Source organism: Taudactylus pleione, unplaced genomic scaffold (genome assembly GCF_031769625.1).
Source record: "Taudactylus pleione unplaced genomic scaffold, aTauple2 ptg001126l, whole genome shotgun sequence".
Classification (NCBI taxonomy): domain Eukaryota; kingdom Metazoa; phylum Chordata; class Amphibia; order Anura; family Myobatrachidae; genus Taudactylus; species Taudactylus pleione.
This window is the reverse complement of record NW_028285527.1, coordinates 1,105,290-1,177,378: the sequence shown is the minus strand read 5'-3', so window position 1 is coordinate 1,177,378 and position 72,089 is coordinate 1,105,290. Positions and strand designations below refer to the sequence as shown.

The 72,089-nt window shown below is 44.2% G+C and overlaps 2 protein-coding genes across 2 annotated transcripts; one reads left to right on the top strand and one right to left on the bottom strand.

The window, feature by feature from the left end:
• Positions 1–40,929: 40,929 nt before the first annotated feature.
• On the top strand, positions 40,930–46,011 carry LOC148453605 (cis-aconitate decarboxylase-like). The gene is made up of 6 exons (XM_088461943.1): positions 40,930–41,017; positions 41,820–41,874; positions 42,255–42,442; positions 42,829–42,933; positions 43,020–43,225; positions 45,090–46,011. The coding sequence occupies exons 1-6, from the start codon at positions 40,997–40,999 to the stop codon at positions 46,009–46,011; spliced, it is 1,497 nt and encodes a 498-aa protein (XP_088318069.1). The 5' UTR covers positions 40,930–40,996.
• A 10,608-nt stretch (positions 46,012–56,619) lies between these two features.
• On the bottom strand, positions 56,620–60,567 carry LOC148453604 (uncharacterized). Its single transcript, XM_088461956.1, has 2 exons — positions 59,838–60,567; positions 56,620–57,521 (listed from the first exon to the last, which is right to left on the bottom strand). Exons 1-2 carry the CDS (start codon positions 60,565–60,567, stop codon positions 56,620–56,622), a joined length of 1,632 nt encoding a protein of 543 aa, XP_088318082.1.
• Positions 60,568–72,089: the final 11,522 nt, after the last annotated feature.

Sequence of the window (72,089 nt, the reverse complement as noted above, 5' to 3'; positions counted from 1 at the left end):
GTGGCAGACAGGATGGCAGTTTAACAAACTATACAACTCCATATTAGAAACCAAAAATGCGTTCACTAATCAAGGACTACATTGGTGGCTCCCACCCTTATTTTGTAAATTAAAAATGACATGCACAGTTTATCAAACCAAGTACTTCAGCAATAGGGATTGTCACTTTTGTGGCTTAAGTCCTTGGTTTGTTTGGGCCCCCACAAAACAATTTTTTGGAAGGACTACCTGAGATCATTAATTAGGTGGTTGATGTTGAGGGTGTTTTTTGGTCGGTGGAGATTGCATGTGCTGGTCCAAACTGCTGGTAGCTGATACTGGACTGCTTGTTATTATTATTTTACAAATTATTATAATTTTATTAGATAAATTGCATGAACTTGCTGCAAATGATGTAAAAGAGAGAAGGTGCCTACATGGTTAATGTCCCTACCTCTGCTAACTTTGGCCTCACATATGGTACAAATGTCAGGATTTGGTTAAAATAATTCCACATCCAAAATGTAGATTTTCAAGTCTTATGCCCAGTCATGACAATGGCTTTCTTTTTATCATGAGCAAGAACTTCTGCCACTGGTGGCTGACTTACACAAACAACATCCTCATTAGTGTCAATTAGTACACAAATATCCCCCTTATCCTCCTGTTGCACTTCCTCCACACTATCATTCTCAATTTCTATTATGTCATCATCTATACTTGTGCTGCTCATCCCCACATTTGCAGAGAGGGTGCAGAAATGGAAAGAGGCTTCTCTACGAGTACAGAATCAAAAAGGTCAGGCTCACACATAGCACTCACAGACACCCTTAGACTCTCCTTAGGGATTTGTTTTGTTTCTGAACACACATTTTGTTCTACTGTCTTAGTGTTTTTTTCCAGCACTGATTTTCCGTTTTTTATATTTTGACACCTCTTCTACGCTCTGAGGGCCTGACTCAGACCCGCTCGCCAGCGCTGAGTGCTCGCAAGCGGGTCGATGTTGGCCAAGTGCGCATGCGCACAAGGGAGCCGGCTCTGTCGTGCGGGAATGCGCGAGACCCGCATAGCGACAGGCAAGCCGTCGCTATGGGTCTCGCTACAAAGGGGGCGTGCTGTCGATGTTGAGTGACAGCACGCCCCCTTTGGTGGGCGTGCCAGGGGCGTTGCTGCCCAGACGGAGGCATTCCCATGGGAACGCCTACCGTCTGGGGTCGGCCCCACTGACATCACAAATGATGTTAGTGGGAGAGCTTTTGGCTCTGAGAGCCAAAAGCACTCCAGGGCTTGCGGCAGACGAAACCCTACTACAAGGGTCTCGTACCAAGCCCGATGGTCGCGATGGTCTTGACCATCGCGACCATCTTTTTGGCCGCTCGCTATAGCTGTGGATGGTCACCCACAGCTATGCGAGCGGCCAGGAGGCCGCTCTAAAAAAAGAGAGGGAGGGCACTGATTCAGAGCGAGCGCTCTGAAAGAGCGTCCGGCTCTGTATCAGGCCCTGAGTGAGAAGGGCTTGCATCATCATGAGAGGCAGAAAAAGATGCCTCCCTGACAGTTGCAGAACCACCACTCATAAATAAAGGGCAACACCTGAGCCTTTCCTTGCCATGTGTGTGGCGAATAGCATGTTGGCAATTTTAGGTTTTTCTGCACTAAACTTTATATTTATTAGCAGTGTTTTTTTTCTTTACTACTGTAAAATATAGATTTTTTTATTTCAGATGTCCTTGCTTAAACCCTCTATGCCCTTGGGCATCGGCGTTAGTAGATGACGTTGAAGGACTAGTATTGTCCTGACTCGCAGCAGCTGCAGCGCTAGTATTTGGTAGCTGCTCCTGCACTTCTCTCGACTGATCGTTGTGATCCATATCGATGAACACACACAAGTTGTACAAAAGCAACTACAATGTAAAAGTATTTTATTTCTTTGAAAATCACCACTCACTGCAGAGTCGCATTACGTATGTGAAGTTGTGAAAATAGTGGGGTACAGCCTACAGAGTCACAGACTCACAGTATTTATGTAAGCACAGTGGGGTACAGCCTACAGAGTCACATTACTTATGTGAAGTTGTGAACACAATGGGGTATGGCCTATGGAGTCACAGACTAACAGTACTGATATGAACACAGTGGGGTATGGCCTGCGGAGTCACAGTACTTATGTGAAGTTGTGAACACAGTGGGGTACAGCCTGCAGTGTCACATACTCACAGTATTTATGTGAACACAGTGGGGTATAGCATGTAGAGTCACAGTACTTATGTGAAGTTGTGAACACTGTGGGGTATGACCTGCAGAGTCACAGTACTTATGTAAAGTTGTGAACACAGTGGGGTACAGCCTGCGGAATCACAGTACTTATGTAAAGTTGTGAACACAGTGGGGTACAGCCTGTGGAGTCCCAGTACTTATGTGAAGTTGTGAACACAGTGGGGTATGGCCTGTGGAGTCATTACTTATGTGAACAAAGTGGGGTATGGCCTGCGGAGTTGCAGTACTTATGTAAAGTTGTGAACACAGTGGGGTACAGCCTGCGGAGTCACAGTACTTATGTGAAGTTGTGAACGCAGTGGGGTATGACCTGTGGAGTCATTACTTATGTGAACACAGTGGGGTACAGCCTGCTGAGTCACAGTATTTTTTTTAACACAGTGGGGTACAGTCTGCAGAGTCACAGACTCGCAGTACTTATGTGAACACAGTGGGGTATGGCCTGCGGAGTCACAGTACTTATGTGAAGTTGTGAACACAGTGGGATACAGCCTGCGGAGTCACAGTACTTATGTGAAGTTGTGAACGCAGTGGGGTATGACCTGTGGAGTCATTACTTATGTGAACACAGTGGGGTACAGCCTGCTGAGTCACAGTATTTTTTTTAACACAGTGGGGTACAGTCTGCAGAGTCACAGACTCGCAGTACTTATGTGAACACAGTGGGGTATGGCCTGCGGAGTCACAGTACTTATGTGAAGTTGTGAACACAGTGGGATACAGCCTGCAGAGTCACAGTACTTATGTGAAGTTGTGAACACAGTGGGATACAGCCTGCAGAGTCACAGTACTTATGTGAAGTTGTGAACACAGTGGGTTATGATCTGCGGAGTCCCAGTACTTATGTAAGGTTGTGAACACAGTGGGGTATGGCCTGTGGAGTCTGTACTTTTGTGAACACAGTGGGGTACAGCCTGCTGAGTTACAGTACTTATGTGAACACAGTGGGGTACAGTCTGCAGAGTCACAGACTCACAATACTTATGTGAACACAGTGGGGCATGGCCTGCAGAGTCTTTACTTATGTTAACACAGTGGGGTACAGCCTGCAGAGTCACAGTACTTATGTGAAGTTGTGAACACAGTGGGGTATGGCCTGTGGAGCCTGTACTTTTGTGAACATAGTGGGGTACAGCCTGCTGAGTCACAGTATTTATGTGAACACAGTGGGGTATGGCCTGCAGTCACAGTACTTTTTGTGAAGTTTTCAACACTGGGCCTGATTCAGAGCCGCTCGCTCTGACAAAGCGCTCGCTCTGAATCAGGGCCAGGTTTTGTTTTTTTTTGTTCAGCCTCGTGGCCGCTTGCATCGCTGTGGGTGACCATCCACAGCTATTGCGAGCGGCCATGATGATTGTAGTAGGGTCTCGTGGCCGCAAGCCCCAGAGAGATTTCAGCTCTAACAGAGCCGGAATCTGTCCACTGACATCACGAGTGACGTCAGTGGGGCCGCCCCAAAACGACAGGCGTTCTCATGGGAACACCTCCATTTAAGCACCCACCCCCCAGCCCGCCCACCAAAGGGGGCGGGCTGTCACTCAACATCGACAGCTCGCCCCCTTTGGTGCAAAACCCGGAGCGACGGAGTGCCCGTCGCTATCTGGGTCTCGTGCATGCGTACGACGGAGCCGGCTCCGTCGTACGCATGTGCTCTGGGCCACCATCGACCCGGTTGCGAGCACTCAGCGCTTGCGACCGGGTCTGAATCAGGTCCACAGTGGGGTATGGCCTGTACAGTCACAGTACTTATGTGAAGTTGTGAACAAAGTGGGGTATGACCTGTGGAGTCACAGACTCACAGTACTTATGTGAACACAGTGGGGTGCAGCACACACAACAATTTGTTCACAAAACTATTTTCTTTACTTTTTTCACAAATATCAGCAGCACTGGAGTGGATGGACACTGGTCAGATATGTCAGCAGCACTGGAGTGGATGGACACTGGACAGATACATCAGCAGCACTGGAGTGGATGGACACTGGACAGATACGTCAGCTCAGCACTGGAGTGGATGGATACAGCACAGCAGACAGGGCACAGCCCAGACCAGCAGCCAGCCCAGCACAATGTGAAATGATGCACAAATCACCACCACAGGGGCTTAAATAGAATCCAAAACTCGAGAGTATCTGACGCCGGATGATGACGTTTTGTCTCGTTCTGAAGTCTAGAATTGATGGGAGATCCGAGCGGCGGGTTCGGATTCCCTCGGATTGGCCAAATTCAGGTGGGCTCAGTTCTCTGAGAAGGTAATTTCCCTTTTATGTGAGATTTACATGGAGATTGTGATTTTTGGACGTTTAATTAAATAATTTCTTCCTTGTTCCTTAAGTAGATATTATATTAATAGTTCATAATGATCAATAATCTCTTATCAGACAATACAGCTGAGGGCACCATTGGCATGTCATTGTTTACCCAGAATGTTTACCAGATTACTGTTACAATGGCAATTCCCCGCCCAGTCTGAACCTAATCATTACTTTACCATAGAGTCTATTTCATGTAACAGAAGTTTTGGCACTCATACAGTCACAGCACTACTATACACATAATTATATTCCTACCAAGTCCTAACACATGATTATTCCAACATGTTATCTTCACTATTACTGTATCACATACCTCACTGCAGGGACAGCAATGCCAGCATCAATGTCACACTCCCCTAATTGTATAGATGCTATGAAATGAATCGTAAAAAGAAAACTTTATAGATTCTTAGAAAAACAACTTTTGATTTCACCTATAATAACCAATTTTACCATAAAAATCTATACTCTTACTAGATGACGTGGGTCTTAGAGGAGAGAGATAAAGTGAAGAGATAAAGTACCAACCATTTAGCTTCTAACTGTCGCTTTACATGCTGTGTTTGAAAAATGACAATTAGAAGCTGATTGGTTGGTACTTTATCTCTCTCTACTGTATCTCTCAACAAGATTTGATAAATCTCCCCCTCGATCTGAAATGTAGTTGGCAGCTTCATCTGGAGTTAGAGAACACCATTAAATCTCCAGAAAAGTGGTCAGGAAGATGTAGTTTAGGTTCAGGGAAAGGATTAACATTAGTATTCAGTGACCACCCTCTGAGATAAATCCTGCTCTGCTTGAGAAAGGACCTGTATCTGATTGTCTAATTTGAGCAGGTGGCATAGACTCAGAATCCATGGTATTAGGTTAATATGCTTTTTATGGGTGCTGATAATTATGAATCATACAATAATGCTTGATAGATTCTTAGGGGCATATTGGGTGCGAGTAAAGCTAAACACCCGCACATGCAAGGTTTTTCCTGCAGGTGCAGGTTTTTTGCTATTCAATTTGGTGCGTTTTCTTTGCTATTTGGCACGCCGGGAGGTTTTTATACTGGCACCTCCAGAGCAAGTGTGATTTTTCTAAAATATGTAATTTTAGGAAAAATCAGTGGGACTTGCTCTGGGACCCTGGCATCACACCTCCTAATGACTAATTAAGCTTTTGCAAGTTGCCAATTAGCTTAATTAGTCAGTAATTACTCATCTTCTGAAGTGCTGTCTTCTGCATCCAGCGTCGGGATCCGGACTCCAGCAGCAGCGGTGATTATGTAGTGTGTGTAAGTGTGTATGAGTGAGTGTGTGTGTGTACCAGTGTCAGTGTAGCCCCCCGGAATGGGTGCTGGGAGAACAACATCTCCCAGCAGCCCTTGCCCCTCCCACCAGCCCCTGGAGCCTCCCAGCAGCCCCCTCTCCAGTGAGAAGATAGAGGGGAGGCCACCGGGAGCTGCAGAGACCACCGGAAACCCCCGGGCAGGTAAGTGCAGATTTTATTTTTTTTACGTGGCGCAGAGTTTTCAGAGATGAAAACCCTGTGACCACTTTTTTTTTACTGGATACCGCAGTTATCGGGTGCACGCATACCCGTGGTATTCCAAAATAGGGCATGCGGGGCGCAAGGTTTTTTGCCTCGCTAAACTTGCACCCAATTAAATATGCCCCTAAGAATCAGAAGTTTTGACTTCACCTAAAAGAGCTACCTTTCCCATAAAGCTTTACAAATTTATTGAATTTTAATGCAGAGAGTAAGAATTTACCCAAGGTGCACCTAATAACAACTGCTAATATAATTCAATATAACAATCAGAATGGTGGGTAATATGAATTAACAATCTCAAAGGAAGATTACTCAGTGGAAGTAGTAAAAAAACACATCTAACCAGACAAATATACTATAACTGTAAGTTCAATACACAATTATGTAACAACTGTTAGCAAGGTACAAGGAATAGGCAAAATATAAAAGATAAACACATAAGAGGTCAGGGCAGGCAGCAAACAATCTTAGTCAAAAAAATCAATCATGGGTCAGAAACACAAAAACATACTAATTCAAGCAGGTCCTATAGCAGGGAAACACAACTGAGCCTGAATCTATCACCAGCAAAGTGCTCACTGACTATTTATTCCAGTATGACCCAACAGGAGTCTGATTGCACAGGAGTGTGCGATCAGCATAATTGTACAGCCAACAGTTGCAGAATAACTAAACACATCTTGGTCACTAGGAAACCATGTTTTTATGCAGCAGCTCATTGTGGATGAACCGCAGTGTTCTAATAATAGACACCCATGTAACATCCTACTGCCAAATACATATACTTGTCTTTAGTACATATATTCCTATCTGCACAGTACTGCCTATTAGTACAAACCCTAATGAAGGCCAGTTTGCCCATAGTTTCACACTGTTCTTATCCCCAAGTGCATAGATCCTTGTTGAACAGAACCCCTTTATAACACAGGTCCCAAATGCCAGACAATATGCACAGAGCCCAACTCCATACCTCCAGTCTAATGCATAACTCTTAGCCCTAAGTAGTATTGCTCAGAGGTAAGCACCAATATTAGGTCCAGGTGGTGCAGTGTCTTGATAATTTCTCCAGGAGTCTATTCCTGTACAACAGCATCACCTCCCACATTAGCTATTTACTAAAAATATTGTTTGCTTTTTTTTTTTTTGTATATTAACTTATATTATTAGTAATAGAGACAAAATAATGTCCCTTAAGTATCTATGACTTCTAGAAAAACTACAACTGTAACATCACGTATTCACGGAAGAAATGTAGTTTGCATTTCAACCGGGAATTTTTGCATTATGCCTATGAACAGAAAATGACACTATGGATGGACCAGTAGTTATATGTAAAATATTAACTGATACTGCCCTTGTTTCTTTTTAAAGTGTTGATATGTCACATTATAGTAACACATTCAAGGAAATATAGTCAGGTTGGTATTGAGCGCTGTGGGAGGTAAAATGTTTAAGGTATTAAGAGTGGATGAATGAGGGGTAAAACTTAAATAAAAATATATGATAAAAAATAATAATAATATAAAATAAACATAAAAATAAAAAAAAATAAATAAATCTGATAATAAAAATATTGTAGAATAAATGTACATTATTGTTATCAGATTTTTTTATTTTTATGTTTATTTTATATTATTATTTTTTATCATAATTTTATTTTTACCCCTCATTCATCCACTCTTATTACCTTAAACATTTTACCTCCCACAGTGCTCAGTACCAACCTGACTATATTGTACCCCACTCTTATTGAGCTGCTCTAACACACGAGTGCAGCAATACTATTTCTCTGTACCACATACAAGGAAATGCCATGACATTACTTGTTATTGCTAAAAAGATAATGTTATATGGTTTATGTCACGTAGGCAATCTGGTCGTCATGAAACTAAAAGATGCTGTGAGGCAGAGAGAAAACAGCCTTCCTAATAGTTTCCACTGTCCTCAGGACAAACATCAACCTGTTCCCAGTCTGACTCGGTGAGCAGGTATATTACTGGCAGGGTGAAAAGACTTTATAATGTTTATTTAGGGCAATAGTGGGAATTCCAGGGGAGGGATCCTACATGGCTTTATTGTTATGCGAGGTCACTGCTTAAGGGGAATCATTATGCAAATGTCAACAACTCCTCTAACAAAATCCACTGTTAGCTGCAGGATTAATATGTTCACAACTCATTTTGAAAATCTACAAGGAAATAGTTTGTACATGAATAAAATAAAAAAATACACATCAAAATGAATCAGTAATGGACAATAAGTAATATTTTTGTACACTCACATGGAAATGTGTATTATTTGTATTAGTTGGTTCTAATTACCAAATAATAGATGTCATTCAGTATACTTTCTATTCTCATACATTTTGTTAATACATTAATATTTACTATTATTTGATCTTTTCTATACTCTGAAACTGTGAGAAATAAAAAGTGGGAGATACCTCATTAAAAAACAAAGCGCCCAACAGGTGAAGGATGTAAAGGTAAGGAAGACTTTGTACTTTGGATCTACAAGTTGTTTGTATCGTACTGTAGATACACCAAAAGCTTTTGCTAGGATTTGAAATGCTTTACACATAAAGGAGTAAATTTACAAAGCTCCGTGTTTGCCCAAGATTGCAATCACGGCAGTATTTTACCATTTTTACAAACACAGGAATTTACTATGGCAAAATGGATGTTTTTTTCAGGATTTTAAGAGGTGAACATGGCCGAATCAGCAATTAAATGCATCCGTAAATACAAATAGAAAGAATACGCCATCAGCTGAACATGGCAGTACTTTTCATAGACAGGAATACAACACAGGAATTTACCAACAATCCTGATTATAATCACGGGTGTACTCTAAGCAAACACAGAGAGCACGACCAATAGGAACCCACTACTCTGCCTTACCGTCAGATGCAGTCCCTAGAAGCCGGAAGTTTCATAGACCCCCTCCTGAGCAGCATGTTTGGCAGAAACATACACAGATCAATGTGAACCGTGTATGTTTCTGCCTGTAATTATTAGAAGAAAGGGTTAATTAAAAAAAAAACTAGAGAGTAATTGATCCTGCAGTGGTGTAACCTCCCCAGTGGTAGAGGTAACAGACCCCCCAGAGGCAATACCCCCCAGTCTGTGTTTATAGGTTCCCATTGAAGAATAAGCACTTCCACACAGTGGCAGCAAATTCCCTCAGTGAATAGATTCCCCCCATTACAGTGGCAATAAACTCCTCATCACCCTGTGTGTACTGACCCACACCTGGGGCTATTTATGCTCCCCATGTCACTTAACCCTACCCCCAGCCAGAGCCGAACTGGACATTTTGGTGCCCTGTGCGAGAGAGAGCATTGACGCCCCCCCTCCTCCAACCTCAACTGACTACCTAGAAAAAAAATCTCTAGCAAAAACTCCATCTACTTTTTCTTCTGGGACATCTTCTCATGAGAATTAGCCTCTGCTTCACTCCCCCATCCCCCTACACCTCTCACTACCTACATCCCTCTTCCCACCCCCTGCACCTCTCAGCTTACTTTTATCTAACACACCCGGGACCTGAGACTACCTTCTTCCCTCTCCCCCCTGCACCTCACAGCTTTCTTTTCTCTAACACCCCCTGGACCTGACACTACCTTCTTCTCTCTCACCCCCTGCACCTCACACTACCTCACCCCCAGTACCTCTCAGTTCATGTTTGTTGTCCACGCTGACAGGCTGCTTCTCCCCTTCCCAGTCCACCTGGCTGGCAGTGGGCTCTCTGTGGGCAGATGAACACAAAGCAGGGGCACATCTTGCCAAGACCAGCTGTTTCTCGTCCTCCACTTCCGGCTGGCGTTGGCCTCTCTGGGATGGCTTGGCAGCACCAAGCAGGGACACATCTTTCATCGGCGCTGGGACAGAGTATTGGGTCCCAGCGCCAGGGCATGATGGCAGATGCAGCAGCAGTTTAAACCAATTGCGGTGTGGACCGGGAGTCAATTAGAAGCAGCCGCGTGGCTGCTTCTGATTGGATGCCGGTCCGCAAGCCATGATTGGCTAGCGGCTGGTACCAAATTTGAAATGCCACCGCTTGTTTTTGATCGCCCGCCGGTCCGCGATTGTTTTGCAGCGGGCAACATGTATATACTGTGGCTCCTGACCCGATACTCTTGAGGGGGCGGAATGAATTGCAGGGGCAAGGCTGTTGGCATGTGTCATGTCAGATTGTAGTGGGCGGCCAGCTCCGCCCTCGGGTCAGTGGCGCTCTGCTCGGTGGCACCGGCCGCACCATCCTAGCTACGGCCCTGCCCCCAGCTATAGTTCTCAGAGATGAACTTCAGTTCCCCTCATTGCACCAAGTTTTACCTTACTTATTGACCAGCACATGCGCTCCAGAATGCTGTTTACACAGCATTCTGGGGAGCTAATTTGACAGTGATGTTAGCGATCACAACATGGGGCTCTGGGAGGGGGCAGACAAATTGCAGTGTTGAGTAATGTCATTTTTGGTGCTTTTTTGAAAATATTAATAAATAGGCCCCTTAACTTTAGATCTAGCCTCATACCTAAAACTGTTATAACTAGTGGGGGCTCCTACCCTCTTCACATAGGGTGGGTTGCCCATGCTGCAGTCCATATGGAGGAGACAGTCCTGCCATGGATCTGGCTGGACCTGCGGTAACGCTTGCGCATTAATACCGGCTTCTAGGGACTGCATCTGACGGTAAGGCAGAGTAGTGGCTTCCTATTGGAAGTGCTCTCTGTGTTAATCGCAGCCCAGACTGGCTGTCCCAGAGGAGAAAACACCTCCCCCTGGAACTGCCTGTCTTGTGTGTGTGATTGGCAGGTAGTGCCTCTGATAGTAGAGTCAGTCCATGGACTCACTGGCGCACTGGAGTTGATGGATTTTACAAATGTAGATAAAGCTCTAAATCTATCCCACGCCCTAAGAGCTAGTGATCTTGCTCCTTAGATTCTAAAAATAATAATAAACCCTCACAAAATTATTTTTGTACCAGAAATCAACCAAAAATGTTGATTGAAAACTTAATATCGCTACCTTTTAAAATAAGTCACACACTTCCCTTCATGTTTTGCAAAATGCAGTGAAGTCCTGCAATATAATCATTGCCCTGGGACCATTAGGGGTAAATTTACTGAAGTTAGAGTTTTTAGAAGTGAGTTTTAAAAGTGATGTTGCCCATAGCAACCAATCAGATTCTACTTAACATTTAACTAGCACTTTCTAGAAGATAATAGCTAGAATCTAATTGGTTGGTATAGGCAACATCACTTTTAAAACTCACTTCTAAAAACTGTCACTTTAGTAAATTTACCCCTTAATGTCTAAACATGTAGCCAGTAAGGTCAGTGACTGTCTTGAACAACACACTGTAAAAATACTTTCAATGCACATTTGCAAAAACCTCACAGAGACCCTTTGTTTGGTCACATAACCAGTCGCAATCATGCAAAAAGCAGGTACAGACTGTGTGATAGTGGGTGAAACCTAATGGCAAAACTAATAACACAGTCACTGGTTCTACGTTCAGGATACAATTCAGCAACTGTAGCTAAGCTGTCACTCTAGGCAGTGAGCTTTAATGGTATTCATGTACAAATATTCAGTATTTAACATACATAGTTTTTATCCACCCAAACTAAATTATATGTATAGTAAGTCTCTGACGGGATTTATTGTGCAATTCAGTATTTTATATCTATACAGTCATTATGAGATAACATTTATTGCTAGTGCTACATATTCAGTATGATTTTATAAGATGCATTTTACAATTCACCCTAGAAGATACAAGGATAATAAATTGACTCTGAGACTGGGAATTGCAGCAGAATAATAATTTACTATAAATAGAAGATCCTCAAATGTTGTGTTTTGCTGGTAACTGACAAAAGACATTATAAATTCTCATAGAGAAATAATTATACTCTTAGGGAAAACCCTCTGATTATCTTTTATACCTTTATGATTACTCAGGTTATCTTTATGTTTATACAGCACTCAGACTTATATTTTTAAAAGGCAGCAATAAGTTACAAACTTACTTAGCACCATCTACATTTATATATATTAATAAGAAGTCTATGAGAGCATACTATATAATTCACATACGGTACCACTAAGAACATTGGTCATGAGATCAGGTGGATTGAAAGATCGCTTATTGAGCCGTCATGCCTTGTATCTACTAGCATATGTACATATTAATTATACAGTAAGTATTTATAATATCTATGAATGCCATTTAGTCGCTAATGAAAAATTATTGCTTTCCAGTCTAATCGTGTGGTTCCAAAGCACATTAAGTTATTTTATGTAAAAAAAAGTAACACGATAGAAGTTTAACAATTAGAGTAAAAAGAAAGAAATATACAATAAGTACAGCCGATACATACGCAAGCGCACTGGTCCCAGTATACAGCCATTCAGTCTTGAAGTCTGCGGTCGCAAAGAAGATGTCTGTATACTGCAGCCAGGGCACAAGCCTATATACGGTACAGGTTACAGAGATAACAAAGAAGACAAGTTGGCAGGTTTTCATTGGCTCTTGATTCCGGTTAGTCTGGTACGATACAGGTCATTGGTCAGTTCATACGGTGTCATCAGGGGTATGGATCAGTCTTCCAACGCTCACATTGTGTATCTTCCCGCCTAAGAACTGGTTAAAACTGGCTACAACATTGCATACATGAAATAGCATTCTACTAAGGATACTGAATTTAAACCTCTATACGCTCCCGCCTATACCTTCTAAAACCTGCCTATACCTTCTAGAATTGACGCTATTTACGTACGCAATCATACAGTGAATAAATACCCTCAGACTTTGAGAAAATGTGTTTCCAATGCACAAGGTATATTATCCAAGCAAAGTACAGATAGTTACACACTGTGATCTAAATACAATTTAGCGCAAAGAAACTATACAGACCCAAGGTACAGTTATACATGTGCATGCGCTCTGGGACCAGATTCCGGCATCAACAAGAAACCTCCATCAACAGCTTCAGCATGAAGACTGAAGACTGAGGTCAGAACCCACATATTTATACCCTTACAGAAATAGACTAAACAATAGAGAGGTTTGTTGCGATCCCATTGGTTCTCCATCACGGTGCTTCTGTTACAGGACATTTAACAGGTCGATTCAAATGGACACAGACCAGTCTCCGACAGCCTTTTGTCTCCGTTTTCCCACCTCATGCAAACCTAAGCTGTTAGTTTTACAAAGTACATTTTGGTGCTTTAACTTTCTACGGTCCATAAGTTGAGAATGCGATCTTCACACCGATGATACCGGGAAGCTGTTGAGAAAGTGCAGATCAGTACAACACTAAACACGGTTTACTTATCATGTATTAAACCTAAGATACCAAATAACCTTTATTTCACAGCGTTAGTACTAAATGGGTAAAACTTGAATCTTATATCTTTAAACTATAGAACCTTTTACATGAATGTGCAGTGTGTAAGTGTTAGGGGTTTGGGAAAAGACGCTAGTTAACTTGGGGCAGATGCGTACGCATGAAGCTAATGAACAGCGTTCGCATGCGGGGTATTATGCATTCGCTAATGTGCGACATGTTAACAGCGCAACTGTGTGTATTAATGTGTGTATGGAGTATGGTAAAATATGCGATTTACAAAGAAAATAGATCTCAGACTGCACATTCTGGACATATATATATAATTGGAGGTGCTACCTGTGGAGACTATTGATATATACACAAAGAAAAAATACAGGTGCACAACTCCAAATTAACTGATTATATATATAAATAAATACATTTTGCAGTAAATACAATAGAGGTTTTTGGCATAATCTTGGCCAAACTTATGGGCCTGCCCACCATATCCGGGTAACCTCTTGTCGGGCAGGTCCCTAACATACTAAGGCTCAAATCCAGAGCGCAGGACACCCCCAAACTAGCCCAGCCAATCCACCCCAAAGCACCGCTCTAATAAGAAAAGTGAAGTGTTAAGAGCAGCCGCTGGCCGCATATAAAGCATAAAAATAAAATAAAAAAGTGAAATACATATATATATAAACTTATGGGCCTGCCTTCACTGTCTGTTTCCTTTATATATATGTATTTCACTTTTTTATTTTTATGCTTTATATGCGGCCAGCGGCTGCTCTTAACACTTCACTTTTCTTATTAGAGCGGTGCTTTGGAGTGGATTGGCTGGGCTAGTTTGGGGGTGTCCTGCGCTCTGGATTTGAGCCTTAGTATGTTAGGGACCTGCCCGACAAGAGGTTACCCGGATATGGTGGGCAGGCCCATAGGTTTGGCCAAGATTATGCCAAAAACCTCTATTGTATTTACTGCAAAATGTATTTATTTATATATATAATCAGTTAATTTGGAGTTGTGCACCTGTATTTTTTCTTTGTGTATAAAATATGCGATTGCCTGATGCTAATAATAGCATCGCCATATGTACTTAAGTGTGAGTTTAGCTAAAATGGCGCTGTGCGGTCATTCGCAAAATGGCGTCTTGCAGATCTAATTTTCAAGATGGTGTCTTGCGGCCATTCGCAAGATGGCGTTGTTTCAATCTAATTTTAAGCTGATCTTGTCTCAGCCAATTATCCAGCTTTGACACTACTCAATAACTCCCTATCATCCATATCAAGTGGACGCATGATGCGACTTCTTTGTCGATAGAAACGGATGTCTGCAAATAAAGAGGGATTTATTATGATAGCAAACATGAGATGTCCACTGTATTCTGAACCTTAGATCTCTTTTACATACATCTGACATCGTACTTATTAACTATCAATACCTTTAATAACTCTTGTTATTATCTATAATGTGTGGGAACCATTTTATATGTGCGTGATTGTGTGTATGTATGTGTATACATGTGTGCTTTCGCATATGTGCGTCTGCCTATATGTGTGTTGGATTCGCATCGGAAAAGCAGTAGCATACCAGGCACATGCTATCAGACAAAGGACGATAGCATCGATGGATATTAATTGTAATACTGATCTCATCCAATCATCTGACTTCAACATATCCCACTCCATAATGTAGACATTCATTAAGTTACAATGTTATGGAGCCAGGGCAACCTGAGGGCAAGAATCATCCCCAGCATTTGTAGTGCGCTTGTGTGGCCACACATTACAGTGGTGTGGCCACACATCATGGTGCCTGGAGTCATGTGGCGTGGCCTTGAGGCACTTCCCTGTCCCAGCAACAGAACACCAGGAGGCATAGCACATGGAGTAGATAGCAGAGCATTTCCGTTCTTCCTCCATATGTGCAGAGTTAGGGTAGAGGCAGATCAGAGATAGGGCGCACATGTATGGTAATGAGATTAATCATTACTATGTGGGATGTATTCCGCTCTGTCACCTCCTACCTGCTCCACAATCCTCCATCACCTGGGATGTGGCTGGGTCGGCTCCAATGTGTTATATAAAATCATTTAGAGATTGTTAGGCTGATGGGTAGGACTTTGCATTGGGCCTACATTAGCTCTAGGGTAAAGGTTAGTAGGATTAAAACCAGCGGCGGCTCCAGAGGTGAGGCTGCAGCGCAGTCCGAAATTCAAACAGGGGGGGGGGGGTCACACGAATTGTCAGTGATTCCCGGCCGGCAATGTTTGGCAGTGTTTGGGGTGGCAGTTGGTGTGGCTCCGCTATGTGAATTTTGGATTGCTCTGCAGCCACACCTCTGGAGCCGACACTGATTAAAACTATTATGTTAAGACTGCTGATTCAAAACAGCACAGGTTCCTACATATTAAAATGGGGACTATTATAGGTAAGTCCTGGATAAATGTACATAATGTGTTAGTATTAGGGATGTTAGGGACCCATCTGATGGGGTTCACCTTGGCGTGGTGGATGGACAAACATGTACTAAGAACCTCACAAATACTTCATGTTAATGGTAAAGTTATCAGGATTTTTTGACTATTATTTTTCTTAGTACTTAGAGTGTGCACCTGCATTTTAGTTTTCCCAAACATGTTTATTATCATTAATATGAATATTGTAATATCTCATGTTTATCAGCAGGCCATGTTGTTTATTTGTTTAAATAACTCTTTTTATAATTATTGTAAACAAAACCACCCTTCCGTTAAGTATTTAAGTATATCTAAGGATATTTTTCATGTAACTCTTATCTTGTTTTGTCTACAAAAAGGGCCTGATTCTGAGTAGGACGCATGTATATGAGTTGCATACATTACTAGATTTTATAGAGTCACAGAATAAACTTAGACGTGCAATAGCAGAAATGTAAGGGGCGCTCCCGGATGGTGATTGGGAGGTAACAAGAGGGGTGACTAAGAAGACGCAAACTTACATGTATCGCAGATGTGTCACTGATAGTGGTTGTGTACTGAGGGCCTGATTCAGCAAGGATCACAATTGCAAAGCTGCACGCAGGCTATAGATATATGATGTATGCACGCAGGCTATAGATATATGATGTATGCACGCAGGCTATAGATATATGATGTATGCACGCAGGCTATAGATATATGATGTATGCACGCAGGCTATAGATATATGATGTATGCACGCAGGCTATAGATATATGATGTATGCACGCAGGCTATAGATATATGATGTATGCACGCAGGCTATAGATATATGATGTATGCACGCAGGCTATAGATATATGATGTATGCACGCAGGCTATAGATATATGATGTATGCACGCAGGCTATAGATATATGATGTATGCACGCAGGCTATAGATATATGATGTATGCACGCAGGCTATAGATATATGATGTATGCACACAGGCAGCTTTGCAATTGCAACCCTTGCAATAATGCAAATGCAGCAGGAGGTGTATGACACGAACACGATCGTACATGGAAGCAAATGCGGGCCAAAATAGAAGTTTCAAATACATCACCTCCTCAGCAGCGTGTTCAGCAGAACCACTGCACAGATCAGTGTTATCTGTGCAGGCGTATAGGTTAAACAAAGGGTTACAAATTTCAAATAAAACGGTGTGAGGTCCCCCCTCAATAAGCAGCCATGGACCTTTGAGCCCGTTCTGGTACAAGAAAATCGGGGGTTAAAAAAGACATGGGGTTTCCCCCTATTTTCCTGTAACCAGCACTGAGATAATCCAGCCGGGGGGCTTATACTATAGCAGGAAGACACACAGTGTTGGGTCTCCCTGCTATAATGTAAACCAGCCCCAAACTCGTCAGCCCAGGGCTGGTTGATCCTTGGGAGGCGGACTCAATTTTCTTTTTGGGGGCCCCACTTTCCGGGAATTGCCCATAGCAACCAATCAGCTTTTAGGTAACAGTTATTAAGTACATTCTGTAAAATGATCGGTGGAAGCTGATTGGTTGATATGGGCAACTTCTTCATTGGCCCACTTCACTGCTTGATACATGAACTCCATAGTACAGAACCATATTTGGGGTTTGCCATGGCTTTCTGCCTGTGTGCATTCACACACTGCTGTAAGATCATATTGGCTTATGTAACATATTTGGCTCTAAATGCACATATAGAAGAGCATTCACATTACGCTCTACTCAGGATCAGGCCCTTTATGTCTACTCTTTGTTTTCTTTCTTTCTGTAGCAGGGTGATAATGCATCCTGGGCTGCTCCGCCCCCCACACTTGTGCTGTTATGATATCATGATGAGGGGACAGGCCACTGGAACCTGGAAAAAGTAAAGTATCTGAAAGATCCCCAGGATGCTTTGGGTGGCTCTGTGGTGGCTTACTAAGTTGCAGGGTGACATTCCAGTCACCCTGCATAGGGTTGCCATCAGGGAGGACTGCCAGGACTGGAATCCCGGTGCAGCCACAGAGGGGGACCCACTCTCTCGCAATCCATTGCCCGTCCATAATTCCACAGCCTGTCCACAATCCATCCCACTGCCTGCCTACCGCCAGCGGCCCCTTTCACTGGCGATGTGAGACCCGGTGCACATGACATCACACTGCGACGCTGAAAGAGAGGTGCCGTGTTGCGTGTGGAGCAACAATAAGAAGGTAAGTGTGGGGGCTGGCTGTGGTTAGGGCAGGTGACAAGAGCTGGACAAAGCAGGACTGGGCTGAAAACACAGAAGGGGGGCTGGCTGGAGACATAGAAGGGGGGCCGGCTGGATATACAGAAAGGATCTGGCTGGGGAGACATAAGAGCTGACAGGAGACACAGAAAGGGATCTGGCTGGGAAGATAGAAGGGGGAGCAGGGTGGAGAATAGAAGGGGGGCTGGCTGGGGGAATAGAAGGGGGGCTGGTTGGAGACACAGAAGGGAGGCTGGCAGGAGACACGAAAGGGGTGCTGACTGGGGAGACAAAAAGGAGTCTGGCTTCAAACACAGAAAGAGAGCTGGCAGGAGACACAGAAGGCGGGCTGGCAGGAGACACAGAAGGGGGCTGGCAGGAGATACAGAAGGGTGCTGGCAGGAGGCACAGAAAGGGGTCTGGCTGGGAAGATAGAAGGGGGAGCAGGTTGGAGAATAGAAGGGGTCTGGCAGGGGACACAGAAGGGGGGCTGGTTGAGACACAGAGGGGACTGGCAGGGGACACAGAAGGGGGCTGGCAGGAGACACAGAAGGGGGCTGGCAGGGGACACAGAAGGGGGCTGGCAGGAGACACAGAAGGGGGGCTGGCAGGAGACACAGAAAGGGTGCTGGCTGGGGAGACAGAAAGAGGTGCTGGCTGGGAAGTCAGAAGGGGTGCTGGCTGGGGAGACAGAAGGGGTGCTAGCTGGAGAGACAGAAGGGGTGCTGGCTGGGGAGACAGAAGGAGTGCTGGCTGGGGAGACAGAAGGAGGTGCTGGCTGGGGAGACAGAAGGGGGCTGGCTGGAGAGACAGAAGGAGTGCTGGCTGTGGAGACAGAAGGGGTGCTGGCTGGGGAGACAGAAGGGGTGCTAGCTGGAGAGACAGAAGGGGTGCTAGCTGGAGAGACAGAAGTGGGGTGGCTGGAACTGCAGGGCTGGAGTTTCAGATACACGAGGGGGGGCTGCCTATTTTGTCAGTCCTGGGCCCCACAATTTCTGATTACAGCACTGACCCTGCAAGTGTTGCTCCCTAGGCCCTGTGCACTGGGAGACATCATCGCTCGTTCCCATTTTTACACCCATGCTAGTGTCATAGTGTTTTTGTGCCTGACCATGAGTATGTTGTGTTGAGTGTGGCTGTGTGTGTTATCACATTATGGGGCATATTCAGTAAGCTGCAAGAATAGCAAAAAACCCGCACCTGCAAGATTTTTCCTGCAGGTGCGGGTTTTTTGCTATTCTATTAGGTGCGTATTTTGTTTTAAAACACGCGCCGGGAGGTTTTCATTTATGCACCTCCTGAACAAGCATGATTTTTCTTAAAATCGTTGATTTTAGGAGAAATCACTGGGACTTGCTCTGACACCCCGGCGGCACCCCCCCTGAGGGTTAATTAAGCCATTGGAAGTATCCAATTTGCTTAATTAGTCCTTAATTACTTACCTTCTGCAGCGCTGTCTTCTGCATCTTCTTATTCATCCAGCGTCGGAAGCCGGGTCTTCTGCAGCAGCGGTGAGTATGTCAGCGTGTATGCTGTATGTAAGTGTGTATGAGTGTGTGTATGAGTGTCGTGTGCGTGAGTCTCGGTGTCAGTGTCCCCCCCCCCAGTCTCACTGTGGTCCCCCTGGAATGGGCACTGGGAGAACTACATCTCCCAGCAGCCCTTGCCCTCCCACCATTCCCCGGGACTCCCAGCAGCCCAATCTCCAGTAAGAAGGGAGAGGGGAAGCCACCGGGAGCCGTGGAGAAACCCGCGCAGGTGTTTTTTTTTTATAAATTTTACGCGGCGCAAGGTTTTCATCCACAATTTTTTAAATTGAATCCCGCGGGTACCCGCAGGATTCCGAAATTGGGCGCAAGGGGCGTGAGGATTTAGCCTCGCTAAACCTCGGGCCCAATTGAATATGCCCCTATGGATGTGCCTAAGAGTGGGAGACTCCTCCGAAACTCGTTTTGGTTTCTGCCCTTGTCACCATTGAGTTTTACCATGGGATTTCCCCTTGTCGCTATTAAATATATTTTCTATTTATCTCTGGTCTTGCATGTGATTTAGCAGAAACAGAGGAAGAAGATGGGTGTGAGATGATGTCAAGGTGATTATGTTTTCTGATATATGGTTTAAAATATTGAATGAAAAACTTAAACATACATTTCTAAATATGATTTTCATTAACTTCTGTAATTATAAATTTGCTAACTGAGTTTTTTCTGTTTCACCTCTCACTCTCCTTGTATACAAACGTTAAATCTAGCCCAGAGGTTCCTAAACGCAGTCCTCATGGCTCCCCAACAGTTCAGGATTAGATATATCCATGGTTGAGCACAGGTGGTCAACCATGGATATATCTAAAATCTGAACTGTTGGGGAACCTTGAGGACCTCGCTTGGGAACCTCTGATCTAGCCTATAGTTACTACTCAAATATAATGGAGTTTAAGTGCTTAGTATACAGAACACTTCCCCTGCCAGACTTACCATGTCTAAGTGATGAATACATGAATAGAGAATCCCTTTGTAAGTGTTTGCACAAGACCAATATTCCATGGTAAAGGACAAACTGTGGCAATCCTTTAACTAAGAAGGAAGTAGATTATTTCCATGAGATAAATAATAAATGTGTAAACTATGCAAGGTTTCCACTATTATATGCTAGCACACAATTCAATACATTTCATCCAATTTGATAATTAAAATGGTGCTACTGTCAATCAAATGTGTCATTGTAGGAGAGAAATATACAGTATAGGTTTAGTTTGTATGTGAGGAGGATAACGGTTTAGAATCCTTTGTCTTTGCACTGTAAGGCTGTGACGTCTGCCCAGTGCAAATCAAGTCATGCGCCTCTTCTCTGTATTCAGGAAAATTCATGTCTGCAAACAAAATATCAAATTGTAAACCTCCGAGCACTTCAGGGTTTAGAAAGTTTCTGTTATACCTTTTGGATTGAGAATTATTGCTAAAACCAGATATTTTTGGACATCCTAATCGCTCTACTATCACTCTAGTGCTCTGCATTACCACTTACCTAATATCCTAAGGGACCTAATATTTCTAAGTATTTGCTGAATCCGTGTGGGAGAATTGTTACATTGAGATTTATTATTTTATTTGCAATCTTTCCAATGTTTTAAATGTTGAAAGTGGAGTGCGCTACTGCTCAGACTCCATTTTCTTCCAGGCAGGCTTCATTCCCTGTTCCAAGATGGCCACTGACCTAAGTAAAGTACATGCGAGGTGTCATCTTGTCACTGTTTTGGAGCGCCACAGTGGTAGACAGTAGTCTTCCACTTAACTCTGATGAGACCTGTTATTACATGCACCCAAAGCTTTTCCAGCATTCTGCACCGTTAACAGCAAATTGCATACACTCACAGGCTGGTGAGCTGTATGATATTCTGCTCCACTCCATGAGCAGAGTGTGTATAACAGTGAGTACGGTTGTACACTGTGTAACTGGGCTGTTCGTAGTTGTAAGGCATCCACTGGTATGTACAGAAACTCTGCTATATCCTTGAGCCTGTACACACATATGTCCAACAGTAAATACAGTTTGTTATGAGAACTTTATATTCACATGATTGGCCTGTGGCTACCAACGTAGTCTTATCTTCAGAGAGTCAATGCCGCTAACTCCAGCACAGAGAGAGACAAAAGCAACCGGAATGAGCTCCATATCAACTAGAATCATTAAGGGAATGAAATCTATGTGGGAAAATAGAGGTAATATAGGAATATATTAATGGAAGGGTCACTAGGGATTGTTTGAACTAATAGTGTAAATACACAGGAGCAAAATTGAAGCAATAATACCTAAGCAAAGTTAACCATATAACAACAAAATAATAAATTAAGGTAAAAAGTCAGAATAATTTACCATCATAATCATCTAGTTACTTAATTCATTATTTCTCAAATACTAAAACAGCAATATTATAATTAAATCTGATAAAAGTATATGCAAGTTACTTACCATCATCATCATGTACTGTATATTCACCTGCCCTATAAAATTAGCTTTAATGCAGTATAACCAAATAAGGGGCACAGTTAGAGTTGGACACATTTATGCACCAAACACACACAGGAAAATACAAAAAAATATTACTTTTGTGTATGTGATGAGTGGGACACAGTATCCGGGTAACACTTTGCCTGGCCAGGACTTGGGTGTGTGCATTGGGATTTTTATTATTATTAGTGCCTAGAATTATTGGCACCACCTGTATTTTTTGAAGATTCAGAATTTCAGAGTTATTTGAGAATCTCTGCCAAGCCCCATTCTAGGTTCTATTCATCATCACTTAATTTATACAAAAGCAGATGAAAATGTTTCACATACTGTTGTATAAATTAAGTGTCAGAGTCATCCATCAAGTTCCGAAAAATATTTTTTTTTCAAAACTTGGTGGTGTTACTGTACACCAGTACTGTAATTAGGGTAGTGCGACCAGTGCCATGGCACAGGGAACCACAGGGCAGGGGGCGCTGTTTGGGTCTGTCAATTTTCTGTTTATTATCATTCTCACTTATAGCTTCCTCTTCTTTTATCCCTGGCATCTCCTGGCCTCCCCTATCTCTTCCCTGGTCCTTCCCCATGAGGCTATGGCCCTTTTTCCGGTGGAAGCCTTATGTACGTATTTGGAAAATAGGGAAGGGGGGGAAAGCACAGGGCAGCAATGCTCTCTCTGGTACAGGGCACCAAAAAGTCTAGTTACGGCTCTGCTGTACGCCATCCTGAGATGACTTGCATTCGGTTTTGTTTGTCCATATGCTTGTACCTCCATTCTGTCTGAACTTGTCTCCAATCTAATAGCATATTCCATTACTACTTTCACTAGTTGTAGGCACATGGTATGGCATCTACTATGCCACTTCTGTATCTTTTGTATTGCTTAAAATGTTCTAATTTTGTAGATGACCATAAAAACTTAGAGCAATAAACTAGAGAATTCTAAGCTTTGAATTGTATGTTATACTGTGATTAAAATCTTTATGAGCAGTTGCTATTATCTATTATATTTCCCTCTATATTGTTTGTAGTTCTTAATTGTATGCTTAGTATTTAATGCTATAATATGTTAATTCATTACAAAATCTCAAATAGTATTATAATAAACTAACATTTATACATTTATAATAACATTTATAGTTTGAGAGGTGCCTTTAGTGTAAAGAAGAAAGCTTTACATTTACTTGTCATGCTGGAATATTCACATTACTGTAACTATAATCCTTTCATTGGTAATCCTTCTAAATTGCACAAGTTCCTAAAATAATTACTTCCTTCTGCCTGTCTAATGAGAAGTACAAGTGCCCTCTGGACACGTAGTTTATTTTATTCTAACCTTGTATAAATTAATATTATCTCTCACTTTCTCTCTCTCTCTCTCTCTCTCTCTCTCTCTGTCTTTCTCTTAGGGGCTTATGTATCAAAGCTGGGAGAGAGAAAAAATTGCGAGAGATACTGTAAAGTACAAACCAATCTACATTTTGCTGGCTGTGTTTAAAAAATGATAGTTAGGAGCTGATTGGATAGATATTTATTTGTTACAATTTTATCTCTCTCCCAGCTTTGATACATAGGCCCCTTACTCTCTCTCTCCTTGTATAAATTAATATTATCTCTCACTTTCTCTCTCTCTCTGGGGCCCATTTATCATTAATCGCTTTTGCAACGCGATCAGGGCATGCCAGTAACGCCCCTGAGATACCTGCTGTTGTCCCTCCTTAATACATCCGGGGGATACTTCGGGTGTTAAACGGGTGTTTTCATGGATTTTACTTCAAATACATTTTGATAAATGGGCCCCTCTGTCTCTCTCTCTCTCTCTCTCTCTATTGGGGCATATTTATCTAAACTAATTTGCGCTTGTTTTCTGGGGTTACCTGATAAATGTAAACTTCTCCACTATATATGTAGGGTGCAGTACAGCAGATATCAAAGATAACAATAACAGCCATAGGTTTCCATAGGGGCTGCTATAGTCATCTTCAGATAGTGTTAGCCACTGTAGTCTACAGACCACAACAATGACTGGGGGAGGAATCTGTAAGATCCCTCCATGGACATGGCCGTGTGCCCATGCGTGTTCTGATGACCATGCGTGCACAGTAGTGAAGCCGGCCCCCCCACCCAGAAAGTATAGTGAATGCATTAGTGATCACTTTACTTTTACACATTGCAGGGACAGGCTACTGCCGGAGCCCATGTCCCTGTATTTGGTTTTTATGGGCGAACCTTAATTTCCTATTGCCACGATAAGTGGTGATAAGAAGTTATAATTACCTGATCTAAAACCCCATAATTATTAAATAGGCCCCTTTTACTTCTCTAAGTGGTTTTAAGCAACAATGTGTCCATAGATCATATACTACGTATTTGGAAATATGACACAGTCAGTGGAGTTTCCTGCACTAGACACCAGCTCTTTACCATTTATCTATTAATAGAATGAATCATGCAATAGTTCTTCTTACCCTCCATAGTGACTGTTTTACTGAAAACAACACCATTAGGTCTTTCTTCATTCACTGATTGATGGAACTGGGTGTTACCTTTCTGCCGTCTCTGTAATAATGCTATTATTGCAGTGAGGTTTCCTATGCTTTGCTTCTATTGATTATGGCCATTCTCTATACCTGCTATTATAGCATTGAGATTTCTCATCTCTCCCTCCCAACTGTCTATTACAGTGGTTCTCAAACTCGGTCCTCAGGTCACCCAGCAGGTGCACAGGTGTGTTCATTACTCACTGACACATTTTAAAAGATCCACAGGTGGAGCTAATTATTTCACTTCTGATTCTGTGAGGAGACCTGGAAAACATGCACTGCTGGCGGTCCTGAGGACCGAGTTTGAGAACCTCTGATCAATAACGCTCAAATTAATTTTTTTAATAATATTAATTCTTAATAACCAAGTATAGTTTTCAAAGATAATTTAACAGCCTCCGCCCAGTCAACTTCTATTACAATTAACACATCACATCTCTTCTCTTTCTAGTAGGTGCAGGAATCATCATTCTACAAGTTAATTATAGATATACAATGCAGAAAATAAGATTGCTATATTGCAGTACATATTTTTATGGTTTCTTTTTATATCAAATATAACCTTATTATATTGCTTTAAAACTTTCTGTATATGCCCATGAAAACCCACCAATAAAATAGAGACTTCCAAATATGAAGTTCCGATGGGCATTCCTAGGCGGTGACTGTGTGTGTGTGGGGGGTGGCTATTGGTGGCGGGGGCATAGCAGGTGGGTGTCTCAGAAGGAAACCGAAGAGGCTGCGGTATTAGCATAAATTTGCAGTAGCAGCTGCGTCAAAAGTCGCTAATGCAACTCCGTCCGCAGCTGAATCAGGCCCTTAATGAGCAGTTGCCATGGTCTCTTATCATTTTGTCTCTATTGATTGTGGCTCTTTATTTTATACTTATTGTTTAATGCTTTAATATGTTTGTTAGTTTCTCTATCTCATAGAGTATTATATTAATATTCAAAGTATATGTTACACTATATCTTCAGAAATGTCCTTAGTGTAAAGGGGAAAACTTTTACTTCTCGTGTAGCAATATTCACATTACTGTAACTATAATCCTTTTATTGGTAATTCTTCTAAATTGCACAGGTGATACTAAAATGCTCAGTAACATTATGATTCTGCTACCATTAGTATTATTAGTATTAGCAAAAGTATTACTAAGACAATATTAAGACAGCTACAAAATTGTGCACAATATTTTGTCATATAGAGTGATTAAATAATGATTTAGCATTTCTTATTTAAAAAAATATATATTAAATTGTTTTAAAAGAATTTAAAAATGTCTAAATGTTAAATAAAAAATTGTCCTTTATGCATGTTTCTAGAAATACACCATTCCTTCCTCTTCCCCACACCTTCCAGGGGAATGTAACATGAAATTTCTGCAAACACTAAAGACCTTTTGTATTACTCAGAGATACAATAGAAACAAGACTTTAACCTATTTACACAACACTATGATCTTCCGAAGTGACACCACTTTTTTTTTTGCTATAGTTCAGGGTTTTAGCTTTGTATATTTAATGGCAGCATTTACATACAATAATGTTTTGTTAGTGCTATTAAGTGTAGACAGTCTCCATAAAGTCACTTACAGTAACTGTTATGAAGTTATTAACTACTTCTAGATTGTATTTGACAGATTTGCTCCTTGGGCTGAATAAACACAATAATAACATTCACAAGACTACAATAAAAAGAAAGCATTTGTGTGTGTGTGTGTAAAGGGGGGCATCCACTACACGATTTTAGCAGGAGATTGAACGATAACGACGTCGTTATCGTTCAATCGTTTAAAAATCGTTTATAAATCGTGCAGTCGTTGGTCGTTAACGATCAGCGATGCGCGCTCCCGCTGGTCGTTTGATCGTCTCGTCAGTCGACTGAACATGCAGATCAATTTCACTTGATCTAATAAAGATAGTTTGCAAATCGTTTGCAAATCATTCAGACTGAAAGATAAAATTTTAAGGGAAAAAATCAAGGGAAAATCGTTTAGAGATTGGACAGGGAGTAGATCGTCTAGTGGATGTGCCCCTTAACAGAGAATGGTCATCACAGCACCAATGATTGTGATATACCTAAGCAATATTATACTTAGATGCAAACTAAGCAATTACTCAGTGTTTTTTCAATCAATTTTCTAATTAAACCTCCCCTATATCACAGGGTGTCTGCTCAATCCACAGTAAATTAGCGGTGGAAGTCACCATACAAATTAGGATGCAACCAAGTGGATGGATAAGAGCTCCTAGTAGTGCTTTTTAAATATAACCCCAATAGTAAGTGCCACATATAACGTGCATAGAATGCATATAGTGCTTCAAAGAGCCTGTATATCCTTTTTTAGGAATAAAGTGCCAATTCACTAAAGATACTGTAAGTAATTTCAAACGAATATAAATCCACACTATTAATACAGAGAAAAACAAAAAACAGTCCATAAAAGGAAGAACATTTTGATTTAAAATATTGCACACATGCAAGGTGTATAGCACAATATGCTTATATTATTTCTATCTAAGAGGTCCATAGTAGGCAAGACAAAGCTCCCAAAGCATTTCATTTGGTTTCACAGACTTCAAGGGGAGACCAAGGAAACACTTCACCTTAATGTTAACCTTGGATTTTGGATTAACTTTATTATTAACTCAACTATATATATATATATATATATATATATATACATATACACATGTAGAGGGGCACTCACAGTTCAGTAGATAAAGAGCCGGGTTGCCTTCCTTGTATTAGTATAGTGATCCAATGTCCATACAAAACGGAACAGGCGGCACTCCCATGTACTTCATAAGTAAAAACACAAGAATATTTACTTATGAAGTCCGTGGGAGTGCCGCCTGTTCTGTTTTGTATGGACATTGGATCACTATATATATATATCTATCTATATCTGCAGGTACTTGCAAAGTAAACAAATTTGCTACCGCACAAAACTGTCCGGCGTTTCAGCTTATTCAACTTTTTTCAAGGACAACTAAGAGGCATATTCAAATAGGTGCGAAAAAGTCCTGTGCTTTTCACATGCCGCACTTTTCGCTGACTTTGCGTGTTTTAGCCACGGAAACTTTTTGTGCGTGCCCCCGCTATTCGCCGTATTCAATTCCAAAGGACGCGAAAACGTGTCCCGGCGAAACTCAAACAGGCGAAAAGTGCTGCCAGTTGTGAGGAAAATCAGCCTGACACCTCCCAAATGATACACTAACATTGGGGATCAGTATAGATGTCCCTGATTAGCCCCCCTGGAGCTATTTGGGGTACTTAAGTGCTTTCAATTGCCTCTATATAGAGTCTTTACACAAGTGGTGAAGAATAACATTTAGCAGTTTTTGGGGAGAAAATAACTAGTTCCAGCAGAATTTGGGGTACATGAAAATGGGTGCAAGCACCTGCAATAAAAAATAAAAAAACACCTCCCCCATACTTGCAGATCCCCCAAAAGCTTATTTCGATAGGTTTTACGTTTGTACCCCAACTTTGTACTTTTTCACCCCCATTTTCAAAGTGGTCATTTGGGGTGTTTTTTTTGGGGGGGTTTTTGACGCAGTTATCCTTTGGGGGACTGTCAATTCTGCACTTTCTTCCGCCGGGTAGTCATAGGCAAAACTTTTTTGCCTATTAAATTGCATTGACTTTCCGCGTACGCGAAAAGTCTTTGCACTTGTATACGGCAAAAAGTTTCCGCCTGGTGAAATGATGCATCCTCAAAACTTTTTTCACAGATTACGGCTTTTCGCCGCTAATTTATTACGGCCCTAAATATAAAAAGCTCTTACTTTAAGTAACATCTCACCCCATTTGCAGGACCCCTGCAGCTGTGCGCTTCAAGGAGTAGCCCACATATATTATTACAGACAGTGTGTATATATATATATATATATATATATATATATGCATACACTTTATATACACACATGCATACATACAAACACATGCCCCATTCATTAAAACCACTGTTAAAAACACTGCCGGGTTAAGTGATTGTCTCTTTACAATGACACCTGTCAAGTAGGATATATTAGGCAGAAAGTGAACACAGTTCTTGAAGCTGATGTGTTGGAAGCAGGAAACATACGTCAGCGTAAGAATCTGAGGGCTTAATTCACTAACGAGTTGGTTACTTAGTGATATTTATAATTTTTGTTCTCTGCATTTATTTTTATTTTACAATCAGTATTTATTAAAACTTATGTCGGGTGCGAGCGCTAATGAAGTAAGGCCCTCATTCAGACCCGGACGCAAGTGGCCGTTTGTACGTTCGGCGTACGTAAAAAAATATGTAAATTCAAGCACTCGCTCGTATTTTCGAACGCAGCCAAACATCCTCCCCAAACTCTACCGACCCCTCCTCTAACTATCGAGCGTGCCAAATAGTGAGCGTACATCCCCGAAATGGCTTGAAGGGAACGCACGCACAAGTACAAACCGGAAGCGGGACTGTCAGATTTCGATTAACTGCTCGTTTATTCTGCCTACCTCCCTCAATCGTATCATGCCAATCAATATATCAATTAGCTTAATTGTTTTTTTTTTTTTTCACAATGCAATAAACTTTAATCTTGTCCGTGTTTGTGTTTACCCGCAGAATACGTACGGCTTAAACATTCGCTTTTATTTGTCAAAATACATGTTAGAGCCAATTAAACAATTGTTTTATTTGTTTTTAACCACGCATATTTTCCGGGGTTCATTTATTTATTTAAATTTGCTTACGCATGTCACTGCATCAAGCCTATCATAACTCTCAAGAGATTTCTGGCCCTGTCGAACACATGACTCATACACTAACCAATAGAATTGGTCCTGTTAATTACCCAAATACATTAGCCAATCAAAATTATTTTCGGGTCTTTATTAAAAATGATTTTTAACAAATACACCATTGCCATCATGAGAGCCTCGGCATTCACCAGGCGCGAGCTGCTGGTGTTAACCGAGGTGATGGATAGGCGGATCACCAGCCAGCCTCCACCCATCACAAATCGCGAGAAGCGTTCCGCATATGCGGAGGTACGTGGCCGCCTGCGTTCCTTCGGCTCACGCCACCAGATCGGCCAGCTGGAGCGCAGGTGGTCGGACCTGCAATGGCGGACGCCCCGCTTGCTGGCATGCTTTTGCATGCAGATCGCTGAAAGTAAGTTTTTGGGACTGTGGTTTTCATGTTTATATTTGTGGCCCTAACTGCGTGTGCATGTTTTCATATATGTCCTATGTATTCATTGTACTCATATCTGCATGGCCATGTTTTCATGTATGTCCTATTTATTCATTGAACTCATATCTGCATGGCCATGTTTTCATGTATGTCCTATTTATTCATTGAACTCATATCTGCATGGCCATGTTTTCATGTATGTCCTATTTATTCATTGAACTCATATCTGCATGGCCATGTTTTCATGTATGTCCTATTTATTCATTGAACTCATATCTGCATGGCCATGTTTTCAATAATGTCCTATTTATTCATTGAACTCATATCTGCATGGCCATGTTTTCAGATTTGTGTTGTCATAAATTAGTGTTTTACTCGGTTTTTGTTGAAACTAACCACAATTTGTTTCACATCTTTTAGGGGCACAGCGAAGACTACGGCGTCATCGACATCCAAGACGGCGCTCTCGCCCACTCTCCCCAACCCCAAGCCAACCCTCCACAACCCAAAATTCCCCGATTTCCCACTCCTCCCCAGCCTGCCCAGACCCTGTGGAGGATATTTCGGGGCTCCTTCCCCTCCATCCCAATTCCCCCTCTCCTCCAACCACCCCTCTTCTAACTACCCCCTCCCCGGAATCCCAAATCACCCCGCCAAGATCTTTGGGGAATGGAGGCACCTCCGAGGAGGACGAGGGAGTGGCTTCAGGAGCGCCCGTTATTTTGAACGGTATGTTTTTTTAATTGTTTTTTTTTCGCCACAAACTGTTTGGATGTAATCATGTGTCGTTCCCTTTTTTTGTGTTTTTTTGTCGACTTTTTGGGAGTTTTCGGGTTGTCTTTACCTGTTACTGCTGATTTCACCATACACATATCACACCTGTCTGAATCTGATTTTTGGACTTGTAATTTTGGGGTAGACCATTTTGGGGGGCTTGGTTTTTTCGGTGTAATTCTGCTTTGGGCCACAATATTAAAATTTTTGGTTAGCTTGGTTTGGCTTGTTTTTTAATGTGGTTTCATTATTGATGTATTAATCCCCACACTTTTCTAACCCAGAGAGGAACAGAGGCATATGGCTGAATTAGCCGGCTGTGTGGGCCGTATGCGGGAACACGTCATCGGGCTGCTGATGGTCCTTGACCATATGTCGGTCCTCCTTAGGAACCAGTTTTAGGTTTTTTTTTTGTCAAAATATAAATAAATTAATATTTTAAACTTAACGTTCTTTCTCATTCCTTGTTTCAAAATCAGAGATTGTTTACACTGACATAAGTAGACTCTTCCAGCAAGGATTTGCAATTATTGTCACTAAGATTGTGTGTTGGATTTTTTAGGAAAACAGGCACAAGAAACACCTAACAGTAACAATCTGATTTCCCTTTTTTGGTGTTGTCAAAATTATATATTACTACATTTTACATGTTCCTATTTGGGGGGCAAGCTGTTTAGGCCGATATTACGAAGCCAACTGATTGTACAGGATTCCTTTGGGTGTTGGTTTTGCCCCAGAAAACATCTTACATTTTAGCTCAACTTGCGTCATTACTGGATTACCCCTTAGGCAAATGTAACGTGTGTGAACCTGGTTACACTTGCTTGTAATGGTCAAAAAAAGGAACAAAATTACACTCTCCAGACATATATTCACAACATAACTAAAATAACAAAGTGGTCTCTCACAAACAAAACACACAGTGCTAATCATAAATACAACACATACAAAAAATTTCAAAATATCACACAAAAAAACAAGAACTGGTTGACGAAGGACCATGCCAACATGATTCCACAAATGTGGCGTTGCAATATGGGTTCCATAATATATTCCCAAAGTTTCCACATGAAGGTTTTTTAAGGGTAGCAGGAAGTAGTCATCGTTGGAGTCCCAAAGATTATGAAAACAAACAGAAGATGGAGAAAGAACAAAAAAATAATTAGATGTTCTTAAACAAACTGTACCACATTGGGTCTAAACACTGTTGTTTTGACAATAATTACCTAAAATATCTGGCCACCACATCATCGCGTATGGCCCCCCCACATACTGACCTCCGACCTCCGACCTCCGCTGCATTGGTACACCACTCCTTATGGCGATGTTGTGAAATATCCCACACAGGACCACAATTTTCGAAACCATATCCGGCAAATACATGAGCTCGCCACCAGAGCGGTGGAGGCATCTGAATCGGCCTTTTAAAAGGCCGATACAGCACTCCACCACTTGCCTGGTGGCTGTAAGTGCGGCATTAAAATTACTTTGTAGTCCTGGTGTGGGAGCCAAATAAGGAGTGAGCAGCCAGGGCGTGCAAGGGTAGCCACTGTCTCCTGTGAAAAAGAAGTGACAACATCAGGATCACCGTGTATCAAGCTTAACATTGTTATGTACTAAAGGTCTCCACTTACCCAGAAGCCACGCATCACCAGCTTGTAGGTTGGTTAATTTGTGCCATATTCCTGATTGCCGGATGACGAATGAGTCATGTGCACTTCCTGGTAATTTTGCATTCAGGGACAGGATCTGGAGGGAGGCATCACATACCACCATTACATTCAGGGAGTGATAGTGTTTCCGGTTGCGAAATATGGCCTCCAGCCATGCTGGAGGCTGTAGTGGTATGTGAATACCATCCACAACCCCTATGATGTGTGGGAAGCCAGCTATTTGGTAAAAATTGGCCTTGGCCACACTAAGGGCACCCATATCCAAAGGCATTTGAATAAAATGATGGAGGTGCTTGAAAAGTGCCTCCATCACTGCCCTCAGGATCCGGGAAAAGGAGGATTGTGAGATGCCCGCCACTATTCCCACCGTTGTTTGAAATGATCCTGAGGCACAGAAATGTAACACCGCCATGAATTCCGTAAGTGGTGGTATTGCTGTAGGACTGTCAATTTGCCGCTCAAGATCACTCTCTATTAATGAGAGAGTGTCTATGATGATTTTGAGAGGAAGATGGTAGCGTCTTAAAACCTCATCATCGGGCATTCCAAAAAGGGTGACATGTGTTCTATATATCTGGGGTCTTGCACGCCTACGATGCCTACGCCTGGGACGAGATTGAGGTTGGTCGGCTTCTGGGAGCATGGCCAGAACAATCCGACCCAGATCAACCTGAAATGGCAAGATTGGAATGTAAGGCTTTTTAACCCCCCAAATAAATAGATTTATACTTAGCTTGATGATACCATACATTGATGCTTACATGCCGGGGTATTGTCATGATACGTGCAAACTGTAAAGAATCACAATATAAAAATACAACAATTTATGCTGGGCATTTCTGTTTCAAAATTGGGTGCAAGACAAAACATAAAAGGGGAGAAACACACATTTGGCCAAAGAGCCAAACGACATTGCGCAGACTACCTCAAATTGGGGACAAATGTAATCAACAAATGCTAAAGGGAAAACACAAACAATTTAACGGGTCTGAATAAGCAGTTAAAAATGCGCTAATTAGTTCGCAAATACCAGTCACAATAGAAGCAGTTAAAAATGCGCTAATTAGTTCGCAAATACCAGGCACAATAGAAACAGATAAAAATGCGCTAATTAGTTCGCAAATACAAGTTCAAAAATACACAGCTAGAAAAACACAACATTTTAGAAACATTTCTGACTAAGAAAAACAAAGGTTACAAGTGTAAGGTCCAAAAAAGTTGCGTAAATACAAACATGAACATTTACTAACCAAGTGAAAAAATGAACTTACCAATAGATAATATATAAGTTTCCGGATCAAAAGGTCTTTGGGGCAGAGCCAAAAAAAAACCTAACAAAGATGAAATTAAGAAAAAATAACGTTAAAAAATTCAGGAAAAGAAGGAGACACAAATTGAACAAAAGTTAGACTGCAAAAAAACTTACCAAATAAAGAAACGCCAAAAACACAACCACCAGAAAAAATGCGAACGGAAAAAAAAAAAAAATTTAGCAAACAAAAACTACTCCCACCAACGCCAACTCCAAAACCCGCCAACAATCAACTCCGACCAACGTAACCTCCAACAATCAACAAACGCCACCTCGACTCGAGACGCCCCAAGCCATAAATAGTGTTTAGTTTCCCGCACAAATTAAGGAGGGATCAGAGGAACGCACAATCAATGATGCGGCCGAAAAATAAGGACGCATGTATAAATACGTCACGAGCCAAACCAAACATTCTGGTGTATTTCTTGTTTTGAGCTAAGACATGGCTACAGACCAGGGAAACAATGGGCAACAGTCTGGCGGTAAGTATTTCAGGCATTTGGAAACAATGATTAATTTAAAACATAATATAGTGCAAGTTGTGAAGTTTACAATTCTCAACATTTAAACAAATAGGTGAGGAGGATGACATGGAAGAGGCTGCTGGGCCCAGTATTCCGGCCAAAGCTGGCAAAAAGAAAAGGCAGCCACAATTCACAAGAAAGGAGATGGAGGTTTTGGTTCAGAAGTGTGTGGACATCCTGCCACAGGCAGACAGGAATATGAGTGCAAGCCAGAAGTGGAGAATGTGGGAGGAGGTAGCCGTTGCTGTCAATAGGGTGGGTGATTATGTCCGTCTAGCCCGGGATGTCAAACGGCGGTAAGTAAACACTTGACCCCCCCTAAAACCAAAACCCATTTAAAACAAAAGGATAATGGTTCCAATTTCACCCACAGATGGGCCGACTTCAAATATTGCCTGAAGCAAAAACTGGCGGACAGGGCTAGGCATGCAAGGGGGACAGGTGGGGGTCCCACCCCTGTGTCATTGGAGTTGAATGATTTAGAAGAGCTGTCACAGGGGTGTGTGCAGGCTGTGGAGGTGTTTGGCGTGTCCAACATGGATACGGACATGCCAGGCTTTGCGGCTCCTCATGTTGTCCAAGGTAAATATTGTGATGTCACCAACTCTGAAATGTTATTGTGCCAATATGTAGATTCTAATGTGACTCTTTTCTCATTTTTCCAACAGAGACACAGGCGGATGAGTCTGCTCCAGAGGGGAGCCTTGGCCGCAGAATTTCTGCTGGCTCTGCAGGGGAGGAACCAGTACATCCGGCTGAGGACCCTGCAGAAGCCAGTCCAGGGCAATCCCCCTCGCAGGCAGTGTCCCTCCTCACAGAACTCAATTTTAAATCAGATTTCCATACGGAGATTCTGCAGAGGATGGACGCCAGTCTGGTACGGGTGGCTGAGGCCCTGGAGCAAAATGCTGCGGCCAACGTGACCATTGGTCAGGCATTGGCGGAAAATACCAGGGCCAACATCCGCATCGCCAATGCCCTGGAGCAGCTCGTTCGCCAGCACATGGTGGAGCCGACCTCCCTTCCTGCCGGAACATCAGGATCCTCCACCTCTGGCACAACATCAGCCAATCCTCCAAATGTGCCTAGCCCTGTGCCTAGTCCAGAGGCCACAACATCTGCGTCTGGACAGGCCAGCCCGATGACATCCCGGACCCGGTCTGGTGCCCTCCCTCCCCCAGCCAAACGGGGTAAAAAACGTTGACAGCACTGGCTACTTTTCCCACACTCCTTCTGTGCTTGCCCCATATTCCTTTCTGGCCAAAACTTCCCTCTCCTTTCTTGTGAATTGTTTTTAATTTTTAGCTTTACGTTTCAAAAAACTTTTATGTTTGCACAATTATTAAAATTTTTGGAATGAACACTGCAAAAAATGTTTGTGTAAAATATGTGCATGAAATTTTTTTTTATAGCAATAAATGTGCAAAAAATTTACGACTTTGTATTCTGACATTATTGGAAAAATGGTTTACATTTAATCCTGGCCCACAAGGCAAAAACGCGTAACAACAACATTTTACATGAGAAAAAAAAAGGGCTCTATAAGGAACGTTTGAAAATTTATATAAGGATGCAAATTCACCAGGCAAAAGCAAAATGGCCAAAAAAACACAAACACGATGACAGTATTGTTACAATAGGCCAAAAAGAAAAAATTAACCCCAAAATAAACCCCCACAAATGTACGCAAATTGATTGTGTAATCCTGACATTAGCAGCTATGATTTCCACCTGCGTACGGTTTTGTGCTAACCCAAAAAACTGATTTCAAAACACATACCAAGCCGGTTTTCAATCCAACACTAATTGTTTTTCTGACAAGCCGTGATTAATCGATGCAACATCGTGGAGTGCCGGGACGGAGGAGAAGGCCATCGCCAATGTGGTCGAGTAATCCAGACCCTAAGCTGTGCGAGCATTTTGAAGGGAAAGAGGATCATCCAGTGACGTATGAGTTGGTACGAACACATTTGACGTTCGCATCTGATAATGTATGTACGCCCCAAAAATGCCTCGCCACGCCTGCGTTTTTCCATCTCCACCCCCGTCAACGCCCAAAATCGCCCTGTTCTGTCAATCACATTTGACATGTCACTTCCTGTACGCTATTTGACGAACGAGACAGAAAAAGCTCGCAATCTGCCGTACGCACATGCGCAGTGTTACACCGACGCATGCGCGGTTACTCAACATCGGAACGCAACGAGCGTACTGCTGTTAACGAACGGCTCTGAATCAGGCCCTAAGCTCCTGTCAGCTCTATAGTTCATATGTAGATAGCGAGGATTAATTTTTCTCAACTTATTTCTTGCACATGCGCACAGAGGTTCTAATCCTGTCAGACGGTCTCCGCTTTCTATGAGCATCTCTGAACACTCTGCAAAAACAGCGTCCGCAAAGAATTATGGGTAAAGCCTCGGATGCCGGAGCTGCCCGCAGGGACCACAGAAGAATTTATTTACTGAAAACGAACGGAAAGTTATAATTACCCTTCGTTCATAAATAAACATTGCCATCTGAGATAACATGCTGAAACGCTATGAAACGCTAAAAAATAGCACTTATATGAACAAACCCTAAACATACATAGCAGGATCAGTTATTTAACGTCGCTAATGAGTTTAAACAGCTGAAACTTATTAGTAAATGGAACCCTTAATTAGTGACTTGGACAAGGGCCAAATTATGATGGCTAGACGACTGGGGGCCTGATTCAGCAAGGACCGCAGTTGTAAAGCTGCACACAGGCTATAGATATATGATGTATGCACACAGGCAGGGCCGTTTCTAGGGCCGGGCGACCCGTGCAATCGCACGGGGCGCGCCTCCTCCGACCCCTGCTGTAGAAACAGCCTGTGAACTGCTGGGCGCCTGCTGAGATTCAGTTACCAGCGGGCGCCTGGCAGGGCAGGGCAGAGCAGAGCAGCCGGAGACGGAAGCTCCGGCTTCCGGCTCCCCCAGTGTGCACTATGGGAAAGACGTCATGACTCATGACGTCTTTCCCATAGTGCAGAGGAGCAGCCAAGCGGAGCGGACGCCGGAGGGGGGCTTATGGTAAGTATTAGTGTTTTTTTTATTTGTGTGTACACGCGGCTTTTACTAGGGACAATACTTGGAGGGGGGGCATGTCTGCGGGGGGAGGCACTACTACTGGGGGCACCCGGGCACTACTACTGGGGACATTACTCTGGGGGCACTTCTGCTGGGGGAAACACTACCACTGGGGGCACCTGGGCACTACTACTGGGGACATTACTCTGGGGGCACTTCTGCTGGGGGAGACACTACCACTGGGGACACCCGGGCACTGCTACTAGGGACATTGCAATGGGGGCACTTCTACTGGGGGCATTGCTTAAGAGGCACCACTACTGGGGGAATTACTCAGGGCCCAGGGGCACTACTACTTGGGGCTTTACTACTTGGGGCACTACTACAGAGGGAGTATTACTATTGGAGGCATTAATACTGGGGAATTTATACAGGGGACCCTACTATAGGTGGCATTACTATTGGGGGCAATACCACTGGGGATGCTACTACTGGGGCACTACAACAGGGACCATCACTGTTGGGGACATTACTGATGTGGACATGACTACAGGGGGCACAAGACTATAGGGGGCACTACTAATGGGGTCATGGCATAGGGGGCACCACTCCGGGGGGCACTACTACTGGGTGCACTGCACTACCACTGTGGGCACTGCATAAGGGGCATAAATACAGGGGGCACGTGTGGTTTTAAAACATAGTTTGTGGTTCTGGCTTTTCCAATATATTTTATGTGGAAGTGGTTTGTTGCAGTGTAATCCCTAAGTGGCCTTTTCAGTGTATTTTATGTGGACCTAGCTTATTACAGTATATTTTATGTGGATCTGGCTTGTATCTTCAATGTGCTGGGCTCGACCCCCAACCTTACTAAAAACGGGTGTGATACTTCTGCAAATGTCACACCAAAGTCATGCACACACAAGTGCGGCGTGGGTTTGTGACAGCTAGGCCACACCCCAATTTTTAATGTCTGTCTTTCTTTTAACTACATATATTTTTCAGCGCTTTACCTCTGACAGGTTAGCCACCCCTGGGCTCAGTAGTCACAGCAGCTGACATTCTGTGGTCTTTCAAGACAACGCTCCCTTACTGTGGTACCACACCCCCCATGATGAGGTCACGCCCACAATATTACTGCTTCTTGAGGGAAAGGGGGGGGGCGCATTTTGACTGCTCGCACTGGGAGCCTCAGACCCTAGAAACTGCCCTGCACACAGGCTATAGATATATGATGTCTGCACACAGGCTATAGATATATGATGTATGCACACAGGCTATAGATATATGATGTATGCACACAGGCAGCTTTGCAATTGTGATCCTTGCAGATAATGGTAATGCAGAAGCGGGCATCACACCTCCTGCTGCATTGCGTATCCAAGCTGCATTTCCCAATGCAGCAACGGATACTCTGCAGACCATTGGCCGGCTGCGTGACCCTTGGTGTCCCGCAGCCGGCAGCCGCAGATTAGAGTAAGAGCCAGAAAATCTCCATCAGCCGACGGAGATCCTGGCCTCTTCCCTCCCCCCCAAAAGTGGCGACACGCCTCCATTTCGGGAAACGGAGGCCATCGCCACCCCCCTCCCCTCCCACAAACGCCAGCTGACTGTGACAGTCTGCTGGCAGTCTGCGTGCAGGTTTGCAGACCCGTTCTGCACTTGCGCAGAACAGGTCATACATCTGCGCAGATTTCCGAACATCGGGAATCTGCATGCACTGCTGAATTAGACCCTGGGTCAGAGCATTTCCAAAATGGCAGGTCTTTTTGTGTGTTCCCAGTATGCAGTGGTTACTACCTATCTAAGGTAGTCCAAGGAGCTACTGTAACACAAATTGCTGAAAAAGTTAATGTTGTCTATGATAGAAAGGTGTCAGAACACACAGTGCATCCAAGCTTGCTGTGTATGGAGCTGTGTAGCTTCAGAGCAGTCAGAGTGCCCATGCTGACTCCTGTCCACCAACAAAAGTGCCTTCAATGAGAATCAGAACTTGACCATGGTGCAATGGAAGAAGGTGACCTTGTCTGATGAATCACATTATCTGTTACATCATGTAAAAAATTGTTCCCCAAATCTCATTCCGATCGAGCATCTGTGGGATGTGCTGGAAAATCAAGTCCAAGTCATGGAGGACCAATCTCACATCTTACAGGGCTTAAAAGATCTGCTGCCAACGTCTTGGTACCAGATACCTGATGACACCTTCAGAAGTATTGTGGAGTCCATGCCTTGACAGGCCAGAGCTGCTTTAGCAACACAAGGGAGACCTATATATATATATATATATATATATATATATATATATATATAAAAGTATATTCATATCTCTGTCAGTCATCTAAAACCATTATGCACATTTCTGAATAAGTCATGCAGATGTTAAGATGTTAAAGAAACGTTGGTTATTGGCGTTAGAGTAGTATGAAGGTGGGCGCACAGCTATAGCTATATCTAATGAACAGTCATAGGACAATGTATTAACCTGACATCTGAGCCCATTGTAGCAGGAAGTCTGGGTGCTATCCCTTTCCCTATTGTTACACATAATCATATGACAAATGCCCTAAATATTACCAATAACTCATCTCAATAATTATTGGGGAATAATGCAATTTGCCCTTTGCATATATTACTTAAAAAGGTCATATTTAAACAAATAATACATTCTCTCATATCTCTGCCCAGAGACCTCTTACAAATAAAAAAAAAATTACAAACTTTTTATTAGTTTTTGTTAAGATTAATATACAGTAAATGCTGACTACTTTTAATGTATAAATTAATAAATCAGATCTCAAAGTACTTCAGGTCATCATATGTCGGCCCCCGCCATATCCCGCTCCATGGGGTTGTCAGCCGCATCGTCAGGTTGAGCTGCATGTAGGGACGACCTGATGATGTGGCTGACGACCAAATGGGAGCCGGCATAGTGGGTACACACTAAACGATTTTGACGATATGTCGTTCCGATCAGTAGGAATAGGGCATATCACCCAGCTTAAGGGCTCTTATTCCTCATATAATTCAGTTATACAGTGAGTGCTGCATGTCTTTATCATACTGGGCTAGTAGCTCTGGAAAATAGTGTTAATGACAAACTCCACATTTGTATTTGTACCAATAATAACTATTTATTTGAGAAGCAGCCAGCTGTGTGATAGGCACAACATATTATAGCAGGAAATATTATTATCAATTACAAATCCCCGAGGCTAAACTCAGTTGATGGCTAAATGAATATTAGTATCAAAATGACATTTTAATATATGTTAAAATATTAAATATAGTTAAACTTTGCAATAAGAGTTTGTTAAAGTCTGGTACTGTATCTAACAATTTACTATTCTATATTGTGAGTGTGTATTATAAAGTGAATTGTTATGTCAGGTTTCTCAGTTTGTCATCATCAACCTTTCAGTTACTAAGATCATTTGTGAGTAGGAAGATAAAATCTAAATACAGCTATACATTACCATTGTTATATTATCACTTTCCTATAGTTGTAAACACTGTAGGACATAAAAACCAAATTGTCATTAAAATGCCTAAGCCTTACATCATCCTACAGTGATGACAATAGTCATTAGTGTTATCCTGGGAGGTGTCTGCACTTTCCCAGAAATTCCCCAGCACAAAACCTGAACCTGTTTCCTGGGTGTGAGCTGCTCGTGTAATGCCCACATGCACAGTATCAGCACCAGGATATATAAGGATGTACTGTATATATTTGCACGTTCACATAAACATCCCTTCAACCAACACAGAATTTGCCATCACCGAAGAAAACAGTCCTCATAATTTTAAAACATATCTTACTTCAAGATGCTTTCTGCAGCTGTTAAAGTAAGTACTATATGTAATGTAAATATGTCACTTTTTATTTTTGAAAACTAGAAGCTTCACAACCACGAGATGTATTCAGAAATTTTTCATGTTTACTAAATATGTTAAAAGTACATTCAATATTCAAATTGTTACTATTGTTTTGTATGTGTATTATAATTATTGTATTTATATATTTTGTTCACTATTGTATTCAATGTTATGTATAATTTAACAATATCAATTTTGCATTTGTAATCGGTACTCCTAAAACAGGAAGACATTTTTTTTTATTGAAAATGCAATTTGAAAAGAGTAAAATATATTAGATAATTACACCCTAATATATTTTATAAAGTTTTATAATTTTGCCAAAGTGATATGTAATAATGTAAAGGTACAAAGCTTTAAATATCTACAGTATGTAAGTAGCATGGAACAAAGAGGCAACTTAAAATAGCTAATAAACTGATGGTATCAATATAATATTTAAACAATATAAATGAAAGCGTATAAGCTTTAGTTCATACATAGACTGTGTAAAGGGTAGCTCCCTCTGGTGGATGTAACAAGCAGCACAATGTGATAAAGCTTCATAGGACACGGTTACAGTGTTCAGGTTCAGGATAAGACCGTACATTGGTTAAAGTTGAGCTGTCTATGGATTTTACAGCACATATAATACATTAATGCATGGTATTTTCAAATAGTATTTAAAATATGGAAAGGCTTGTTTCACAATTAGATAACATAGGTGTTAAAATTGAACTAAAATAAATAATGTATGTACTTACAACATTTCTATCATTTCTATCATTCTTAGAACACAAAGAAACTTCACCAACTATCAAGGCACATCCACAAGTCGACTGCGAAAGGTAATTATCCAATATATTTTTTTTATGTTTCCACTGTAACTGGCTTTGAAGTTAAATTGGTGATCACCCTACTGAAATCAATTTATAAATACAATTGGGTGACACAGTTATGGTTCCAAAGAGACATTGGGCTATATCACACAACTGTATAATTTCTACTAAGCATTAGAATTGAATAAAAAACAGGGTAGATACTGTATTATATTGAAGCATTTAAAAGGCAGATAGACATATTTTGGAGCCCTTGGATGAATTTCATATAAATAGGGTTTCATCTGATTAAAAAAGGCACCATTTCACAGGAAATGAGAAAATGAGTACAAAAAAAGAAATATAACACAGGAAAGTCAGAAACATTAATGTGGTATGTCTCTTATCAGTGGATGTAGGACACCAGGTAGAAGAATCCGTCACCAACAGTTTTGCATCATTCATCCATGAGATCCGCCCCGATCACCTCTCTGATATTGTGCGGCACAGAAGTAAGCGCATGATCCTGGACAGCATTGGGGTCGGACTGGTCGGCAGCACAACTCATGTCTTCAATATCGTGGTGAAATACTGCCAGGTAATAATACATGGACATGATCTGTGATATTGTATATTTTTAGTTGGAGTGGTGGAATAAACTTATTGCCAGCACCTTTTTATATGACTATGTTATATATTATTATTATTATTATTATTATTATTATTATTATTATAATTATTATTATTATTATTATTATTATAATTATTATTATTATTTTTCATAGACACACATATCCACAGATCAGTAATCACTAACAATAAACTAGTAAAATAAAGTGAATTACAAAGAAGTAAATAAACCTGAGCCCCTTGCTCTGGGCACCAGAAGTCCTGGACCTGATCTCCTTAGTTACACAAGTTAATTAGAATATGATTATTTAGAATAGCTTTAAATATTGACATCATATTATTACCTTTTTTCAGGACCTATATTTTTCAACATATGGGAATTCTGCCCTTTGTTCTGTCTATGGACAGAAAGGGTTAAAGCTCTCTCCGACCCTGGCTGCCTATGCCAATGGAGTTGCTGTAAGTAGACTTTATTATAAATAAAAATAAAATAATATTTATTATATAGCTGCTCAGTCCATCTAATCATTTCCCTGTCACCATAGGTTCACTCCATGGACTTTGATGACACGTGGCACCCTGCCACACACCCTTCTGGTGCCGTGCTTCCTGCCATCCTGGCACTGTCACAGATACTGTCACATGGCAGAAAGATCAGTGGTGAGGAACTGCTGATGGCTTTCAATGTAGGGATTGAAATACAAGGAAGACTTATGGGTTTCTCCAGCGAAGCAAAGAGCATTCCTAAAAAGTGAGTACTTAGGAGCTCATTTTAACCTGGATGCAACTCACGTTCGCTTGTAGCTGGCTGATTTTTGCTTTTTGCGCATGCGTATAAGATGCAGTGCGTGTGTGCAAGCCAGTCTTAGTGATTGGGAATCGGGCGCTCGAAGTACATAGACTGAGCGCCAGAGCTGAAACTAGACTTTTTGGTGCCCTGTGCCAGAAAGAGCATTGGCGCCCCCCTCATTTTTCAAAGGGACATAATGCATCCAAAAAAGGGCCAGGGAAGAGATAGGAGAGGCCAGGAGATGCTGGGGATAAAATAAGATGAAGCTACAAGCAAGAATGATAATAAACAGATATTTGACAGGCCCAAACAGCGCCCCCTGACCTGTGGTACGATGGCACCGGCCGCACTACCCTAGCTACAGTCCTGCTGAGCGCTACTTTGAGTGACAGATAGTGCCGTTTGTGGGTGGTGTCAGAGGAAGGTCTATGAAAACGGGGGGGTGGATGTGTGAACGCAGTGTGCTCTAACGGTGTTTCATGGGTGTGCATAATTAGCATGGAAGCGTTACTGTACACGTCACCTGGTTGTATTTCAGCCTGCAGCCATCGCAGTGCTTGCGGCAGGGTAGGGTTACCTCAAGGGCTATGAGCAGCTACGATGGCTCTCGATGTTACTGATACTACATACTCTTCCTGGAGATGACGTGTGCTGCGAAGGAAAAGGGGGCGTCTTTAGACCGGCGTGCGTTCACTCTGCCGTCACTCTCTAAAACATAGAAGGCATCCTTAAGCCTCGCTGTGCGATCGCGGAATTTGCATATCCTGACCCTTACGGCTGCGAAAGTGCGCTGCGTTGCGTCCAGGTCTGAATCGCCCCCTTAGTCCCAATGGTTGATGAAATGTACTTCCTATTATGGTACCAATTATGTGTTTACTTGTATAAAGAGCTACATATTTATTATGGTGGCTAAATTGTAAAGAATAAATGCATATAAATGTTTGTATACATTTACACAGATTCTAATTGCAAACTGGGTATATAGAAGCTTTTCAGACATCAATGTATATTTAAAGTCCCCCTTTGAGTATATGCTCCATTCAGCCATTCTTCCCCAGGTCCTTTTTAGGTGTTCTATATAACTGTATCTATAGTGTCCAGAACCACCAATTAGGAGTTATAATTCCTCAATTATTTGCCTAAACTATTTTGAGGTCCTGTCTGACAAATTCAATATTGAATGCAGGGGGGAGCGGGTACAGACAACATGGGTCTCTGTAGGGGCAGTATTACATGGGACATGTAACCATGCCCCCATGTGATGCTGTGATCATGCTCCCTGTACAAGTGCTGAACCTCTGTGTAGGCAAACGCAATAGGTAAATATTTTACCAGGGGTGTAGACACACTCCCTCCAGTGGCCACACCCACATGTGGTCACAAATGCGCCAGAAGTCCGGCAGCCCTGTGCAGCACTCATGGAGCTCAGCATCTGTTTCCAGCCTATGCCAGGATTGTGTCTATAACTATTAACACTATCTCTGTAACACCAGACTCTGCTGAGCTCCTGTTTGGCATAATCCAGATCTCTCTTGTCTGTCTCCATCTGTTCCTCTTTCTCATATTCCCCGGCTCCTGCAGGTTACACCACAACTCATCACCAGATCTTAAATCACTCAGATCCTCACTCTACACTCACACTTACATATACAGTATATATATTATATATATGGCCATGGGCAAAACAAGGACACTTTTCTTAGAGCTTGGGCACTATAAGGCAGGAACATCTCACTAAAGAATACTGTAAATATTATTATATAAGATAATTTGTACATGTTATTGTTACATAAATAAATAATATAATATTATTTTCTCACTACAGATTTCATCCACCGTCTGTGGTTGGCACCATGGGAAGTGCTGCAGCATCAGCCAATCTCCTCTCATTAGATAAAGAGCAATGCACTCATGCCCTGGCAATTGCTGCCTCCCTTGCTGGTGCTCCTATGGCAAATGCTGCCACCCTGGCTAAGCCCCTGCACATTGGCAATGCCACTAGGTTAGGTCTGGAAGCTGCTATCCTGGCTGCTAAGGGAATGGAGGCCAATACACTCATACTTGATGATGTGCCCGGCTGTGCTGGCTTTAGTGCTTTTTATGGCGATTACCAGCCTAAGCCATTATCTCCCCCAGGAAAACATTATGAATTTCTTCTGGAGAAGCAAGACATTGCATTCAAGTCTTTTCCTGCACATCTAGGGATGCACTGGGTCGCTGATGCTGCTGCTTCAGTTAGAAATACATTTGTCCAACAATATGGCTCATTCAACCCATCCGATATTCAGTCTATTGTTCTTAGAGTCCCAGTATCCAAATACATTGACAGGCCCTATCCAGACTCAGAACACCAGGCTCGCCACTCTTTCCAGTTCAATGCCTGCACCGCACTCCTAGATGGTGAAGTTAATGTCCGTTCCTTCCATGAAGACACCATGTTCCGTAATGAACTCCAGAATCTCCTGAGCAAAGTGGTGGTGGAGCATCCTAGAGATAATGAAGCCAACTTTGACAAGATGTACGCAGAGGTGGCTCTGCTGCTGAGAAATGGGGATGTGATTATAGGGAAATGTGACACTTTTTATGGACATTGGAGAAAACCCATGAGCCGGGAATCCCTGCTGAAGAAATTCTCCTCCAATGCCCGACATGTCCTGCAGGAAGACCAGGTGCAAGGTGTAATACAGATAGTAGACAATCTAGAAAGTGTCAAAGACAGCTCCCTACTGCCACTGCTACTCCAATAACTCATATAAGAATTATTATTACTCTGTTTACAAGAATTCTAAAGCGGGACTTTAGTATGTTATTTATGAATCAGGTACTAGTATTTATGACAGATGACAGATCTGTCGAATATATGACACGAAAATCGTACAATTAAAATAGTAACAAAACAACTCAAAATCTCTGGTCTAGAGCAGTCTGATGTGTCTAGTGAGGTTTGGCAACTTATAGGTATATCGCAAGCTCGATATACTGTATCCTGGCTATATCAATGAAATTAAGGACCTGTATTGATGGTGAATGCAAGTCTATTGCTACCAGTTCAGTGTCATGTCAGCGACAGGTACAGTCACCCCTGTGCACATGTGACATCCCTCTCCGCTATGTTGCTGAGCTGTAGTATGCTGGGAGAATATACTGAGTGGTAAGATGTACTGTTAGATCTAACTATTTCATTTATTTCTAGGAGCAGATGCTCTATAAAATAAAAGTTTTCTTTGTTAGTTCACTAGGAAGCAACAACATTAATAAAGCACGAAGCACTTTGTGTCACGTGCCTCACATATCTTACTGGATCCTAATGAATTAATAAGCTGAACGTTGTTCAGGCCAACAAATTGGCTACCTTTAATAAGTGTAGGTGAGGAGCCCATTAAGGAAAATGGGCAATGATGGGTTATAAGATTTCTCTTGGCCTCTCACACACATCCTATTATATTTGGTTTATTTTGCTTTTTTAATACTTACATTTGATTGAGCACATTTTGTTGTTGGTAATATTTACATAGATTTGTATTTTATAATATTTTTACGTATTTATAGTTGCCTGGTTAGTCATTCAGAAGTGTCCACATATGAACCACAGATTTGGGCTATTTACATATGTAATATTGTTTAGAATATAAATCAAAGTTGCTGCTGTATTTGCTAGAAAACAAATACTTTATATGTTTATTGCATTAAATTGTATTTGAAAAATAACAGTGACCATTTATTCATTTTCTTTATTAAAGTGTATAACTTATGATGGAGAACCAATTAACTTATCAATTTGGGTAAAGTTTATAAAGGCTGTTCTTACTGATTCTATTCTTAATCACAGACACTTTATTATACATTATCTTGTCAGCTGAAAAATTACATTATCTGTGCAATTATGCAAATTATGAAAGATATATGACAGATAGATAGATAGATAGATAGATATGACAGAGAGATGATAGATAGATAGATAGATAGATAGATAGATAGATAGATAGATAGATACATAGATAGATAGATAGATAGATAGATTCTGGAAGGTTATCCTCTCTCCACAGAGGAATGCTGTAGCTCTGACAAAATGACCATCGGGTTATTGGTCACCTCCCTGACTAGGGCCCTTCTCCCCCAATCACTCAGTTTAGACGGCCGGCCAACTCTTGGAAGAGTCCTGGTGGTTCCGAACTTCTTCCATTTATGGATGATGGAGGCCACTGTGCTCATTGGGACCTTCAAAGCAGCAGATATTTTTCTGTACCCTTCCCCAGATTTGTGCCTCGAGACAAACCTGTCTTGGAGGTCTACAGACAATTCCTTGGACTTCATGCTTGGTTTGTGCTCTGACATGCTCTGTCAAGTGTGAGACCTTATATAGACAGGAATATGCCTTTCAAAATCATGTCCAATCAACTGAATTTACCACAGGTGGACTCCAATTAAGCTGTAGGAACATCTCAAGAATGATCAATGGAAACAGGATGCACCTGAGCTCAATTTTGAGCTTCATGGCCAAGGCTGTGAATACTAATGTACATGTGATTTCTTAGTGGGTTTTTTATTACATTTGAAAAAATCTCAAAAAAACTTTTTACACGTTGTCATTATGGGGTATTGTAGTGTAGAATTTTGAGGACAAAAATGAATTTAATGTAACATAACAAAATGTGGAATAAGTGAAGCGCTGTGTATATTTTCCGGATGCACGATAGATAGATTATAGATACTGTAAATAGATAGATAGATGATAGATAGATATAGATTGTAAGCTCCTATGAGCAGGGTCCTCCTACCCACTGTCTCACTGCCTTCATCTCTAGCACTTCAATGACATCTTCACCTTCCCAGCTGTATTGTGAATTGTGTTGCTAATTGTTACTTGTGCTCTGTTTATATTTTGTTTACTGTATTGTACAGTAATGTAATTTTCTGTGTACCCTGTACTCTATGTATGGTGCTGCGGACCACTTGTGGTGCCCTATAAATAAAATGTAATAATAATAATTGATGATAGATAGATGATAGATAGATAAATAGGAAATAGATGATAGATAGATAGATAGATAGATAGGAGATAGCTAGATAGATAGGAGATAGATGATAGATAGATGGTAGATAGATTATCTATCATCTATCTATCTATTATATAATAATTACACAGAAAGACGTATTATGTACATGGTGCAGAGAGACACTTTGGGTCTGATTCATTACCGCAGGTAATGACGACGTGAATGGAGTTGAGTGATATTTTGCTACTGCACATATGTGACACTCCCTAAAGATTCCTATAGCTCAGGGGTTACACAGAGTGTATGCACAGAGGCGCTGCTGCGATTCAAACACAGGGTATCTGCCGGGCATTCCTGGGCGGTGACTGGGAGGTGGCTAAACAGATGTACGGAGATAATCCGTTTTATGGGTGTGTAATGGGGGTGTTGTGGGGGTGTCACTGAAGTGTTTGCGCAGTAATGCTGGTGCAAGTTTCAAAGCTACAACAAATGGCAGCATCTAAAGTGGGCATCTCAGTCCTTGCAAATCCATACACACGGATGTACACCAGGAAAGGACACGGTAGTGCCATTTGCATACAGTTGCAGACGGGTGACAATCAAAGGACGCAGTTGCGTCTGCGTCCACCTCTGACTTTATGAGCTAAAGCACCATTCATGATAATACAGCCTATTAATATACTGGGAAATAATGGCACCTAAAGGTGGCCACATTGATCTTGTTGCCAGATGGGCCAGCTGCAAGATCATCAGCCAGTGTAGTCACTAAAGGACAAATTCATCACTATCCGGCCATTCTTCTATGATCTAACCACACTCGCATCATTAGTGAGTGATAATTTTTCAACTACATTTACCATCATGCACTATAATGATTAGGGATGTGCGCCGGACCATTTTTGGCGGATTTGGATTTGGTTCTAATTCGTCATCCGGCTTTGGATTTGGATTTGCCAAACTGCGGTGACTGGCTTTGGATTTGGATTTGGATTTGGATTTGGATTTTTTGCCAAAATTGGCAAAAAAAGCTAAAATTACATAAATTGGGCTTTTTTTTCTTCCTAGAGTGTTATTTACCTCAATAACATTAATTTCCAGTCATTTACAGTCAATTTAGACCACCTCACAGCTTAAATTATTCGTTTCACCATTATTGGCCAAAGGTTGCAGTGAGCTGACTGGTGACCAAGCGTCAGAGCAGCGGCGCAGTGGCACAGACACCACAGTTTAAAGCACATCTATGAAACTATGCCACACAGCAGTGGCAGAAATGAAAGGTAGTGCTAGATGGAATTGTCCTTGGGCCCTCCCACCCACCCTTTATGTTGGATCTTAAAAAGGACATGCACACTTTAACAAACAAAGCATTTCAGCGACAGGTACTGCCACTTTGTGGCTGAAGTGCTTGGTTTGTTTGGGCCCCCACAAAAAAATCTTCCAATCTACTAAAGGCAACAGGTCTACAGTGGCATGATGTCACCATCATTGCCATCCTCACCCTCATCAGTGTGTACATCATCCGATTCCTCACACAATATCAGTTCATCCCCGCTGGAATCTACCATTACAGAAGTATCTGTACTGTGACGTGATTGGTGGGAAAGGTTTTCCTCGTGAAATTTCCAGTTCATTTTAATGAACATCATTTTTTCTACATTTTGTGGAAGTAGCCTCCTTCGTCGTTCACTCACAAGGTTCCCGGCTGTACTGAAAACTCTCTCCGAGTACACACTGGAGGGTGGGCAGCTTAAATAATGCAAAGCCAGTTTATACAAGGGTCTCCAAATTGCCTTTTTTTTCTTCCAATATTCGAAGGGACTCTGTGACATGTCTACGTGTATGGTGTCCTGAAAATAATCCTCCACCATTCTTTGGATGGTAATCGTATTAGATGGAGTTGCGGTAGAGGTGTCACTGGTGTTGGGCAAATCTTTTAGACCCGACCAGATGTCAAAATGTTGACTTGACTTATCTGCATCACCACTGGGTCTTTTGGAAAAGGTGCATTTTTTTCTGGCTGCTGCTGCAGAAACCGAAGGAGGAGACGTCATCGTAGTGCCATGTGTCACTTCAGCTGCCAACTTGCTCACCAGGAGCGCTTTGGTTCTTTTAAGATCTGGGTCAGTTGTAAAGAAAGACACAGCATATGACTTGAACCTAGGATCAAGAATGGTTGCTAAAATATAATGATCAGATTTCAAGATCTTGGCCACCCGTGGATCCTGGCGAAGCGAACAAAGGACTTGTTCTATCAGTCCAGCATACTTTGCGGAATCATTTTGTTTAATATCATCCTTCAATTTCTCCAGCTGCTTTTCCAAAAGCGAAATCAGGGGAATCACCTTACTCAAGCTAGCAGTGTCAGCACTCACTTCACAAGTGGCAACTTCAAATGGTTTGAGCACCTTGCACAAGACAGAAAGTACTCTCCACTGTGCTGGGGTAAGGTACATTCCCCCTCCTCTCCCAATGTCATGGCTTGTCGTATAGCTATGGATGGCTTTTTGCTGCTCCTCCATCCGCTGAAGCATATACAGGGTTGAGTTCCACCTCGTTACCACTTCTTGCTTCAGTTGATGGCAGGGCAAATTAAACTGCTCTTGCAGGTGCTGCAATCTCCTGCACGCTGTTGCTGAATGCCGAAAATGTCCCGAAATTTTTCGGGCCACAGACAGCATCTCCTGAACGCCCCTGTCGTTTTTTAAAAAACCCTGCACCACTAAGTTTATTGTGTGAGCAAAACAGGGGATGTGTTGGAATTCACCCAGCTGTAATGCTTTCACTATATTTGTAGCATTGTCAGAAATCACAAATCCTGAGGAGAGTCCAAGTGGGGTAAGCCATGTTTCTATGACATCTCTTAGTTTTTCTAAGAGGTTGTCAGCGGTATGCCTCTTATTGAATCCGGTGATGCACAGAGTTGCCTGCCTCTGAATGAGCTGGTGTTGTTTGTTAGATACTGCTGCTGCTGAAGGCGATTCACCCACCCAGTGGGCTGTCACAGTCATGTAATCTTTAGTTTGTCCACTACCGCTTGTCCACATATCTGTGGTTAAGTGGACAGTGGGTACAATAGCATTTTGCAGACCAATAATTAGGTTCTGTTTAACGTCCTGGTACAGCCGAGGAATGGCTTTTCGGGTAAAATGAAACCGAGATGGAATTTGGTACCGGGGACACATGACCTCAACTAGCTGTGTAAATCCCACTGCATTAATTGAGGATATTGGACGCAGATCTAATATTAGCATAGCTGTCATGGCGTCAGTGATCCGCTGTGCGACAGGGTGAGAGCTGTCATACTTGCTTCCCCTTGCAAGAGATTCTTTAACAGTCAATTGTTTTTTTGGTATACTACTAGTAGTCTTCTTTGTCCACTTCTGGGATGAAGATCCACCAGCAGCAGCAGCAGCAGCAGGCCTAGCGCTCAAAGATTCAGTTTCTTCTGAGGTGTCCTGGAAATTGGAGGAGTCACCGTGACTTAGCACTAATAAATTGGATGTTGTACTACCACTGATCATTCCTGAGGATATTGAGGAGGAAGGTGTTGTCGGTGGAGATTGCAGGTGCTGGGATTTAGTAGAGAGAAGGCATCTAGCTAATGCTGGACTGCTTGTTGTTATTTTTTTTGCAGTAGTTTCTGTTATCAAACACCTGTCATGAGCTCGCTGCAGATGACGTAATAGCGTAGAGGTACCTAGATGTTTAACGTCCCTACCTCTACTAACTGTGGTCTCACAGAGGCTACAAATGGCTTGACAAACGTTGTCAGGGTTTGGGTAAAAGTAATTCCACACAAAAGATGTGGATTTCTTGGTTCTATGCCCAGGCATGGCAATGGCCTTCTTATCTTGGCCAAGAGCTGCTTCCACTGGTGCCTGACTTATACAAATAATATCCTCATCCTCAACATCCTCATTAGTGCCAGCATCAGCTGCACATATATTCCTCTCATCCTCTTGCAATTCCACGGTGGCATCCTCAATTTCTATGTCCTCGGCAATACTGCTCATCCCCACAACTACAGATGGAAAAGAAACTGTGGAGGGCGGCTTCTCTGAAAGGTCAGGCTTACACATAGAAATGCCACTTGTGGACCCACTTAGACTCTCCTCAGGGATTTCTGACATTTGTGTTTCAAAAAACACAGTTTGTTCGACTGCCTTATTGGTTTTAAATTTTTTCACACTTCTATAGTCTGATTGAAAAGGTCTTTTATCATCACGAGAGGCACAAGATGCCTCACTGACAGCTGCAGAACCACCACTCAGAAATAAAGGGCAAAGCCTGAGTCTTTCCTTGCCGCTACGTGTGGTGAATGGTATGTTGCCAATTTTCTGTTTCTCTGCAAAAGTAGTAGTCTTTAGAGGTTTTTTTTTTGTTTTTACCCCTGTAAAATCTAAATTTTTTGATTTCAGGTTCCCTAAGGTTTTAAAGCCTCTACGCCCTTGAGCATCAGCTTTAGATAAAAGTGATGGACTTCCAGCCGCTGCAATGCTAGCATTTACATGTTGTTTCTGCTCTCCTCTCAGTTCATTCTCGTGATCCATATTACTTTATCACTATGAACTGGAGTCACAGAGCTTGTATACACACAGTGGGCTATGCCCTTTCACGGAGCTTGTATAATAGACACAGTGGGCTATGCCCTGTCACGGAGCTTGTATAATACACTCAGTGGGCTATGCCCTGTCACGGAGCTTGTATAATAGACACAGTGGGCTATGCCCTGTCACGGAGCTTGTATAATAGACACAGTGGGCTATGCCCTGTCACGGAGCTTGTATAATACTCAGTGGGCTTATGCCCTGTCACGGAGCTTGTATAATAGACACAGTGGGCTATGCCCTGTCACGGAGCTTGTATAATACACTCAGTGGGCTATGCCCTGTCACGGAGCTTGTATAATAGACACAGTAGGCTATGCCCTGTCACGGAGCTTGTATAATACTCAGTGGGTTTATGCCCTGTCACGGAGCTTGTATAATAGACACAGTGGGCTATGCCCTGTCACGGAGCTTGTATAATACACTCAGTGGGCTATGCCCTGTCACGGAGCTTGTATAATAGACACAGTGGGCTATGCCCTGTCACGGAGCTTGTATAATACACTCAGTGGGCTATGCCCTGTCACGGAGCTTGTATAATAGACCCAGTGGGCTATGCCCTGTCACGGAGCTTGTATAATAGACACAGTGGGCTATGCCCTGTCACGGAGCTTGTATAATAGACACAGTGGGCTATGCCCTGTCACGGAGCTTGTATAATACACTCAGTGGGCTATGCCCTGTCACGGAGCTTGTATAATACTCAGTGGGCATATGCCCTGTCACGGAGCTTGTATAATACACTCAGTGGGCTATGCCCTGTCACGGAGCTTGTATAATAGACACAGTGGGCTATGCCCTGTCACAGAGCTTGTATAATAGACACAGTGGGCTATGCCCTGTCAAGAAGCTTGTATAATACTCAGTGGGCTATGCCCTGTCACGGAGCTTGTATAATACACTGAGTGGGCTATGCCCTGTCACGGAGCTTGTATAATACTCAGTGGGCTTATGCCCTGTCACGGAGCTTGTATAATACACTCAGTGGGCTTATGCCCTGTCACGGAGCTTGTATAATAGACACAGTGGGCTATGCCCTGTCACAGAGCTTGTATAATAGACACAGTGGGCTATGCCCTGTCAAGGAGCTTGTATAATACTCAGTGGGCTATGCCCTGTCACGGAGCTTGTATAATACACTCAGTGGGCTATGCCCTGTCAGTTGTCATGGAGCTTATATAATACAGTGAGTAGTAGAGTACACATACACACAGTGGGCTTATTATGCCCAGTCACGGAGCACACACAAGGGCTTATGCCCAGTAAAGTCACAGAGCACTGCCTACTCTAATCTATCTAACACTAGAACAGACAGCGCACTAGCTAACTACCTAACTACGCGTCACGCGAGAAATGGCGCCGACAGCCGGGCGCCGCGCATTTTTATTGAGGCCGAACGTCACTCGGCTCTCGCGAGAATCCGACGCCGGACGGGTGACGTTCGGCCTCGAGGTGGAATCCGAGTCAGGCGGGAACACCCGAACTTGCGTTCGGGTGGACTCGGATTCCACCTGTTCGGAGAGGTTCGGATTCCTCAGAATCCGAACCGCTCATCACTAATAATGATACTAATCTTAGCCAGCTGCCTTATGTCACAGTCTGTGTGTGTGTGTGTGTGTGTGTGTGTGGTGCTCAGCTGCTCCCCCTTATAGTTTCTGGCTGGTATTGCACTCACTTCTCCCACACACACATATTCCATTAAGTCACCCATAGTTTTATTATTTTACACAACACTCTTAAGCTATAACTTAACTAAATAAATAAGACACAGACAACTGTATAGAATTGGTAAAAAGAGGTCACAGCTAAATTTATTATATGAAATTAGAATTGATTAATTAGTCCTGGTGGCAAAAAAGCAGTGCTACCTCGGTCCACAGCTCATAATTAATTGAACGCTTTACCAAAATGGGGTGGAGTTTTCCCCACCCCCTGCGCGAGCTAACCTGGGTAGAACCACCCCCCCTTAACTAGCATAGTGCTGGCCCCTCCTAGGATGAAGACCTGGTTCTCCCTTAAGGTAGCAACCGACTCGCTTTTCTCAAAGGGGGAATGCTAGCCAAGCTCTGCCGCGCTAAATTGAGCCGCCGAGGAGCACTGCTTTCTGCCTGCTGCGCCTCACCTGTTGGAAAAAGAAACATAGCATATTCCAACGAGAAACGTATTGGCACACACCAATTTTCTCAACTAATAACTATTGGTACAAACCAATTCCTCACCATAAATAAATATTGGTACAAACCAATTCCTCAATATGCCGGGTGGGTGGGAGGGATCTCAAAAATGGCAAGAGGCAGTTGACTCCTCCTCCAGCCTTAAAATACAGATGTTAAACCCCGCCTCGATGGGGCAGCTAATAGGCTAATCAACTAATGATTGGCAACTGACCTCAACCAATACAAACTATCAATAAAACCAGCTCTAACTAGTACTGTACCAAATAACAAACAGTGTGCTTATATCTTCTCAAGCTTATTCAAGCATTCGAATATTCTAAGTCACCCATAGTTTTATTATTTTACACAACACTCTTAAGCTATAACTTAACTAAATAAATAAGACACAGACAACTGTATAGAATTGGTAAAAAGAGGTCACAGCCAAATTTATTATATGAAATTAGAAGTGATTAATTAGTCCTGGTGGCGAAAAAGCAGTGCTACCTCGGTCCACAGCTCATAATTAATTGAACACTTTACCAAAATGGGGTGGAGTTTTCCCCACCCCCTGCGCGAGCTAACCTGGGTAGAACCACCCCCCCTTAACTAGCATAGTGCTGGCCCCTCCCTAGGATGAAGACCTGGTTCTCCCTTAAGGTAGCAACCGACTCGCTTTTCTCAAAGGGGGAATGCTAGCCAAGCTCTGCCGCGCTAAATTGAGCCGCCGAGGAGCACTGCTTTCCGCCAACAACGTGGACAAATGAATGGACACGTAACGCCACCAAACAAAAAAGACAGCCCCTACTAACTATTCCAATGAGGCTAGAATGTCAGATACGAAAAAACCTAAACCTTCCTCAGTGAGGTGCACTCCATCTGGCCTATATAAATGTACCTCCTCATATCGAAGACGAGGGTGCTTGATAGCACGCCCGCCCAAGCCAACCACAAACCGAGAGACTGCAGCATTCAGCTTCCTTCTTACTCTGTCTAGGGCCGCCCCACCTTGTGTACCCCGCCAGAACCTCCTTGGAATCATCTCAGACCAGCAAAGTTTAACTAGTGGCCAACGTTCCGCTACTAATTTCAAATCATGCTTAATGGCAATGATCAATTCCACTCCTTTACACGTGCCAAGGTCATTACCACCCAAGTGCACGACCAGACAGTCAGGGGTCCCCCACTTACTCTCTGACTGCCATAGCAGGTCCAAAAGGCCTCTCCACCTGAAACCTCTAAGCCCTATCCAACGGACCTTAAAATGGGCTAAACTGGCCCCATTATGCCTGCTAGCCCAGTAAACAAAAGAATGCCCAACAATCCACACCCAGCAATCTTTCTCCAAAAAACCTGTGATGGGAAAAAACAGTATAACATAACGTTAATAATTTTGAATTAACTTTTAAATAAAACTTGAAAACAGAACGAAAAACATGGAAGGGGAAAACTGAGTTGTCTAGGTGACCCAGATGGAGGTGAACAACACCAAACCTCTTTCTTTGATGGCAAAGTTGAAAAGAACTCCAATCCCCCCTAGCAGCGGGTAGCATAAGGCACTGGGTTTCCTAATAACAAACTCGCCAGGGGCGCCACTACTTCTGTAACTTATCGCCCCTTATATAACCCTTATAAGCTGCCGACTTCCATCTACCCAAGTGCTTGATTGCCTCCGCGGAAGAACCTGATGCCGCAGCGCAAGTTGCCGCCCCAATCCTAAACGAATGGGTGCCAAACTCTTCAGTCGGCACATCCAAAGCTATCAAGCATCTATCGAAAATGCTTGCAAACTGGAACTTAGATAGAGGGGATAGATCTTCATGAATAAGCCATTGAGCTCCCCCTTTTGGACGCTGCTGATTATATTTGTTGGCTAGAGTGACCGGGCAGATGCTCAGCTCAGGGTGCGAGGGAACAGAAATCCAACGCCCCCGACCCATCTGATCCGTTTTTGATTTTTGTATTTTTAACAGTATGGCACTTTCTTTTACTACAACATTACATAGAAGCAACCCTGAGTTGACTGATGTTTTATTTTTGGCGACTAACTCCCCAACCCGTAAAGCGCCAAAAAATGCCAGCACAAAAGCCAAGCTAAACAAATTCGCCTCGAATTCACCTTTAGCTACTCCTGAGACTGCCAAAACTAAATCCCTCAACATGCATACATCTATCGGCCTACGGGAATTGCCCGGAGTCGCCTGTTCCCTCGCCCAGCCTCTCATCGCCTTAGAAATGATGAATGACTTCGTAGGATCATTCAAACCGTACATTCGCGAGAAGTACGAAATGCCAGCTAAGGCGCCTGACATGGAAGATTTTGAACGACCGCTCTCATGCCCCTGCCACACAAATTCAGACATACTGACATGCAGCTCCTTACCCTTCTCGGAATTTGCAAGAAAAACCTGCCATTCATTCCAAGCTGCGGAGTAAGACCTAAACGTACCTGGAGCGAGTGCCCTCAAAGCAAGTCCCTCCATGCCGGATTTATGATCTGCCAGACAAAATCAGGACAAGGCAAACCATGAATCCTGGCAGCCGGTGCCAATGCCCTAAACCTACCCCACTGGAACCGTGACAAGGCATCCCCTATCTCATTCTCCACACCAGGAACGTGCCTGGCCTTAAAATCAATGTTTCTCAACAGACAGACAAAAATTAAATGCCTAAGCAGCCTGAGCACTTGGGGGCAGACCGACCTCTGATTGTTAATGGCTTGGACCACCCCCAAGTTATCGCACCAAAATACTATTCTCCGATTGCTAAACTTTGAAGCCCAGAGCTCCACCGCCACCACAATCGGAAATAGCTCCAGCAGGAGTAAATTGCGTGTCAAACCCTCCAAATGCCACGACTCAGGCCAAGCTGCCGCGCACCACTCCCCGCCAAAAAATGCTCCAAAACCTAATGCCCCTGACGCATCTGTGAACAATTGAAGCTCGCGATTGGCTACAGACGAAGCGAGCCAAATGCGAACCCCATTGAACTCTCGTAGAAATCTTAACCATACTTTAAAGTCTTCCTTCATGTCCGCCGAAAGGCGGACCATGTGGCAAGCCTTTTTGATGCCTGCAGAGGCACGCTCCAGCCTGCGGCAAAAACCCTACCCATGGGAATGACGCGACAAGCAAAATTTAGCAAGCCTAGCAGCGACTGCAGCTGCTTCAGAGTTATTTTCTTAACTGATGTAAAATGCAATAACAACTCGCTGATCTTCCGCACCTTTTCACAGGGGAGCCTGCATAAACTCAAATCAGTGTCGATTTCGATACCCAGGTAAGATAAACTAGTAACGGGGCCCTCGGTTTTTTTGTGTGCAATGGGAACGCCCAACGAACTGAAAAGCGCCTTCACCGAAAAAAGCAGGTCACTACAGACTGTGCTATCGGCCGGCCCTACTAACAGGAAATCGTCAAGATAATGAGTGACGCCCGAATGGCCAGTGCCTGCTTGCAGACACCACTGCAAAAAGGTGCTAAAAGACTCAAAAAAGGAACAAGAAATAGAACAGCCCATAGGTAGACACTTATCTATGTAAATGGAATCGCCTATCCGAAAACCCATGTACTTAAATGATTCGGGATGCAAAGGGAGCAACCTGAAGGCCGATTCAACATCGATCTTTGCTAACAAAGCCCCTTTACCAAAATCCCAAACGATACCAAGTGCATCCTCAAATGACTGGTATGTGACGCTGCAATCGCCCGGATCTAAAGCGTCATTAACTGACCCTCCTTCCGGGTAAGACAAGTGTTGTATTAACCTGAACTTTCCCTGTTCCTTTTTTGGTACTACGCCCAGCGGGGAAATGCAAAGATTTTCCACAGGCGGTGAGGCAAAAGGGCCACACATGCGCCCCAAACTCAGCTCCACCTCTATCTTTTCCGCCACAACCTCTGGAAAATTTCTTCTAGCTACAACTAAAACTGGACGAACTAGTGGTAACCTAAAACCTTCTTTAAAACCTTGTAGTAGGAAGGCCGCGTCCTCCTTAAGAGGATAACGCCTCAACCAACGCTCTAATACCTCCAACTTAATTGGAGACACCGCTTTATTTAGCACCTGTACGCTGATCCCCTTTTCCTGCTGCGGAACCACTGGGGCGATTGCAATCCTTTGCAGTGTGACTTCCCCCACTAAGCATGCACACGTGCTGGTAGCGGCAACTGGCCCCTCTGCTACACTGGGCGTTATTGAAAGCTTAGCACTTCCCCTTGCCTCCGGTATTATAACCGGGGCGGGCTGGAAAGGGATGTTTACGTCCCAGCGCAGGCTCGACAGCTGATCGGGCCTGCTGCGTCACCTCCAGCCATACCTCTACGTCCTTGAACCCAAAACTTAAAATCTTTTGGCCATCCTGTTTTTTCCTAAACAGTTCATCATACTGCCTCCAAACATTATGCCTAGCTGCGACCTGCATACCCTGCACTAAATGCAGGTACTTCAGCACATTCAGACATTCAGCTGGGCGTGTCTCGATATAACATGCAGCAAACACATATATACCAGTCAGCCAATTCTGATAGCTCCTCCTGGCCTCCTCAGCTGCCACTCCCCCCTTTTTTGCTGCGTCTAACGCCTTCTTAGCGTCATGAGTAATGGCGAACATGTCAACATAACGACCCTTACGAATTCGCTCTCTGATTTTTGACCTAACTCCCCCTTAATATTGCCGTGTTTGAGCAATGGACCGCATCCCCCGAAGCGTCTGGAGCCGAACTGGCCGCTATACTACCCGCTTTTTTGGGACTCTTGCCCTTACCCTTCAACTGCTGCACAAAGTATTTCATGAGCTTGCGCGGCCTCTCACCAGAACTAGAGGAGTCTGAAGACTCATCAGAGTGTGATAACTGCGCAATTGAAGGAACTGCAATATTCGTCTCACCTGTTCCAGACAACGACGGGACCTCGGGCAGATGCCTAGAGGAGGAGGCTTGACTCTCGTTGTGCGGCGCGCCCACCGCGCTTACATCAGTGACGACATCCCTTGACGACGACCCGGATGCTAGTGGCTGACTTAATGTAACCTGCGGGCTCGAGACATTTGCGTTAGCAACGGGAACCGAAGGAGGACATACAGCAACAGGCGCGGGGGTTGAGCTCTGTGGCGGGGAAGATAATGGGGGCTGCGCAGGAGGAGGAATTGCTGGGGAAGGTGGTAGGGGCGGGGCTAGAGTAGGGGAAGGTGGACGCACCACTGGGGTGGATGGCGGGGGCGGGGCTTGTGGAAGGTGGGGTTGACGCGCCAGCTGCTGGCTTGCATGTTGCCCAGGATTAAATTGAAACTGCTGGTGCATGGGTGCAAAATTGCCTGGGGCGGAGATGAACTGTTGGGGAAAAAACCCCGGCGCTTGCCCGTATGAGGTGGCATAAAATTGCCGGCTCGGACCCATGAACGGGTTTGGGATTGACTGCTGGTATACACCTTGGCTAAAATAAGGTGAAAACCCAAAGGGAGGGGTGGGGGCGGGGCCAGGCCCATAATTCAAGAACTGTTGCCCCGCATTTGCGCAGGCCGCAGCGGGCGGGATGGGCGACATTGGAGCCAGCAATCTGGGCCAAGAGCCCCCATAAGGGGTGGCTCTATCCTGCTGCGCCAACGGCCTAGGGAAGTGGATGAAAGGGGGCCGGTGCAACAAATCTGTGGGCCCGCTACCTTGGGACCTATGATAGCCCTGCGCCCTAGGCGCTGTGGCAAACCCCAAACCTCCAGTCCCTGAGACAGAGAGGGGGGAATCTGAGGAGGTAAAAATCTCCTCAGCATCCAAAATGGCCGCCGGAGGCGAGGGGGCGTGGCTGCCGGCCGGGGAGGCCTGGCGCACAGCCCCTGAAGCCACCTGGGTCAAATTAAAGCTGGGGGTCCCTGGTGTACCCGCCGGGCCTGGCGGGTTTATAATATAAAACTCGCCTGCCACTGCAGCCGCAGCGGTGGGTGGGAGACAGGGCCCCGTGCGGTCCAAAATGGCCACAGGGGATAGCCGCGCCTGTGGAGCTGCCGGGGGCGCCCGGCGGAACGATCTGGCGGGGGTGCTGGGAGCGCTCTCCGCACTCCTCGCCAACCAAGCCCGGAGGCCGGATGGCGAAGGGGCGGGTGGGCGAGAAGCGCCGAAGCTCCCCACTGCCGCAGCCGCGGCGGTGGGAGGGGGGAGGGGGCCTGCACGCACTGAGGTCAGGCGCGCACCCCGGGCAAGGGGAGAGGCTGCGGCGACCGATAATGGTCTGGCCGCTTCAGCAAAGCGGCGGGGAGGGGGAGCATTACGGCGGGGACATTCTCAGTTAATAATGGGGGCGGTAGGATAGAGAAGACAGTAATGAGGAAGAAGGGGGGGTGGGAAGAGAAGAAAAAAGAGGGTGAAAAGAATAGGAGGAAAGAGACAAAAGCTGTGTGAAAGGGAAAGAAAATATAGATAGTGAAAGCTGAAAATGATTAAAATGATACTAGTACTTATCACTCAGATAACAAAGGTACTTGTCACTCTGATCTCAAAAATGGCAAGAGGCAATTGACTCCTCCTCCAGCCTTAAAATACAGATGTTAAACCCCGCCTCGACGGGGCAGCTAATAGGCTAATCAACTAATGATTGGCAACTGACCTCAACCAATACAAACTATCAATAAAACCAGCTCTAACTAGTACTGTACCAAATAACAAACAGTGCGCTTATATCTTCTCAAGCTTATTCAAGCATTCGAATATTCATATGGTAGGGTACCGCTCACTTCCTGATCCCCATCAGGACTGCAAAAGCCATTTTATGTGTTTAGGATGGCAATTCATATGGTGGAGAAGATTTTTTGCAGGAGATGCAGGCTAAGGAGCTAAAAATTTGTGCATTGAGCATAACTGAAATACAAGGTAAACATATTTGTGTAACAAACCAGTATGACCAGTGTTCATCCCTTAAATTAAGTTAATTAGTGTTAATTAATTTGCAGGTTAGCTAGTTAGCTCTAATTAAATACAGAGACTAAAGGTGGCCATACATCTGCAACGGATCTTCACGATGCATCGATCTGATTGTAAATGCCAACCCACCGGTCGGAAATTTCCAATCGGCCACCATCGACGTTCAGCGATCTGTCACCGGATCGCTGACAGTTTACATGTTAAATGTCCCCGATTTGACGATCACGATAATTTTTTGATCACGATCATCAAATCGGTAAAATCCAACATGTTGGATTTCTGTGATGCCGGGTTGCAGGATCGCGGCAATCCGTCGCAGATGTATGGGGCCCATAAGTGTGGGCCTCAATTTATTTACTATGTTTTCCCAACTAACTAGCTAGTTACATGCAATTCATTGTGAAGGAGTTTATGCAAACTAAGTAGACACTGCTAAATATTTAGCCTAAGTGACTGCTCTTGGAGGTCATGTGGTGAAATTGATTCTATTAATGGTCAGCTTTAATTAATGTATGATATTAATCTTACTATCAGGAATTTAGGATTAATATTTGTAGTGATGTTACATTTAAATGAATTTACAGAGTATAGAAACCACAGATTATGACCAAAGTGCTTCCCAGAGAAATGTGCAGGGCCGGTGCTTCTATTAGGCAGCCACCTAAGGGCTCCACGACCTGGGATGTAGCCCGCTGAGGCTGCCAGAGACTCCCTGGCAGCCTCACTCCTGCACAGTGTACTGTCTCTATGTTTTGCAAATGGAGCGGAGCTGACAAGTTTGAATAAGTATTATATTCCAGAGGGCACAGGAGTATATACAATTATGTAAGGTAAGGAAGGTTTGGAAGTGTTTACAGCCATGGCAGATCCTGTGGGAGCATGTTTGCAGCGACTGGTCATGTATGTTCGGGAGTTTACAGCATCAGCAGGTCCTGGGAGGAGGGTGTTATCGGCAGTTGCTCCCTTGTTAGTGACGGCCCGTCCTAAGGGGGGAATCTGGTGGGTGTATCTGTCTGCAGGGGTAGCAGGTTCCCGGGGGGGGGGGTTAGCAGCTACAGCTGTTCTGGTGGGGGGGAGGTGTTAGCAGTGGGGAATTACAGTGACCAATGGACCTGTGCTCTAATATATTTTGAATGAGGGCAAAGATATTTGAGAATGTGTTGAAGCTTGTAAATTACCCCTAATATAAGCCTTGAAAACAGTATAAGTACATATACATTTCCTGAATTAGCATACATTATATCCCTTTTTTCTGAGGAATATACTGTCCAGCAGTGGCGTAACTATGGAGGGTGCAGGGGCTACGGTTGCTGTGGGGCCCGCCGGCCCAGTGATCGCGCCTGCTGCACCCTCCTTTTGCCAGGCAACCGCTGAGATTGTGTTCCCAGCGAGCACCCCGCTCCTTCCCTCCCCCGGTGCCAGTGGCAGCCAGAGTACGGAGCTTACTCCTGAGCTCCGGTTTCCGGCTCCCGCAGTGCACTACGGGAGACACGTCATGACATCTCGCCCATAGTTCCGAGGAGTGGGCGCCAGGGATGGACAGCAGCGGACACATGTGCAGGGTTTAAGGTAAGTATTGATTTCTCTCTCATCCACTAGGGGACACTAGAGGTGCTCACGCTGGGGTATAGAGGCGTGGATAGGACTATGCTTGCTGCTGTACTGCTATCCATACCAGGCCTCCTGTGCCTTGCGCTGCTCCCCTGCACTTTGTGGTGCCAGGAGGGGGGCCCACTGCTGGCTTAGGGATGGTGTGCTGGACAAGCGGAGCCAGAGATATCGAAGCTGAAGGAGTGCCCAGCCCAGGTGATAATCAACACCCTAACCAGCCTGCCTGTGGGTCCTCACATCGGCTTACTTTGTCCATTGGTCTTAGAACCCCAGGTCCATATATATTATATATTGCCAGCATGGGGTCCCCGCAAATGTCACACAATATTTTTAAACACATTTTTTGGGAACTTCTATGATGTCATCTCCACAATTTCTCCTGAGGAGCTGGATAGTGGGTATTAATAGTGATGGGGTCAATAAGCAGAAGTTTTGCCTAGGATGCCGCGAAACCTTGCACCTGCCCTGGAAATGTGTAATACAATCAGTAACTAAAACAGAAACTTTGAATGACAAATTTACAGGTGGACAGCAAGCTCAGCACAGTCCATGCCGAATGGTGACACAGACAGGAGCGCTGCAGTGGACCAAACAGAGTCAGAGGAGCCAGCTGTCAGTGAGCAGGGCTTTCTCTGAGTCTGTGAAAAAGACAGTAGACAGCACTAGGAGACTTTCCATTTCTGGCTGGCATTGTAGGTAAGTGCAGCATGGAGTGTGGAGGGGTGACGAGGAGCACAGTGTGAGATGGGCTGCACAGTGGGTGATGTGGATGGGATGTACAGTGTGGGATGGGCAGGGCTGGCAACAGAAATCTTGGGGCCCGTTACACAGATATCTCTGGGGCCCCCCCCTCCCCCTGGACCCCTTTGCCGATGCCAGCAGTGACAGCCAGAGCCATGCTGCATTCGGCAGCATGGCCCCAGCTAACTATATCGCCCATTGGACCTGCATGCAAGGCCAACGGAGGATGTCACTGATGATGCGTGGGAGCGTCCTTCATCGGCAACATGGTGGATATACACTAGACGATGTGCCAGATATGTTGCTCCGATCCCCCGGATCTGACATCATATTGTCTAGTATGTACCCCACTTTATAGTTTTCTCTGAACATTATATCACAACATAAAAGAAAAATTACAGACTCTCCATAATATTTATATATATATGTTTATATATAGGTCTCTCTCTCTCTCTCTCTCTCTCTCTCTCTCTCTCTCTCTCTCTCTCTCTCTCTCTCTCTCTCTCTCTCTCTCTCTATTTTATATATATATGTATATATTATATATAATCTAGATATCTGTATATATATATATATATATATATATATCTGTACAAAAAGTCCGGCACTCTAGTAAATCCACCATCAAAACGGTGCTCAAGTGCCTCCTAATGAAGGAAAATATACTGTATAATGAAGTGGCACTCTGAGACTTAAAAGCAGGTAACGAATGTTGTTTATTCCATAAGCTGGAAAAGCGACCAACGTTTCGGGGCCACACCGCCCCTTTGTCAAGGTGAGTAGTATATATATATACTGTAAAGACACTTGAAGAAACTAAAATGAAAGTCTTGACACTAGAAAGGAAAACTCTCCTTAGTAAAAGCAAAAAGGATAATAGAAAGACAGCTAATTCCAAGTTCCCTTGGGTTAGCAAATACAATATTGCTTCCCCTATTATTAATCAAATAACAAAAAAACATTGGCCTATTGTAGAGACAGACTCCGATCTATATATATCAGGGAAACAATTGATGCCATGTTATAAACGGGGGCGTAATTTGAGAGATTATCTGGTTAAGACTGATTTGTCAAAACTGAATCAATCTAGTATAAGTTCCAGTATGTTCCATAAAACAACAGGTTGTATCAAATGCTCATGCGTAACTTGCCAATATTTAATTACAGGTAACTCCTTCTCTCATCCACATAGTGGCAAAACTATTTACATTAATATAACGGAGGTTAGGAATAGAGCCGACGGCACATAAACTTCTAGTCAGGGATAGAGGGGTTAATAAAGTTAAAAATGTTTGTTTACAGTTATAGGCAGATGCGATAGGACGTTGGGTTAGGGGCGGAGTTAGTGAGAGGGTGTAGAGAATCTACTGTGGTAAAATCTGCCTCTTTTGAATTGATCTGCGACCAGGGAAGTGCAGTTCCTTTATTAGCAGATCTGTCTGTTGGGATAATCGTTTTTATTCATCCCTACTTTCTCTTTCCCTACTTTATATCTTTCCCTACTCTATTCTCTATACTTTCCCTTTATATACACTCTCTTTTTTCTTATCTAACTTTTCTTTCTCTTTCTTTACCTACCTATCTTGCTTCCCTGCACTATGAGCCGCCCACAGCGCGCGCGCTCGGTACCCGCCCGTCTGTCAGACGGTGGCGGGCCCGGCGCACTTTATTCCCCTCAGGTACTGCCCTCCTGGCGTTCGGGAGGGTCAGGTACAGCGGGCCCCTTAGCGGACAACGCTGCGGTCACGTGCACGCGGCCGCGGCGGTCCCGCGAGACGCCACAGGTGCTGCCTCCGCCTGCACCTGGTTCCCCGCCGGTCGCCAGTACTAGTGCGACTGGGGACCAGGGCGGGCGGGGATCGGGGGCGGCCAGGCATACTATAGTGCCTGCGCGAGTCGCGGGTGCGCGCTCCGGCCGCTCTCGCGGCCAGCAGCGGGCAGTCACACCGCCCGTCCCTTCTTCCCCGGTGGCCGCTCAGAGGGAGCCGGCTGAAGTCCGGGGGGAAGGGCGGCGGAAGCGGCCACATAAGCGTGCAGGCCGGATGCCTGTCATGGCGCCGGCTTGCACGCAGGCCCACATTAATACAGGCGGGGGGCGGAGACGAAGGGGGCGGAGCCAACACCTGCATAGTGACAGGCAGATTAATCCGCCCCCTCTTCTGCTGCCCTCTGTTCATAATGATGCAGACATGGGGTCCCCCATGTCTGCAGTAGCCAGCTCCTCCAGGCCTGCGGGGGTGGCAGCTGCTCCGGCGTCTGCTATGCCTCAAGGGCCTGCGGCACCAGGGAGTGCTCCGTTGCTGGATGCTGGTGCCATAGCTGGACTGCTGGTGTCTGTGGTGGGTGCACTGACACCGCTTTTGACCCAGCAGCCTGGAAACGCTGACACTGGAGGCCCTTCTGCGTCAGCGGCGTCCGCCGTGCAGACGCAGCTTGGCCCTCTGGTGCAGCAATTAGGCAGGATTTGCGGTCTTTCCCTCGCTCCCATGCCCGCAGCTCCTTCCGTTTCTTTCTCTCCCTCTGCCATCTCCCTTCCTCAGCCCAATCAGGCTACGGACACAGACAATGCGCACAATGCCGCCTCAGTCTCTTCTTTTACAGACGACAGTCTGGAGGAGTTAACAGTGGTCGCAGCCCCGACCAGAAGTGCGACGGCGGAAGTCGGAGCTAACGCGGGCGCTGGAGTTTCCAATGCCCTCGCCAGCGCTTCTGGTGAGTGTGACAGTACGTCTGACTGCGGGTCTACTTCCATTTCCTCTTCCTCTTCAAGCGTTAGTTCGCGGAAGGCTAGGCGTAAAAGGGCAAGGAGGTCTCGCAGATGTCGCTCACGTCGTCACAGGCATTCTAGCGAACGGTCCTCTGGCAGTAGTACCAGTGTAGATCGCGGAGCGGGTCCGGAGGATGTTGTACACTGCGCTAATACAGCTGTCACTCGAGGTATGCGTACCAGGGTTAAGCAGCGGATCAAAAAAGGGCGCTACGTAGATATGTTCACCCTTACAGCTACGGCGAAGAAAGCTGCTGCGACCGCAAAGGCAAAAGGGGGTATTGGTCTGGAGGCCTTTAAGTCTTACACGAATTGGATATCTGGGTTCTGCGTGTTTTCAACTTGCTATCTCAAAACCAGGCCTTCCGAGTACCTTAACGTAATACGATACTTACACCTGATACATGGCCTATTCAAGGCCTCACGCAGTACGGCTTGGCGTCAATACGACGAAGAGTTTCGTCGAAAACAAGATCGGGTTAAGGTCATGGAATTGGGTTGTAGAGATGTTGAAGTGTGGATGGAGGTGACCCAGCCTACACGCGTCCTTGTTGATCAGTCCCCTGGGTGGCCAGTTCAACCCTCGTGCCCCTCGGCACCAAGGACAGCCAATGGAGGGCAAAACAAGCGCAAGTGTTACGCATACAACAATGGGAATTGTACCCTTGGTAACAGGTGTCGCTTTCGACACCAGTGCCTTCGCTGCGGCGCGGCGCACCCCAGTAAGGACTGCTCCCGCGGTCCAGGAGGAGCTCAGGCCTCCTCTGCAGTACCCTCTGCCAAACGGTCAGGGGCCGGGACTTCAAAGTAAAGCGTTGACCCCCATTCATCTGGATGCCATGGCAAAATGGTTAGACTGGTATCCTGTGCGGGACGCCGCCGCCTTTTTGCGTAAGGGTTTTGCAGAAGGATTTTCGCTTCCAATAATACGGCCTGTCAGTTCCGGGTCCCCTAGGAATTTACGCTCGGCCTGCGATTTACCTCACGTACTAAAGGATAAGGTTATGAAGGAGGTAGGGCTGGGTCGCATGATTAGACCTTTCCCGCAGCCTCCGATACCCGATCTGGTCCTTTCCCCTGTGGGTGTTGTCCCCAAGAAGGCCCCCGGGAGTTACCGTTTAATTCAGCACCTGTCACATCCGTCAGGCACGTCGGTTAACGACGCCATAGATGTTGAGGTCTGCCGCGTAAAGTACCAGTCATTCGAATCTGCGTTAGCCTTGGTTCGCGCAGCGGGTCCGGGTTCTTTCATGGCGAAAGTGGACATTGAGTCCGCCTTCAGATTGTTGCCCCTGCATCCTGAATCATTTCGTTTCATGGGGTTTCGGTTGACGGATGGCTATTACCTGGACAAATGTCTTCCGATGGGTTGTTCTATTTCCTGCGCGTTCTTCGAGCGTTTCAGTTCCTTTCTCCATTGGTGTGTCGCGGTGGGGTCTGGGGAGACGAGCATAGCCCATTACTTGGATGACTTCTTGTGCGTAGGTCCAGCTGGCTCGCGTCGCTGCAATCGTCTCCTTTTTTCATTGCAAGCACTCTTCTCGGAATTTGGAGTACCTATTGCGCAAGATAAAACTGAGGGCCCAGCCACTAAGCTGGTTTTCTTGGGTATTGAAATTGATAACTTGGAGGGTCTTTGCCGGCTGCCGCCGGACAAGATTCATCGCTTGCAGGATGCTATCCTCCTAGCGTTAGCAGGAGGAAAGGTAACTCTTCGTCAAGGTCAATCCCTGCTCGGGCTGTTTAACTTCGCGTGTCGAGTTATCCCGATGGGGAAGATTTTCTGTCGGAAGCTACAGAGGGCTTTGGTAGGGCTGCGTCACCCGCACCATTTTCTGCGACTGTCGTCTGAGCTAAAGCTGGACCTGGCGGTTTGGGACGTTTTTTTGGTCGATTTTAATGGAGTGCGCGTCTGGCCTGCGGATCCTCAGCCTAATGCTTGCCTGCAGCTCTTCACGGATGCTGCTGGATCATCAGGTTTCGGATCTTTTTTGGGAGGAGATTGGTGTTTTTCAGTTTGGCCGGCGGAATGGGTGCAGGCAGGATTGACCAAGAACTTGCTCCTACTGGAGCTGTTTCCCATAGTGGTGGCATTAGAGCTATGGTGTCAGCGGTTGCGCGACCGTTCATTAGTTTTTTGGTGCGATAACCTGGGGGTAGTACATGCGATCAATAACCAAAGATCGTCGTCGCTGCCAGTGTTGCGGCTTCTTGCTTGGCTGGTTCTGCGTGCTTTGCAGTTTAACATATTGTTCACAGCTCGTCATGTGCCGGGTACTGATAATTCCATTGCTGATGCGCTCTCCAGACAGGATTGGCGACGGTTCCGCGAATTGGCCCCGTACGCGGCATTAAAAGGTGAGCTTTGTCCATTTCATTGCTGGCAGATCATCAAACCAGAATGGAAGATCTCGCACGTCGGTCCGTGGCCCCACGGACGTTGACGGCCTACCAGACATCTTGGCAACAGTGGGAGAAGTTTTTGCAAGGGCGGAGTTCGTCAGGTAAATCTCGTGATACTAATATGGTTGCTTTTGTTTGTTTCTTGTTCGATTCCGGCAGGTCGCGGGCTTATGTTGCCCAGAGGCTTGCTGGGATTTCGTTCTTTTTGCGCCTAGCGGGGCGGAGGGACATAACTAAGGGTTTTTTAATACAAAGGGCCCTTAGGGGTTGGTCTCGCGTCAGGCCTGCCGCGGATGACCGACGTCGTCCTATTGGTCCTGATTTGTTAGCGCGTCTAGGTGAAAGTTTGACGGGCATTTGTTCTTCGCAATTCGAGGTTCTGTTATTCCGACTCGCTTTTGCGATGGCCTTTCATGGGGCGTTTCGCATCAGGGAGCTGGTAGCGTCTTCGCGCCGCGCTCAGCCCCCTCTGCTACGTTGTCACATTTTGCTGCGTGATACGCTGCTGTGCCGTATTCGGCGTTCCAAGACCGATCAGATGGGTAGAGGTCGCTGGGTGTCCCTGAAGTCCTGTCCTGATGACGGGATTTGTCCGGTTCACTTAGCCTCCCAATATACTCTTTGCAGGCCAATGCGGCCGGGGGCTTGGCTTATGCACGAGGACGGAAGTCCTTTGACTAAATTCCAATTTAGATCGGTCTTCCATCGCTGCATACGGCACCTCGGGCTTTCCCCTTCGGATTACGGCACCCATTCTTTTAGAATAGGTGCCGCCACTTTTGCGGCCTCCTCGGGTCTTTCTTCACAGGAGATCCAGGCTCTCGGAAGATGGAAGTCCAATGCTTACAGAAGTTATGTTCGTCTGGAACCATAAATTGTTATACTTTATTCGTTTGGACTTGAGTGCCTTGGCCAACTCGCTGCCTTTCCGGTGGGGGTCCCGAGAGATTTTGCCCTGTTTTTTGCCCTGCTTTGGACATTGATCGTTTAGCTTAAAATAATATTAATGTGAACGAATGAAATATAGAAAAGATCCAGCAGGTTTTTTGTAGGTTTTCACCTCGGGTCAAGTCTTCCTCCCCCCCTCCCACCCTCCCACTCCTCCTTCGTGATTTACATGTTGCATATATACTTATCTATTATATTTCTGTATATTTGCAGGTTTCCAGGACGCTAGGCCCATTTGGTTGATTGGTCACTCTTTTATTTTTTGGGCCGGGCAGTCGCGCTTTGCTGAAGATGCCTCCGTGTTCCCACGTTGGGAGAGTGTTAGGTGGTTGGGGCAGAGGGGCATGCTGTGGGAAGCTTTGTTGCGCAACTTGCACAGGGCAGTAGCTGAATTTGGTCCCCCTTTAGTGTTAATTATCCATCTCGGGGGCAACGATTTGGGTCAGCAAACGTCCTTAGAGTTGCGCCATGCGATTGTTCGTGACTTGAGAGAGGTGGTTCGGTTATTGCCTAACTGCCTTTTGGTGTGGTCCCCTATCATCGCCAGGCTTTCCTGGCGCTATTGCTATAATAGTGTGGCTTTGGACAGGTCCAGGAGGAAGGTTAACAAATGGGTGGCTAGGCACGTGCTGGAAATGGGAGGGCTAGTGGTGCACCATCCTTTAATTCGGATTCAGGATGCCCACCTTTTCCGCAGGGATGGAGTTCATCTTACTGAGGAGGGTAATTTTTTGTTTCTAGAAGATATTTTTGCAGTTTTTAAGGGTTTGGTTGGTTAGCATGGTGGCGGGCTGCTTCTCTCCTGAGAGCCGCTGTGGCGGGAAAGACCGGCAATATTGAAGTGTCCATCTTGCAGCAGTAATAGCGGTGCGCACCCCTTCAATGCACTGATAGGCTGATTTCACCCTATTGGGGTCAGCGGCACCTCTCGACCGAGCAGGATGAATGGTACATTGGCATGGGTGTTGGGGCCGCATCACTTGCTCTGAAAGGGATAGTTGGCCCTTTGCAAGTTTTTAAGATCACCCTACCCTTGTCTGGGATAGTTGGCCCTCACAAGTTGTGATTTACTTCCGGCCTAAGACAAGCGGACGCGGGTTAGTTGCCGTTCTTTCTCCTGCCACCATGTCTACCTTTGTAACCAAATAAAGCTGACCAATTAATTTAAACGGCATAACTTGGTCTCCTGTGTTTATTTTAGTTAAGTTTAGTTTAAGTTTATGGGTCACATCTATCATCTGACGATAGAAAGTTTAAGCATTTATGAACATGCAATTCAAATTTTGTAATTTATCAAATCATCTGCCCATGTGGTTGGAGTTATATAGGGAAGACGAAGAGAAAATTCAAGGAGCGGATGGCCGCTCATAGGTCAGCAATCCGCAATGCATTAAATACTGGTTCCAGTGAGCAGCCTGTGGCGCGACATGTCGTGGAGGTGGGCCCCCCTGTATCAAGTATCCGTTACAGAATGATAGACCATATTCCCCCTTTATTAAGAGGAGGTAATAGGGGTAAATTGTTACTTCAGTGTGAGATGCGCTGGATAGCACGTCTCAATACCCTTTACCCTAAGGGGTTAAATGAAAGTAGTTCATTTTCATGTTTCATTTAAATGGAAGTATGATATTGCACTTGTTTTGCTAATCGGTTTGAATTGTTCTCTATAATGATCTTATGTTTA

Excerpts from the sequence above, each read along its gene's own strand:
- LOC148453604 (XM_088461956.1), bottom strand. The coding sequence starts at position 60,567 with ATGTCGCCCATCCCGCCCGCTGCGGCCTGCGCAAATGCGGGGCAACAG. Across the intron at positions 57,522-59,837 it reads TTCAGACTCCTCTAGTTCTG|ATCATAAATCCGGCATGGAG; the intron begins GTGAGAGGCCGC and ends TTTGTCTGGCAG.
- LOC148453605 (XM_088461943.1), top strand. The coding sequence starts at position 40,997 with ATGCTTTCTGCAGCTGTTAAA. Across the intron at positions 41,018-41,819 it reads TGCTTTCTGCAGCTGTTAAA|AACACAAAGAAACTTCACCA; the intron begins GTAAGTACTATA and ends TATCATTCTTAG. Across the intron at positions 42,934-43,019 it reads CCTATGCCAATGGAGTTGCT|GTTCACTCCATGGACTTTGA; the intron begins GTAAGTAGACTT and ends CTGTCACCATAG.